The sequence below is a fragment of the Carassius auratus genome, unplaced genomic scaffold, assembly GCF_003368295.1.
Source record: "Carassius auratus strain Wakin unplaced genomic scaffold, ASM336829v1 scaf_tig00003761, whole genome shotgun sequence".
Taxonomy (NCBI): domain Eukaryota; kingdom Metazoa; phylum Chordata; class Actinopteri; order Cypriniformes; family Cyprinidae; genus Carassius; species Carassius auratus.
The window spans coordinates 1,109,308-1,181,396 of record NW_020523543.1 but is presented as its reverse complement, the minus strand read 5'-3'; the positions used below and the strand labels follow the sequence as shown (position 1 = coordinate 1,181,396).

At 39.9% G+C, this 72,089-nt stretch overlaps 5 protein-coding genes and 1 long non-coding RNA gene across 10 annotated transcripts in view; 4 read left to right on the top strand and 2 right to left on the bottom strand.

Moving 5' to 3' along the window:
• Positions 1 to 26,227: 26,227 nt before the first annotated feature.
• LOC113070358 (olfactory receptor class A-like protein 1) lies at positions 26,228 to 27,199 on the bottom strand. The gene has a single exon (XM_026243638.1). The coding sequence runs from the start codon at positions 27,197 to 27,199 to the stop codon at positions 26,228 to 26,230; it is 972 nt and encodes a 323-aa protein (XP_026099423.1).
• A 2,221-nt stretch (positions 27,200 to 29,420) lies between these two features.
• LOC113070345 (uncharacterized) lies at positions 29,421 to 30,622 on the top strand. Its single transcript, XR_003279908.1, has 2 exons — positions 29,421 to 29,496; positions 30,564 to 30,622. It is a non-coding gene; the product is annotated as an uncharacterized LOC113070345 (long non-coding RNA).
• Positions 30,623 to 45,597: 14,975 nt separating this feature from the next.
• LOC113070357 (macrophage mannose receptor 1-like) lies at positions 45,598 to 47,203 on the bottom strand. Its single transcript, XM_026243637.1, has 4 exons — positions 46,967 to 47,203; positions 46,487 to 46,850; positions 46,037 to 46,375; positions 45,598 to 45,941 (listed from the first exon to the last, which is right to left on the bottom strand). Exons 1-4 carry the CDS (start codon positions 47,201 to 47,203, stop codon positions 45,598 to 45,600), a joined length of 1,284 nt encoding a protein of 427 aa, XP_026099422.1.
• A 9,699-nt stretch (positions 47,204 to 56,902) lies between these two features.
• On the top strand, positions 56,903 to 59,588 carry LOC113070328 (H-2 class II histocompatibility antigen, A-U alpha chain-like). Its single transcript, XM_026243592.1, has 4 exons — positions 56,903 to 57,037; positions 58,281 to 58,526; positions 58,751 to 59,035; positions 59,180 to 59,588. The coding sequence occupies exons 1-4, from the start codon at positions 56,980 to 56,982 to the stop codon at positions 59,380 to 59,382; spliced, it is 792 nt and encodes a 263-aa protein (XP_026099377.1). The 5' UTR covers positions 56,903 to 56,979; the 3' UTR covers positions 59,383 to 59,588.
• A 2,166-nt stretch (positions 59,589 to 61,754) lies between these two features.
• On the top strand, positions 61,755 to 63,915 carry LOC113070329 (rano class II histocompatibility antigen, A beta chain-like). 2 transcript variants are annotated; one of them, XM_026243594.1, is made up of 6 exons: positions 61,755 to 61,866; positions 62,043 to 62,318; positions 62,393 to 62,674; positions 62,789 to 62,915; positions 63,008 to 63,035; positions 63,121 to 63,915. In XM_026243594.1, the coding sequence occupies exons 1-5, from the start codon at positions 61,803 to 61,805 to the stop codon at positions 63,009 to 63,011; spliced, it is 753 nt and encodes a 250-aa protein (XP_026099379.1). In that variant the 5' UTR covers positions 61,755 to 61,802; the 3' UTR covers positions 63,012 to 63,035; positions 63,121 to 63,915. The 2 variants fall into 2 exon arrangements, with proteins under 2 accessions (XP_026099379.1, XP_026099380.1); XM_026243595.1 differs by lacking the exon at positions 63,008 to 63,035 and having other exon boundaries at positions 62,789 to 62,967; positions 63,088 to 63,915.
• A 6,695-nt stretch (positions 63,916 to 70,610) lies between these two features.
• The window catches only part of LOC113070311 (zinc finger protein 658B-like), a 7,091-nt gene continuing 5,612 nt past the window's right edge, over positions 70,611 to 72,089 (top strand). Inside the window, exons 1-2 of one of the 4 annotated variants that reach the window (XM_026243558.1) lie at positions 70,611 to 70,803; positions 72,062 to 72,089. The exon at positions 72,062 to 72,089 is cut by the window's right edge and continues 226 nt beyond it. The gene's annotated coding sequence lies outside the window, so the exon portion shown is untranslated. Of the gene's footprint in view, positions 70,938 to 71,837 lie in introns of those variants that run through there. The other 3 variants (XM_026243555.1, XM_026243556.1, XM_026243557.1) reach the window with 3 other exon arrangements.

The window sequence follows — 72,089 nt, the reverse complement described above, 5'->3', positions numbered from 1 at the left end:
TGTCTGATTCATCTTATACCATCCTACAAGCAGAAACTTAAATCTGCTAAACCTGTAGTAAGGACTGTGAAGAGATGGACCAGCGAAACGGAGCAGGATTTACAATCTTGTTTTGATCTCACTGATTGGAGTGTTTTTGAAGCTGCTACCACCGATCTGGACGAACTCACAGAGACTGTAACATCCTATATTAGTTTCTGTGAGGATGTTTGCATTCCTACCAGGACTTATTTAACATTCAACAACGATAAGCCATGGTTTACAGTAAAACTCAGACATCTTCGTCAGGCCAAAGAGGATGCCTACAGAAATGGGGACAGGGTCTTGTACAATCAGGCCAGGAACACACTGAACAAAGAGATCAGAGCGGGTAAAAAGACCTACGCTAAAAAGTTGGAAGACCAGTTTTCTTCCAATGACTCAACTTCAGTTTGGAGAGGACTGAGGGCCATCACAAACTACAAGACACCATCCCCTTGCACTGAGGCTAATCAACGGCTTGCTAACGACCTGAATGAGTTTTATTGCAGATTTGAAACCCCCAACACCCATTCTGACCATCTCCCTGCACAACCATTAACACCTCCTGCAATCCCCCGTTCCACACCTACTGCTCTTCAAATCTGTGAAGATGATGTGCGCCAGGTCTTCAAGAAGAACAAAAGAAGAAAAGCACCAGGCCCAGATGGTGTTACACCAGCCTGTCTGAAAATATGTGCTGACCAGCTGGCCCCTATCTTTTCACAGATCTTCAACAGATCCCTGGAGTTGTGTGAAGTACCTTCCTGCTTCAAACGCTCCACCATCATCCCCATCCCAAAGAAACCCAAGATAACAGGACTTAACGACTACAGACCTGTGGCTCTAACGTCTGTCGTCATGAAGTCGTTTGAAAAACTGGTTCTGGCTTATCTGAAGGACATCACTGGACCCCCTGCAGTTTGCTTACCGAGCAAACAGGTCCGTGGATGATGCAATCAACATAGGATTGCACTTCATCCTGCAACATCTGGACAAAACAGGGACTTATGTGAGGATCCTGTTTGTGGACATTAGTTCGGCTTTCAACACCATCATCCCAACAACCCTCCAGACCAAACTGACCCAGCTCTCTGTTCCTAGCTCTATCTGTCGGTGGATCACCAGCTTTCTGACAGATAGGCAACAGTTAGTGAGACTGGGGAAATTCACATCAAACAGCTGCTCCACCAACACTGGCGCCCCTCAGGGATGTGTTCTCTCCCCTCTGCTCTTCTCCCTTTACACCAACGACTGCACCTCTAAAGACCCCTCTGTCAAGCTCCTAAAGTTTGCAGACGACACTACAGTCATCGGCCTCATCCAGGACGGTGATGAGTCTGCTTACAGACAAGAGGTTGAGCAGCTGGCTGCCTGGTGCAGTCTTAACAACCTGGAGCTGAACACGCTCAAAACATTGGAGATGACCGTGGACTTTAGGAGAAACCCACCTGCACTTTCCCCACTCACCATCATGAACAGCAATGTGACTGCAGTGGAGTCATTCAGATTCCAGGGAACCACCATCTCTCAGGACCTGAAGTGAGACAATCACATTGACTCCATTGTAAAAAAGGCCCAACAAAGGTTGTATTTCCTTCGCCAGCTGAGGAAGTTTAACTTGCCACAGGAGCTGCTGAAACAGTTCTACTCAGCCGTCATTGAGTCTGTCCTCTGTACTTCAATAACTGTCTGGTTTGGTTCAGCAACAAAATCAGACATCAGAAGACTACAGAGAACTGTTCGGACTGCTGAAAGGATTATTGATGCTCCCCTGCCCACCCTTCAAGAACTGTATACATCCAGAGTGAGGAAAAGGGCTCATAAAATCACTCTGGATCCCTCACATCCAAGTCACCCCATTTTTGAACTTTTGCCATCTGGCCGGCGTCTCAGAGCCGCAAATACCAGAACAGCAAGGCACAAAAACAGTTTCTTCCCCCAGGCAATCTACCTCATGAACAGTTAAATGTTCCCCACTTATGCTTATGCAAACAAAAGTGCAACATCCTTATATTTATTTGTTACCCCTCCATCCTAGAACATCCCTGCATCTTTTTCAATCCTATCCCATTATCATTTATAGCACAATTGTTTATACACTTATTTATTTGACTACATTTTTTTTTTTTTTGTCTGTGTGTGTGTGTTGTTGTCTCTGTGTACTGGAAGCTTATGTCACTAAAACAAATTCCTTGTATGCGCAAACATACTTGGCAATAAAGCTCTTTCTGATTCTGATTCTGTAGTGACTTATATACGAGTAAAAGTACTTTAAAATCAATCCTAAATGTAACTGGAAGCCAGTGTAAGGACCCGTGGACTGGTGTGATATGCTCAGATTTTCTGGTTCTAGTCAGAATCCTGGCAGCAGCGTTCTGGATGAGCTGCAGCTGTCTAATGCCCTTTTTGGGAAGGCCGGTGAGGAACCCATTACAATAGTTCACCCTGCTGGTGATAAAGGCATGAACTAGTTTCTCCAAGTCTTGGCTGGAAACAAAACATCTAATTCTTGCAATGTTTTTTAAATGATAGTATGCTGATTTAGTTACTGCTTTGACATGACTACTGAAACTAAGGTCTGTCTCCAGAATCACACCAAGATTCCTGACTTGATTTTTAGTTGTTTGACCCCGAGAGTCAAGTGCCATACTGCCATAACTCTTGAAAAACTTTTTCATTCCGCAACACCCAACAAGCTCTATTTTTATATAAAATTATTAATGGATAGTGATTTGTTAAAACTTTTAGCCAAGAAACACTTACTTCCATAACCAAGTTGAAGAGAAGAACAATAGAGATCGCCAAGACATGTGACCAACTGGGCGGCAACGTCATCGGAACGCAAAGAATTATGGGTATGTTTGGCCAGTTGACATGGTCTGGCATTGCAGGCGAGTGTTCTGGCATGAAAATAATGAATAATTAGCGTGAAAACTGAATATAATCCTACAAAATGCAGCGGGCTGAAGAAAACATTGTCGGACCATAACGCCTAAAACTAAATCCTAATGCAAAGATGAGATGATGAGAAAATAAAGAGAATCAAAGGACTCGATCCTTACGAGCAGAGCGACTGGTGATGGTAACACACAGCCCAAAAGAAGGGCATGTGAAAAGCTGTGTTGTGATGTTTGCTTGCGATAATCAGAACTGTCCGATACAACATACACTACCGTTAATTTAGACTGCGTGGGACTCAGCAGCGCACCAGCCAGAGAAGAGTCATGTGTCTGTGACTTATCACCCACAACCTACCTCATACATCTCCAGTTTCTCATCATTTCTATCGACTCTTTATAAATGTAAATGTATTCATCTAAATGTATTTACAAGTTAATGTATTCATCTAAATGTATTTACATGTTAAATATGTAAAGAAACTGAAATTAAGTTGGTTGTAACTACTGTAAGTTATGTAATTGTGTTTGCAACCAAAGAACACTGATTTTGCACAATTCTTCCTTAATACAGATAAAGGAGGCAGAATTTGATTCAATCTTTGTGTATTTTATTTACAGACATGGCTAAATAAAACATTACATGTGAGAAGAGACATTACAAAATCTTTTGGAAAACAAAAAAACATGTACATATTAGATGTGAGCATGGTGTATAATTCTAACATGACGCCTTCACAACAATACTTGGACACATAATTGGTCAAAGCACAGCAAACAACCACAATTTTATCCAGCAAAGTCTTCAGCTCAGTCTCATGAATGGTGTGGACAGTGTCCGGCGATGGAGGTGGATTCACAGGATCTTCCGTCTCAGGTGCAGGTGTAGTGTCTGACAGGAACAATATAAAGAAATCATAATCACAAACTCTATTCCTGAGGAATCCAGATTAGATATACACAGGGGGCAACATACACTACCGTTCAAAAGTTTGGGGCAGTAAGATTATTTTAATGTTTTTAAAAGAAGCATATTCTGCTCACCAAGGCTGCATTTATTTGGTAAAAAAAACAAAAAAAACAGTACTATTGTGAAATATTATGACCACTGACAACGACGTTTCTATGTTAATATATTTTAAACTAATTTATTCCTGTAATCAAAGCAGGATCACACTCCAACATTTCATAGGCAGGTTTGCCTGCAAACACACAGTCACCAAATAAATTGCAATGTAACGTTACCATAGATGTAACGTTACAGCATTTAAAATTGATTAACATTACGCTTTAATACATTGGTAACTTAAGCTCATTTTTCACAGAGCGTAATTGCAACTTACCTTTGTGAAAATGCTTTGAACCCACCATCATGTGTGGTGGACTGTTATGGAAGGTAATCTTGGCCTCCTTACCGCTGCTATCCATGCCATTCGTCGCCTTTTTGTCACCTTTGAAACATGGCTTGTACTATTATTTTTCCTCGCTGGAAAATGATAAAAGTATATTCCATTCTTAAGCTTTATGCCACTTCTATCGTGTAAACGACTATTGCAGTTTATAACACAGCAGGTAGACAGCATCTTGAACACTGTGTTCTTCCCTCATGCAAAGAAGTCTAGCGCCTAATGTTTGTGCCGCGGATTCCCAAAATGCTTTGCGTTCACCACTGGGAATACGTCATGATGACGACACATTAGCGGTCTCTATAATGTGGGTGTATCTCCGCTTCAGTTAACGAGAAATGTCAGTGTGCACAGGGTCTAAATCCCAAAATGATGTTGAGGGCCATAGAACAAGCACACCTGGGCCCCTAATATTGATACTTTAAAGAAGGTGCACACAGCAAGAGACCTGCCTCTTACTACCAAGGCTATTGTACAAGCAATCGGTAAGGCCATGATTGAGGGCCATTTTGGCTGGATTTGAAGGAGATCAAAGATGCAGACAACGTTGCCTTCCTTGACTCCCCTTTCTCCCTTATGGGTTATTCTGCCCTGCTGTGGACAGATTTGCAAGGCACTTCTCTGCAGCACAAAAGAAATGGCAGGTCATGCGCCAATTCCTTCCTCAGGGTTTTTGCAGGATTTTTAAGCTCAAATGTAACACTTTTAAAGACATTTTTTTTTCAACATACAAAATTAATACCATATGAGCGGGGTAGGGCAATGTCTACAGTATGATATAAAGTACCATACAATTACAGTAAAAAGCATAATTTACAGATCAGAAGTTTTATAAAATGATAAACTTTATATTTCATCCTTTAAAGTCAAAAGTATTAAATAATATATGAATTTAAACAATTATATCATATTATATCATGTTAAACAATAAATTATTATACTGAATAAAATTACATAAATAAGGGGTGTGTGATGTTGATAAAAAAAAAAAAAAGATGTGTCAAAAAATCTGGAATTTTATCATTAACTATAATTAGATTATATTTTGCTGAGTGTGTTATTGTGCTAATATCTTAAGGACTACCGTGGACAGCTGACTCCTGATTTTTTTAAATATTCTTTATATTATTCGTGGTCAGTTCACAGCAGTTATAAAATTAACCATTTTCATCAAGTTTTATGGACATTTTTACCTTTAAGTTTTAGGGTCAAAAATTATCAGAGACTTCTGTTTTCCTGTCCAAAACTATCTTGAGTAACAAAGGGGCCATTTGGCATTCCTGAAGGCATTGAAGTGCTGATATTTGAATGTCTCACATTTGGGTTTCAGTCACATGCTCAAGGAAGGGATAAAATAATACTGTAACTGTTGTTCTGTCTCTTTCTTTTTGCTGACTCTTTACTTTGCTCCAGCTCTCTTCTTGGTGTTCTGCCCTCGCTCCCTCTTTTTTCCCCCTCCCCATCTCTCAGGTAAAATTTTACATACATGTTGGGTACAATTAACTGTGTTTTACCATCCTTCATCTATTTTGTAAGCAATTCAAGTGTAACCATAATAAAATATTATTAAACCATTTCAATTATTAATTGTGTACCAACTAGACTATATGCAATACAATATAGTCACTTAATATCACATATTTAGCTACTGTAACTGCGCTTATTTCTGTCATTGGAATAAGTGGCAGTGGGTGGTAATAGACTAGAAATGTACAGTTTTATAACATCGTGCTTATATTGTTTCTTTAGTCCTTCGGGATTCCTACAGCAGTCATTGTTTTCTTAAAGAGTGTACCATCTTTTAAGTTGAAAGTGTGTTTTCTCTACATTGGTTCAGGCTGTAGGATTAGGATCAGGCTGTAGGATCCTAGTGCTTCCGTGGACACGTAAATATTTGCAATGTTGTTGGAGTCTCATCAGCTTACTCAGCAAGCTCAGCAGATTCCATTCATGTAAGTTTTATCCTGTAATACTGTAGAATTTGCATAAACATGAATGTTGTATTTTAGATTAAAATTAAAATTTAATTTATGCATTTAGCAGACGCTTTTATCCAAAGCGACTTACAGTGCATTCAGGCTATCAATTTTTGCCTAACGTGTTCCCGGGGAATCGAAACCCCAACCTTACGCTAGCTTGCTTGCTAACACAGTGCTCTTACAGTTGAGCTACAGGAACACTATTTTGTGTCCACTTGCAGTTTATTAAATAGCAATTCTATTTATTTGATTAACAATATTGCACACATTTTAAGTAAATGAAAACACTTGTATTGCACTCAGCCCAATGAGAGGAATCCATTCATTTAAGTTTTTCCCATTACACTGTAGAATTTGCATAAAAACTGACGTTGGATTTTGGTTAATTTCACAATGTAGGTTGTATGTCCACCCACAATTTATCTGACGGCCCCTTTCTAGTGCTTCAGCATACAAGTAAATAAAGTGTATTTTTCATAAATAGGTGCAATGTTTTTGATTAAAACAACTGTACTATACTTAGCATGTACAGATGAATCCATTCATGTAAGTTTTATCTCATATTTCTGTAGAATTTGCATAAAAACGATTGGATGGATTTTGGTTAATTTCACCACATATGGTGCACGTCCCCCTGCAATTTATTTGACGAGATATGTCCACTTGCAGTTTATTAAATAGCCATCGGTTACCGGTTTGGTGGATGTGCACTGTCTTTGTGACCCTTTGACCCTTAAAGAGGGTAGTAGGGCCACCAGACTTTTCTGCCCAGTCAAGGGGGTCCCCACAAGACAAATATCCCAAATTCCCTGGCGAGCTGTGTCCACGAAACCGCAAGGCAAAACACATTCAAACAATTGCAGGTGAGATTTTTTCAGAAATTCCAGGAGCCCGAAACTCGGCTTGGTGGCTCCTGGGGGCCCCCAGAGTGTGCAGTCAAAAAACGCGGGGCCCTAGTGTGATGTACTTTTCAAACCAAGGTCCTATGGCTACGTACTGTGGGACCATGGGGGAGGGGTCCCTGAGATGCCAGAATCTCAAATCTCGGGGCCCTGTGACCTGACGTCTCCAACGGTGCATGTCCCAATCTACAAAGTAAACGCGAACCGTTTTGGTAGACACGCGCTCCCATTTTTTACCTTTTCACCCTTAAGGAAGGTTGTAGGGCCACCAGACTTTTCTGCCCGATCGAGGAAGTTCCCCTGAGACAAATATACCAAATTTGGCTTGTTTGGACCCTGGCGAGTAGTGTAAGCGAGACCGCTATGCCGAACCCATTCAAATAAATGGCAGGTGGGTTTTTTTTTTTTTTTAATTGGTTGCATCTCATGAGGTCTAGCTGGAGTACCCACGAGCTCCTCTAGAGGTCACTCTATCCAAACCCCTTACCATTGTTTCATGGACCCCTTTTCCCGTAACATTCCATGCCTAGGAACTGATAACACTCACATCTCCATTCAGGAAAAAAGTTTAGTTCTTTAAAAGATACACACAAACAAACTACATCCCGAAGACTTGTTTCACTGCTAGTGGACATTTCTGAGCATTTCTTTGCCATTTCTGAGCATTTCCCTGCCATTGCTTTTGCCATACCTTGTTTTGACCTTTGACTGATTACTTATTTTGTGATATTTCGCTGTCTCCGTTGCCTTTTTTTGGATTACTCTGTCTTGCTTTGGTAACTATTGTTTGCTGGTTTTCACTAACTGTATTTGTGAATGCCTACTTGTTAACACCCAGCAAGCAAAACATTTTAATATGGAATATACATTTTAATAAACTGTAAATTCCATAGATTTTCATTTTACAAGAACATTTAAGTCAAATGTTTGTACAACATAAGCTCTCCTTTTTTAACTCCCTGCAATATTTTCTAGAGCAGTTTAATTTACATTATTATTTTTTCTTTACTTTAAATATCCATATTACAGCAGTAATGAGTATGTTTTGTAAAACCACATGCAGTTTGTAAAGTGAAACTCACACAGGACGCTCCCTTTCTTTGAAACATATTTCAGTAACAATGTGAGTTATGCGGCTCACTGACATTCTGTTGTTTTCCTTTAAAACCTGATAAACAATGTTTGTGTTCTGATGAGATCATGTAGTATCAATCCCAAGCAAGCTTAAGCTGTTCCAACACTAAATGCACACATGAAAGGAGTAAGAAATCTCATCTTTTATTTATTTATTTCTAAGATTTGACAGTAGAGAAGCTTTCTCTAGCTTTCTCTCGCAGCCCATTGACTGCCAAGCCAAAGCTTGAAGCACTGTCGCAAGTTCAGTGATGCAGGTAATGGCGATTCTCTCCGGCAAATCCATGATCAGCAGAGTTTACACATCATGTTTTGGTAATGGTACGGTTCCTTTGAAACCTCAACCGAGGTGAAATAAAAAAAAACGACCAGGTACTAGGAACTGTACCCAGTGGAAAACCCCCAAAAGTGAACCGAGCATACTCGCACCCTAAAGAGAGCAGCACGAAAAATGGAGCGCAGCTGGAGGAAAACAAAACTAGAGGTATTTCGTATTGCTTGGCGGGAAAGTAACCTATCCTACAGAAAACATTAAAAACTGCTAGATCCGATTACTTTTCTTCTCTTTTAGAAGAACACAAACATAACCCCAGGAATTTATTTAATACAGTGGTTAAATTAACAAAAAATAAAGCCTCAACAAGTGTTGACATTTCCCAACATTACAGCAGTAATGACTTTATGAACTACTTTACTTCTAAAATCGATACTATTAGAGATAAAATTGCAATCATTCAGCCGTCAGCTACAGTAACACATCAGACAATGCACTATAGACCCCCTGAGGAACAGTTCCACTCATTCTCTACTATAGGAGAGGAAGAATTGTATAAACTTGTTAAATCATCTAAACCAACAACATGTATGTTAGACCCTATACCATCTAAGCTCCTAAAAGAGGTGCTTCCAGAAGTCACAGATCCTCTTCTGACTATTATTAATTCCTCATTGTCATTAGGATATGTCCCCAAAACCTTCAAACTGGCTGTTATTAAGCCTCTCATCAAAAAAACACAACTTGACCCCTAATAACTCGTTAATTATAGACCAATCCCAAATCTCCCTTTTCTGTCCAAGATACTAGAAAAGGTGGTATCCTCACAATTATATTCCTTCTTAGAGAAAAATGGTATATGTGAGGATTTCCAGTCAGGATTTAGACCGTATCATAGTACTGAGACTGCTCATCTTAGAGTTACAAATGATCTGCTCTTATCATCTGATCGTGGGTGTATCTCTCTATTAGTTTTATTGGATCTTAGTGCTCCGTTTGACACAGTTGACCACAACATTCTTTTGCATAGACTTGAACACATTGTTGGCATTAATGGAAGTGCATTAGCATGGTTTAAATCGTACTTATATGACCGCCATCAGTTCGTAGCAGTGAATGAAGATGTATCATATCGATCACAAGTGCAGTATGGAGTACCTCAAGGCTCAGTACTAGGGCTTCATGCTTTATATGTTACCCTTGGGAGATATCATCAGGAAACATGGTGTTAGCTTTCACTGTTATGCTGATGATACTCAGCTCTATATTCCTTCGTGGCCAGGTGAAACACACCAATTTGAAAAAAACTAATGGAAAGCATAGTCAATATAAAAAAAAACTGGATGACGAGTAATTTCTTACTGCTAAATTCTGAAAAAACAGAGGTGTTAATTATCAATCAATCAATCAATAACCTTTATTTATATAGCGCTTTAAACAAAATACATTGTGTCAAAGCACTGAACAACATTCATTTGGAAAACAGTGTCTCAATTATAGGACCTGAAAACTCAGCATGTAACAACCTTGAGCACTGTCTAAGACTTGATGGTTGCTCTGTCAATTATTCATCATCTGTTAGGAACCTAGGTGTGCTATTTGGTCGCAATCTTTCCTTTGAAAGCCACGTTTCTAGCATTTGTAAAACTGAATTTTTTCATCTCAAAAATATATCTAAATAACATCCTATGCTCTCAATGTCAAATGCAGAAATGTTAATCCATGCATTTATGACCTCAAGGTTAGATTATTGTAATGCTTTATTGGGTGGTTATTCTGCATGCTTAGTAAACAAACTACAGCTAGTCCAAAATGCAGCAGCAAGAGTTCTAGAACCAGGAAGTATGACCATATTAGCCCAGTCCTATCCACACTGCACTGGCTCCCTATCAAACATCGTATAGATTTTAAAATATTGCTTATTACTTATAAAGCCCTGAATAGTTTAGTACCTCAGTATTTGAATGAACTCAGGCAATTTGATAATACCTAGAATATCAAAATCAACTGCGGGCGGCAGATCCTTTTCCTATTTGGCGCCTAAACTCTGGAACAACCTAACATTGTTCGGAAGACAGACACACTATTGCAGTTTAAATCTAGATTAAAGACCCATCTCTTTAACCTGGCTTACACATAACATACTAATATGCTTTTAATATCCAAATCCGTTAAAGGATTTTTAGGCTGCATTAATTAGGTAAACCGGAACCACAAACACTTCCCATAACACCCAATGTACTTGCTACATCATTAGAAGAATGGTATCTACGCTAATATTAGTCTGTTTCTCTCTTATTCCGAGGTCACCGTAGCCACCAGATCCAGTCTGTAGCCAGATCAGAGGGTCACTGCAGTCACCCGGATCCATTACGCATCCAGACCAGATGGTGGAACAGCACCTACAAAGGACCTCTACATCCCTGAAAAACAGCGGAGACCAGGACAACTAGAGCCCCAGATACAGATCCCCTGTAAAGACCTTGTCTCAGATGAGCACCAGGACAAGACCACAGGAAACAGATGATTTTTCTGCACAATCTGACTTTGCTGCAGCCTGGAATTGAACTACTGGTTTCGTCTGGTCAGAGGAGAACTGACCCCAACTGAGCCTGGTTTCTCCCAAGGTTTTTTTCTCCATTCTGTCACCGATGGAGTTTCGGTTCCTTGCCGCTGTCGCCTCTGGCTTGCTTAGTTGGGGTCACTTCATCTACAGTGATATCGTTGACTTGATTGCAAATAAATGCACAGACACTATTTAAACTGAACAGAGATGACATCACTGAAATCAATGATGAACTGCCTTTAACTGTCATTTTGCATTATTGACACTGTTTTCCTAATGATTGTTGTTCATTTACTTTGACACAATGTATTTTGTTTAAAGCGCTATATAAATAAAGGTGACTTGACTTGACGTCTGTCAGAATCAGTCCGCTCTGCTCATACTCTGCTCGGCAGCACGTTTCTGTGTCAGACGCTCTCCTCGCTCCAGTCAGAATCACTTCGCTCTGCTCATGCTCTGCTCGGCAGCACGTCTCTGAGTCAGAATCGCTCCTCGCTCCAGTCAGAATCACTCCACTCCGCTCATACTCTGCTCTGCAGCACGTCTCTGAGTCAGACTCACTCCTTGCTCCAGTCAGAATCACTCCACTCCGCTCATACTCTGCTCGGCAGCACGTCTCTGTATCAGACTCGCTCCAGTCAGAATCACTTCGCTCCGCTCATACACTGCTCGGCAGCACGTCTCTGTGTCAGACTCAAGATTCAAGATTCAAGATTTGTATTCGTCACATACAAAATTATATATAGCATATATAACCAGCAGTGATATGTGACTCCTTGCTCCAGTCAGAATCACTCCGCTCCGCTCATACTCTGCTCGGCAGCACGTCTCTGTGTCAGACTCACTCCTTGCTCCATTCAGAATCACTCCTCTCCACTCATACTCTGCTCTGCAGCATGTCTCTGTGTCAGACTCACTCCTTGCTCCAGTCAGAATCACTCCGCTCCACTCATACTCTGCTCGACAGCACGTCTCTGTGTCAGACTCACTCCTTGCTTCAGTCAGAATCACTCCACTCCGCTCATACTCTGCTCGGCAGCACTTCTCTGTGTCAGACTCGCTCCAGTCAGAATCACTCCGCTCCTCTCATACTTTGCTCGACAGCACGTCTCTGTGTCAGACTCACTCCTTGCTCCAGTCAGAATCACTCCAGTCCGCTCATACTCTGCTCGGCAGCACGTCTCTGTGTCAGACTCACTCCTTGCTGCAGTCAGAATCACTCCACTCCACTCATACTCTGCTCGGCAGCACGTCTCTGTGTCAGACTCGCTCCAGTCAGAATCACTCCGCTCCGCTCATACTCTGCTCCGCAGCACGTCTCTGTGTCAGACTCACTCCTTGCTCCAGTCAGAATCACTCCACTCCGCTCATACTCTGCTCGGCAGCACATCTCTGTGTCAGACTCACTCCTTGCTTCAGTCAGAATCACTCCACTCCGCTCATACTCTGCTCGGCAGCATGTCTCTGTGTCAGACTCACTCCTTGCTACAGTCAGAATTACTCTACTCTGCTCATACTCTGCTCGGCAGCACGTCTCTGTGTCAGACTCGCTCCTTGCTCCAGTCAGAATCACTTCGCTCCGCTCATACTCTGCTCGGCAGCACGTCTCTGTGTCAGACTCACTCCTTGCCCCAGTCAGAATCACTCCACTCCGCTCATACTCTGCTCTGCAGCACGTCTCTGTGTCAGACTCGCTCCAGTCAGAATCACTCCGCTCCACTCATACTCTGCTCGGCAGTACGTCTGTGTCAGACTCACTCCTTGCCCCATTCAGAATCACTCCACTCCGCTCATACTCTGCTCGGCAGCACATCTCTGTGTCAGACTCGCTCCAGTCAGAATCACTTTGCTCCGCTCATATTCTGCTCGGCAGCACGTCTCTGTGTCAGACTCACTCCTTGCTCCAGTCAGAATCACTCCACTCCGCTCATACTCTGCTCGGCAGCACGTCTCTGTGTCAGACTCACTCCTTGCTCCAGTCAGAATCACTCCACTCCGCTCATACTCTGCTCGGCAGCACTTCTCTGTGTCAGACTCACTCCTTGCTCCAGTCAGAATCACTCCGCGCCGCTCATAATCTGCTCGGCAGCACGTCTCTGTGTCAGACTCGCTCCAGTCAGAATCACTCCGCTGCACTCATACTCTGCTCTGCAGCACGTCTCTGTGTCAGACTCGCTCCAGTCAGAATCACTCCGCTCCACTCATACTCTGCTCGACAGTACGTCTCTGTGTCAGACTCACTCCTTGCTCCAGTCAGAATCACTCCACTCCACTCATACTCTGCTCGGCAGCACGTCTCTGGGTCAGACTCGCTCCAGTCAGAATCACTTTGCTCCGCACATACTCTGCTCGTCAGCACTTCTCTGTGTCAGACTCACTCCTTGCTTCAGTCAGAATCACTCCACTCTGCTCATACTCTGCTCGGCAGCACGTCTCTCTGTCAGACTCGCTCCAGTCAGAATCACTCCACTCCGCTCATACTCTGCTCGGCAGCACGTCTCTGTGTCAGACTCACTCCTTGCTCCAGTCAGAATTACTCCAGTCCGCTCATACTCTGCTCGGCAGCACGTCTCTGTGTCAGACTCACTCCTTGCTGCAGTCAGAATCACTCCACTCCGCTCATACTCTGCTCGGCAGCACGTCTCTGTGTCAGACTCGCTCCAGTCAGAATCACTCCACTCCGCTCATACTCTGCTCGGCAGCACGTCTCTGTGTCAGACTCACTCCTTGCTCCAGTCAGAATCACTCCGCTCCGCTCATACTCTGCTCGGCAGCACGTCTCTGTGTCAGACTCACTCCTTGCTCCAGTCAGAATCACTCCACTCCGCTCATACTCTGCTCGGCAGCACGTCTCTGTGTCAGACTCACTCCTTGCTCCAGTCAGAATCACTCCACTCCGCTCATACTCTGCTCGGCAGCACGTCTCTGTGTCAGACTCACTCCTTGCTCCAGTCAGAATCACTCCACTCCGCTCATACTCAGCTCGGCAGCACGTCTCTGTGTCAGACTCGCTCCAGTCAGAATCACTTTGCTCCGCACATACTCTGCTCGTCAGCATGTCTCTGTGTCAGACTCGCTCCAGTCAGAATCACTCCGCTGCACTCATACTCTGCTCGGCAGCACGCCTGTGTCAAACTCACTCCTTGCTCCAGTCAGAATCACTCCACTCCGCTCATACTCTGCTTGGCAGCATGTCTCTGTGTCAGACTCACTCCAGTCAGAATCACTTCGCTCCGCTCATATTCTGCTTGGCAGCACGTCTCTGTGTCAGACTCACTCCTTGCTCCAGTCAGAATCACTCCACTCCGCTCATACTCTGCTCGGCAGCACGTCTCTGTGTCAGACTCACTCCTTGCTCCAGTCAGAATCACTCCACTCCGCTCATACTCTGCTCGGCAGCACGTCTCTGTGTCAGACTCGTCCTTGCTCCAGTCAGAATCACTTCGCTCCGCTCATGCTCTGCTCCGCAGTACGTCTCGGTGTCAGACTCACTTCTTGCTCCAGTCAGAATAACTCCACTCCGCTCATACTCTGCTCTGCAGCACGTCTCTGTGTCAGACTCACTCCTTGCTCCAGTCAGAATCACTCCACTCCGCTCATACTCTGCTCGGCAGCACGTCTCTGTGTCAGACTCGCTCCAGTCAGAATCACTCCACTCCGCTCATACTCTGCTCGGCAGCACGTCTCTGTGTCAGACTCACTCCTTGCTCCAGTCAGAATTACTCCAGTCCGCTCATACTCTGCTCGGCAGCACGTCTCTGTGTCAGACTCACTCCTTGCTGCAGTCAGAATCACTCCACTCCGCTCATACTCTGCTCGGCAGCACGTCTCTGTGTCAGACTCGCTCCAGTCAGAATCACTCCACTCCGCTCATACTCTGCTCGGCAGCACGTCTCTGTGTCAGACTCACTCCTTGCTCCAGTCAGAATCACTCCGCTCCGCTCATACTCTGCTCGGCAGCACGTCTCTGTGTCAGACTCACTCCTTGCTCCAGTCAGAATCACTCCACTCCGCTCATACTCTGCTCGGCAGCACGTCTCTGTGTCAGACTCACTCCTTGCTCCAGTCAGAATCACTCCACTCCGCTCATACTCTGCTCGGCAGCACGTCTCTGTGTCAGACTCACTCCTTGCTCCAGTCAGAATCACTCCACTCCGCTCATACTCAGCTCGGCAGCACGTCTCTGTGTCAGACTCGCTCCAGTCAGAATCACTTTGCTCCGCACATACTCTGCTCGTCAGCATGTCTCTGTGTCAGACTCGCTCCAGTCAGAATCACTCCGCTGCACTCATACTCTGCTCGGCAGCACGCCTGTGTCAAACTCACTCCTTGCTCCAGTCAGAATCACTCCACTCCGCTCATACTCTGCTTGGCAGCATGTCTCTGTGTCAGACTCACTCCAGTCAGAATCACTTCGCTCCGCTCATATTCTGCTTGGCAGCACGTCTCTGTGTCAGACTCACTCCTTGCTCCAGTCAGAATCACTCCACTCCGCTCATACTCTGCTCGGCAGCACGTCTCTGTGTCAGACTCACTCCTTGCTCCAGTCAGAATCACTCCACTCCGCTCATACTCTGCTCGGCAGCACGTCTCTGTGTCAGACTCGTCCTTGCTCCAGTCAGAATCACTTCGCTCCGCTCATGCTCTGCTCCGCAGTACGTCTCGGTGTCAGACTCACTTCTTGCTCCAGTCAGAATCACTCCACTCCGCTCATACTCTGCTCTGCAGCACGTCTCTGTGTCAGACTCACTCCTTGCTCCAGTCAGAATCACTCCGCACCGCTCATACTCTGCTCGGCAGCACGTCTCTGTGTCAGACTCACTCCTTGCTCCAGTCATAATCACTCCGCGCCGCTCATACTCTGCTCGGCAGCACGTCTCTGTGTCAGACTCGCTCCAGTCAGAATCACTCCGCTGCACTCATACTCTGCTCTGCAGCACGTCTCTGTGTCAGACTCGCTCCAGTCGGAATCACTCCGCTCCACTCATACTCTGCTCGGCAGTACGTCTCTGTGTCAGACTCACTCCTTGCTCCAGTCAGAATCACTCCACTCCGCTCATACTCTGCTCGGCAGCACGTCTCTGTGTCAGACTCGCTCCAGTCAGAATCACTTTGCTCCGCACATACTCTGCTTGTCAGCACTTCTCTGTGTCAGACTCACTCCTTGCTTCAGTCAGAATCACTCCACTCTGCTCATACTCTGCTCGGCAGCACGTCTCTCTGTCAGACTCGCTCCAGTCAGAATCACTCCGCTCCGCTCATACTCTGCTCGGCAGCACGTCTCTGTGTCAGACTCTCTCCAGTCAGAATCACTCCGCTCCGCTCATACTCTGCTCGGCAGCACGTCTCTGTGTCAGACTCACTACTTGCTCCAGTCAGAATCACTCCACTCCGCTCATACTCTGCTCGGCAGCACGTCTCTGTGTCAGACTCACTCCAGTCAGAATCACTTCGCTCCGCTCATATTCTGCTCGGCAGCACGTCTCTGTGTCAGACTAACTCCTTGCTCCAGTCAGAATCACTCCGCTCATACTCTGCTCGGCAGCACGTCTCTGTGTCAGACTCACTCCTTGCTCCAGTCGGAATCACTCCACTCCGCTCATACTCTGCTCTGCAGCACGTCTCTGTGTCAGACTTGCTCCAGTCAGAATCACTCCGCTCCGCTCATACTCTGCTCGGCAGCATGTCTCTGTGTCAGACTCACTCCTTGATCCAGTCAGAATCACTCCACTCCGCTCATACTCTGCTCTGCAGCACGTCTCTGTGTCAGACTTGCTCCAGTCAGAATCACTCCGCTCTGCTCATACTCTGCTCGGCAGTACGTCTGTGTCAGACTCACTCCTTGCCCCATTCAGAATCACTCCACTCCGCTCATACTCTGCTCGGCAGCACGTCTCTGTGTCAGACTCACTCCTTGCTCCAGTCAGAATCACTCCGCTCCGCTCATACTCTGCTCGGCAGCACGTCTCTGTGTCAGACTCACTCCTTGCTCCAGTCAGAATCACTCCACTCCGCTCATACTCTGCTCGGCAGCACGTCTCTGTGTCAGACTCGCTCCAGTCAGAATCACTCCACTCCGCTCATACTCTGCTCGGCAGCACGTCTCTGTGTCAGACTCACTCCTTGCTCCAGTCAGAATCACTCCACTCCGCTCATACTCTGCTCGGCAGCACGTCTCTGTGTCAGACTCACTCCTTGCTCCAGTCAGAATCACTCCACTCCGCTCATACTCTGCTCGACAGCACGTCTCTGTGTCAAACTCACTCCTTGCTCCAGTCAGAATCACTCCACTCCGCTCATACTCTGCTCGGCAGCACGTCTCTGTGTCAGACTCGCTCCAGTCAGAATCACTTCGCTCCGCTCATACTCTGCTCGGCAAATGCACGGAGGAGGGTTGAGCCCAAACGGAACTACGAGAGCCCTGAGTGGAGCATCAGTGGATGTTAAAAAGAAAACTGATTTTCATTCAAACAAAATTATGTTAAGTAGATATTCGAGTTAATCGTTAAAATTGATTTATCGCCCAGCCCTTCTTGATTTCCTAATTTTTTTTAAATATACTCTTTATTTGGCATTTTTCTTATTTACAACACAACATACAAGGACAAAAAACAAGGGGCACTATAAATTATATAGCAGTGAAATAAAATATTAAAATAAAGTATTAAAATTGTTCTGCTTCTTTATATGCAAACCATTTTGACCAGCGCTTAATATATATATATATGTCCTTTTATACGTAGAAAGTATGTCATCTTCTCCATTGAGTGTATTTCCTCTACTATTTCTTTCCATTGTTCAGTACGAGGTGGGTCAATCTTTTTACCAAGACTGAGTGATAGCTTTTTTATATTCAATCATTAGAATTCTAAAAAGATAAGTGTCTTCTTTTTGGACCACCTCACCCGGTAGTAAACCTAACAAGAAAATCAAAGGGTCTTTAGGGATGACATAACCCATTATCCTTCCAGTAATTGGATACAGTCCCAGAATTGTTCTAACTTTGGGCACATCCAAAATATATGGGAGTGATTGGCTTTCCGAAGTCCACACTGTCGCCAGCATTGCTGTTGTTCACCCCTTTGTTTATTAATAATATGAGGTGTAATGAAAAATCTAACCAAACTCTTCCACCCAAATTCCATCCATCTTTTAGAGCTAATAGATGTTCTTGTGTCACACACATCGAAAGCCAATCACCCTCTGACACTTCCATAAACAGTTCCTTTTCCCATTTCGACTTATTATACAAGATATTATTTCCATTTTGTTTCTGCAGTGCTTTATATAATTTAGAGACAGTTTTACTTGGCAAGAGCTCATAAGCATCACTAAAAACGTTAACAATGTCAATGCCCTCAGGAGAGATACCTTTTCTTACCTTTCACTGTTGTAGAAATGTCTCACTTGAAAATATTTTAAAAGATCTGTTGTCTACTTTGTATTGACTCTTGAGTTGTTCGATTTTTTGAATGAATTTTTTTTTTTAACTAACATAGGGTCATGGGGCCTCGATCTTTTCAATTCAAGAATGAAGAGTCTATTTCACTTAGTCGAAAACTCGGGTTGAGGGAGGGGCTTTCATATAAAAAAATAAATAATAAAAAAAGCATTTAAATGGAGGTGTGTAAAATGTCAGTTCAAGATTTGCGTGGCGCGTGTGATGCTGGATGTGCAGCATTTATTCTTATTTGTTTTATCTAAATTAAGTTTATTTTGGATAATTAGCATGTACAAAATAATTTACACCCTCTCACCCTTTCGATCACTTGATAATTTAAAATTGGGGTGTCTCACATACATGAGAAATATATCTAGAGAAAGCTTGAAATGTCTTTTAAATGAAAATGAAAGCATTATGTACTCTGTGAAAATTGCATTTCTCTTTAAAGGTGTGTTCATGTGGAGAGAGTCAGCACTGTGAATTTCATCTTGCAGCTGACAAGAAAACATTGGTTTATTAATAAATAATTAAAATGTCTCCTTTTTCACAATTATTAGGCTACTTCTGCATGTGCTTTGTGGACAACTTAATGCCTGTACTTGAGTGTGGAATTTATTAAGACTTAATTATGTAAATTTAATATAATCTCTGATTACTTTAATAATGACAAATGAACGATTAGAACTAGAAAAATCTTACGTGGGGGCAGACCATTTTTTAGAGTATATAAACAACATGACGAGTCCTATCTAAACCTGCTCAGCAAGTCTGAAACCGTCATAAGACACTGTCCATATGAAAGAACAAGAGATTCACACCATCTCGACCCCCAAAAAACCCAGCCCCCTCCAGGTAGACTGAATTCTGTGAATGTGCTGTGGCGCTGGGCCGGTGGCCATCTTGGGATATGATGCTGGGCTGGCGGCCATCTTGCACCGTGGCGATGGGCTGGCAACCACTTTGTGCTGAGGCGCTGGGCTGGCGACCATACTGTGCAGTGGTGCTGGGCTGGCGGTCCTACTGTCTGTAGACCCCGGTCTAGAGTCGGCCATCCCACAGAGAGAGACAGATGTGGCTGAGTCATCCCATCAAATTCGATGCTATAGTTAACTGGTGAACCCCTAAAATTCCAGTATCTCCAGCCCCTTCATCTCCCACCCAGGTAAAGAGTCATCCAGGCAGTCGTGGAAAAGGTCCTTCAGGGCCTCATCGTTATACCCCATCCCCACTGCCACTGTCCAGAACATTTGCGCCAAGCCCCCACCTCACTCCCCTTTTGACGGAGAGTGGTTAGGTTGGAAAGTCTCCCCATCTGCTCCTCTATGGTGGCTGGGGAACGTATATGAAATCCCACAACACTGGATCTTAGCATGATGGAGTCCTTCTGTCACGTACGGGAACACAGGAGACAAGAGATCCAAGTGCAGTGTAGGTTTAATAGGGTTATCCAAAATCAGAGTGAAAACAAGCCGGGGTTGTAATCAAACATCAGTCCAAACAGAAACAAACAAATAAACAAACAAGATCAATAACAGGAACTAGAATCTAGGCACACGAGGAAACTTGGTGACGGAAAGTAAGGAATCCATCCAGACAAATGGAAACAGCGCAGATATATAGGCAGGGTAATGACTGTCAAGTGAAGACACCTGAGTGCAATTAACAGGAGTGCAATTAGTGTCATGAAGGGACAAGGCTTGTGGGAATAGTAGTGCCTGCAGTGAGGTGCCAATGGGGAAGTGAGACCACTAGTGGACACCCAGGGAAACAGAGACCAGACAGCGTGACAGGCGGTGTAAAGTGCATTTGCAGCTTTTGACCACTGAGTGGCGCTTTAACCACAAGTTATCAAACAAGCGAATCAAAGCACATTTTCGCAAATAGACGTCAGTTTTGCCTTGCCGATGTGTTACATTTCACTGCTTCAGTCACGGAAAATGAAAGAAAAAAACTATAGTTTAAATATTTAATATATTTAATATCCACAGATGAAAGTTTGGTATTGATGACGTTATGTGCATTTCTTAGAACGAATTTAAGCAGGATAAATTGTCACGATCCTGTATTCTTCTCTTACTCTCTTCCTCCCTCTTCTGGTCACACTTATTATTACTTCCTTCCGCGCACACACATCCTCGCTCATTATTCCATTCATCCTCAGCTGCTTCCCATCATCTCATCTCCACACTCTCTCCACACCTGTTTCCTACCTTCTCTGATTAAACACTCTATTTCTAGGCTTTCCTTTCCTCTGTTCTTTAGCCATATTTGGACGGGACTAGTTTTCTAAACTACGTTTGAGTTTCGATTCTTAACACCGGATGTCTGAGATTTTAATGTACCAATTCGGACGGGACTACATCTCCGTGTTTATTACAGAGGTGGGAGGGTCTGATTTGTGCATCTGGGCGTCACAGAGATCACGCGCTCTGAATGCGTGCATTTAATTCATTCAGAATGATTGCCATTAGTATTATTACATAATAAATACTAAATGGCTAGTATAGCAAAACCGTCTTAATGTGTGGTTCCTTTAGTTTAACTTGTTTTCCTTTTTTGTGTAGTAGGCTAAACCTACCGTATGTTTAATTTTCATAAAGGTACATATGTAATTAAAACATTATGTAATATTACGAGTGCATAAATGAACGTGAGTAATCTTACCAGATGCTAATATTACAATAGCCGGTATTAACAGTTTACGTGATCTTGCTCTTGATTTTATTATATGTATTTTTTTTTTTTATTATTTCTTTGCCGGTAAGCAAATATATCAAACATGCGCACGGTAAGAGCATCTACGGTAATTCACGTTGGCCAAAACACACAAGGAAACGCGTTGTGAAATAAAATATCACCGGCAATCACAGACATTCGCATTTGGACTGGATTAGTTTTCTCAGAGGATCACTGAGTTTGCTGAAAAACGGTAGGTAATTTGCTCTGGAATTATCACAGAGGTTGTCACCTTTCAATCAATCACCTTTATTTATATAGTGCTTTAAACAAAATACATTGCGTCAAAGCACTGAACAACATTCATTTGGAAAACAGTGTGTCAATAATGCAAAATGATAGTTAAAGGCAGTTCATCACTGAATTCAGTGATGTCATCTCTGTTCAGTTTAAATAGTGTCTGTGCATTTGTTTGCAATCAAGTCAATGATATCGCTGTAGATGAAGTGACCCCAACTAAGCAAGCCAGAGGCGACAGCGGCAAGGAACCGAAACTCCATCGGTGACAGAATGGAGAAAAAAACCTTGGGAGAAACCAGGCTCAGTTGGGGGTCAGTTCTCCTCTGACCAGACGAAACCAGTAGTTCAATTCCAGGCTGCAGCAAAGTCAGATTGTGCAGAAGAATCATCTGTTTCCTGTGGTCTTGTCCTGGTGCTCCTCTGAGACAAGGTCTTTACAGGGGATCTGTATCTGGGCTCTAGTTGTCCTGGTCTCCGCTGTCTTTCAGGGCAGTAGAGGTCCTTTCTAGGTGCTGATCCACCATCTGGTCTGGATACGTACTGGATCCGGGTGACTGCAGTGACCCTCTGATCTGGACACAGACTGGATCTCGTGGCCACGGTGACCTCGGAACAAGAGAGAAACAGACAAATATTAGCGTAGATGCCATTCTTCTAATGATGTAGAAAGTACGGTGTTATGTGAAGTGTTTCCGGTTCCGGTTTACCTAATTAATGCAGCCTAAAAATCCTTTAACGGATTTGGATATTAAAAGCATATTATTATGTTATGTGTATGCCAGGTTAAAGAGATGGGTCTTTAATCTAGATTTAAACTGCAAGAGTGTGTCTGCCTCCCGAACAATGTTAGGTAGGTTATTCCAGGTTTAGGCGCCAAATAGGAAAAGGATCTGCCACCCACACAAAGGGCAACGCTTTTTAGCTTTGTTAACTAGATGTTAGGGCTGTGCAAAAAAACGAATGCGATTTTCATGCGCATCTCATCAGTAAAAACGCTCATGTTATTATAAGTACATCTCCAGCACGTGCGTTCTAGCCCAATCGTGTTACCAGGAGGTCAGCCTGCTCTAAGCTGGTGTCGAATCACAACACAGGAACCACTGACACAATCAGAACTCGTTACGTATTTCTGAAGGCGGGACTTTATGGAACAAGGAAGTCATCAGCCCGTTTTTGTGACAGTGAAAACAGCGGTATACAGATGGGTGAATTGTGTGAAAAAATATCTGTGTTTTTTTACACGCGAAACATGAACACGTTATATTGCACACTGTAAACACAATCAAAGCTTCAAAAAAGCGCGAAAAATGGGACCTTTAATATAATATTCTTGATATTAAGCTGTTTCAGTGAGTCTCTAAAACTGGCTCTTCTTCATCCCGGTAAGATGATGTGGTCGCTCGAACATAATATAAAATAAAATAATCTAACTTTACTTTCTACTGTTTGAATTAAATCGACTTTATTCTCATAATATTTCGACTTTATTCTCGTAATATTTCGACCTTATTCTCAATGTATTTCAAGTTATTCTCGAAGTACATTAAAGGCCATGTTGCAGGTTAACCACTTTCGATTAATGGGTACATCAATCACTCAAGATATGTATATCATTTTTAAAATGTCTCAAAAATGGTCTTAAAGACCTAGATTTTAAGTTTTTGGTATTAACTTTTTCTTTACGCAACTCGGTGATGACGTCACGTTGGGGAGAAGTGGATCAAAGGTAGCCTCAGTCTAGTATGATGCCGTGTTCCAGGCAACCCGTAACCCGTGTTTTTCCAACCTTAAACCCATGAAAGTGCACTGGAACGGCAGTCAAACCCATGACTTCCCACCCGTGAACTCGTGTCTCATACTAGATCGATGTACTCCGAGGTCACACAGCACGCGAAACAACGATGACAGCCCCTACGAATAATACTGCCTACGGATGCAGTGTTTATGCAAGTGGTACACATTGAAAAAATGATTTTAGGTCAATGTAACGTTGCATTAAAATAAATAATCTAGTTATAATTCCTTGCGCTCAGAAAGTTTGGCATAACTTGCCTGGAACGGTACAAAGTCGTTAGTAGTGGTATGAAATAGTGATTCCGAGCTCAAAAACCTGCCTGGAACGTGCGCAGCATCAGAACTAACATTATAGCGACTGACTGGGATGAGGAAGAGGTGGCAAGAGCCAACATGTGCGATGGCCCACAGCCATGTAATTTCAAACCAGCCAGACGTGAGAGGGCAAATGAGGAATTGCCAAGAACTGATGTCCGTCAAAGCCTATGCATGGTCCGGGGAGAATTAGTGGAGAGTTGGTGAAGTGTATGTATATATGTATAATTTTTTATTTTACTGTCATTGAGTAGTACCGAGTGGAAAAACAATCAACGTTTGCTTTATTTCTAGTGGCAGTGATCATGACGTTAGTTCAGATAAGTACCGATAACCTTGATCTAGAAATTGTCATCTAGAAATAAAAGGCGTCATGCTAGCTATATGGACGTTTCTAAGCGTTTATCTCTTCCTCCGGTGAAAATGTTGTTGCAAACGTAGCCGTGTGTGTGTCGCTGTGTTTGACAGGAGCTTGTGTGGGTGCTGTCCCATGGAAACTGCGCTGGAAAGCTTGTGCTGTAGGGAAGCGAGCCCGTTTGGGTAGCTGTTGGTCGATATCTCTCTAACTATCTCTCTGTCTATTTATCTATATATGTAGTCTATCTATCTATATATATATCTATGTATTTATCTATTTATCTATATTCTGCACTATCTGAATACTCTCGTCTACTACTCGTCTCTCTAGTCACTCTCAATGCTCTCAAGGCAGGCTTTGGTCAATTCTCTCCCCAACGTGACGTGATGCAATGCATTGTGGGGGAAAGGAGACCGCTGTAAGATAGTACCTACTTTTTCGTATTATATTCCGTTTTGTGATACCCAACAACATAAAATACAATGGATAACAGTTTAAATGTTTATTACCAACAAGCAAATTGCACAAATTCGTTAAAAAATGTACTTTGCAACACGACCTTTAAGTACATTAAGGAATAAAACATTTACCGGTTTTTGTAGTATTGTTTTGAATTGATCTCATCAGTGTTTAAAACTGTGTTGAAGTGTGTATGTTCTTGACTGTTTGTGTGTCATATCTGAGAGCAAATTTTGTTTTTCAGCAAGATTGAGTTGTTTTGAGTGGAGAGCTTAATTTTGAACTGAATATAGGAATCTTGGTGAATTGAGTTTTTCATAACAATACACACACAATGAAGGACAGATTTATTCTGGTTCATCAGTGCTTGTGTGAACAGGTTTGAGCTATCAGCTCTTTTATTGACTAGAACTCAGCTTAGACTCATTACTAAATGAATGAACAGTAAACTTACAGTTTCATAATAAAAAATGAATTTGAGATTCAAAAGTGTATAATTAAACTTAAACTCTGTGTGAATGTGAACTGCAGATTTCACATTCAGATGCGGTGTATAATTTGGGCATTTTGTCATGACTTTTTGTCAAAGAGATTCACCCTGAATGCTTGACACATTTCCACATGATGGGCTCTGGTGGGCGGGGCTATAGCTGTGAGGGCGGGGCTTGTTCTGAGCACCTGATGCAGGTGAAGGCATTCAGATATACTTCAACCTTCTGAATTCTATGGATCTAAATCTAGGCTAAATCGTGTGCATGATTTACTAATTCATTACCTCAATTTGCTAAATGTGTGTGTGTGAGATGGAGTGTGTGAGTGTGAGTGTGTGTGTGCATGTAGATCTCACATGCACACTTCAGAAGAATTCAGCTATTAGATTTAATTAATTCAGTCATCATTAATTTCAGCTTTTTGTGTTTTCCCACAGTTCACTGGAGTTCGTCTCAGTGTGTCTGGACTGTGGATCCATCTGTGATTTACGTCCTACATTCCACCGGAGTCTGTTGGAACAGATCAGATTTCAGTGGAATGAAGAACATGACACATGGAGAACAACATTATGGAAAAACACAGCGCCCTTCCTGAAAGAGTCAGTCTGTGGACGAGAACACGTTCTTGTCCTGTATGTCATTCAAAATCAGTTAATGTTCAAAAAACTGTTTGTGTAAACGTAAAGCCTGGATTACAAATAAAATCATCTGGAAATGAGTATGACAAAGATATTAATTTCCATACAGTTAGAAATTAAGTTAGTTTATTATGTCTGTCGCAGACACATACACCTGACAGATACAAGTACATTCACCCTTACGAAAAATAACCATGGTTTTATTATAGTAAAACTGTAGTAACCCATGGTTTTTTGGCGTATTGACTGCCATTTGTAAAACCACAGATTTACTACAAATACCATGGTTAAACTATGGTAAATATAGCAAAACCATTTTTGCTATATTTAATTTGTGGTTACCATGGTTTAACTACAGTAACCATGGTTTTTTGGTTTTATTTGTAGTAAAACCATGGTTAATTTTCTTAAGGGCATAGAAACCTAAGTGTTTGTTCCTAGCAGATGTGAACTGAAGCAGGGGCTCCTTATTAGTGTAAATTAAAAAGTCTATATCCCTCCATCTAGAAATGAATCTCTCTGTCCATAATGACAAAGGATTACAAAAAAAAATTAAACAAGGGTTCATAAAAATCATTTAGTCTGCAACTGTCCATCACTGGGCTGAGCTGCGTCCAAGAACGTCTTTGGCTCTTTCCCACAATTCAACTGTTTATTGACTTTCCTGTTAGAGATGATGATCACAATGGGACTGAGGACAGCATACAGAGACGACAAGAAGATCCTCACATCTGTGATCAGCGAGGAGTCAAGCATCTTAGGCACGGTCAGCGTATAAACCCACAATCCATTGTCCACTCCATAAATAATCACGTAGATTGTGACTAGCGTGACGACGGTGAGGGCAGCGCGGCGCTCGGCAGATGGACCCTGCCTCGCCGCACCGCCCTGCAAACCCTTCACCCGCCGTCTGCGGCGGAGCAGGAACACCAGCAGGACCAGGCTGGCCGTTGTCATCAGAGATATCGGCACCACGTCTCGTCCTAATTGCGCCCCGCCATTGGCATCCATCGCCAGCTTGGACGGGAAGCTCAGGATACAGAACTTGACGTTGATCCCATTCTGCAGGAGTCTGGAGTCGTTCTGGGCCCTTACAGCGTAAAGCAACGTGGCGGCAGTCGTGGAGGTGTTGATTAGCCATAGAGCCAGGAAGAGGACAGCCAGGTACTGGGCGAACAGAGCACGGGCGACGGCCAAACGCGAGCCCGGCGGAGCCACGCTCAGGCACTGATACACGCTCAGCAGGAACGTCAGCCAGATGGACAGAGATCTGGACGTGCGATAGATGAAGATGACCACCTTGCAGCCGGTGTCATCAAACACATTGAGGATCTCAAACGTGGCTAGAACCTCCAGCAGGCAGCGAACGCCCACCACCATCAGGTTAGAAGACGCCAGGTGCAGCACGATGCTTTCTGTGGGCGAGAGACGGCCCTCGCGATACACCACCGAGAGGAAGGCACAGATGACCACGATGTTGCCTGGAACACCAGTCACGGCCAGAGACAGGTAGAGCAGGCCACGCGTCAAAGTGTCCGAGTTCATCTCAACCGCTTCTGATCTCTTGCAGCTTCTCTTGAAAGATTCCCTTCCCTTCTGAATAAGCTTTCGTTTTATAGTCTGACTCGGGCCACTGGGATCTTCCTGTGCGGGACGGTCCAGCGACTTCAGAGCTGAGCTCAATTATCTGAATGATGTGCAGTTGACTGATTCTGTCACAGATGCAACACTCTCTCGTGAAAATATTCCAGTGAGTGTCAGTTTGTGCCTGAAGGACAGCGAGTGCTTTAGCTGAGACTCTCTCAGAAACACTTGACTGGATCCTGTAAAACTCAATATTGTCTCACTGTCTCTCGTTTCCATCTCTGATCAAGTCTCTATTTCTCTGAACAAATTTAGGACTTAAGGACTGTATTGTGAGTCATTCAGATTAAAATCAATAAATGCAAACTAAATCTTAATGTTTGAGCTTATTGGTTGACTTAATATGAAACCAGGGATGGGTTTGAGCTTCTGTCATTCAATTAGTCGTGATTTATGAAATTGAGAAATAAGAGCGTGCATCAAATGATGGCACATGTTGACTAGAGGAAAGTAGTTCAAGTATCAACACGGTTCTGTTGACGTGTGCGTCTGGCCCGAGGGAATCCTGGGTGACTGATATCACATACATGAAGAACTCATTAACACCACATGAGAAAACAGACCAGCCCAGACCTGCTGTAAAGCGTCCGCTCGTCCCAGACCTCCTCATTACAGACCGTGTTTGCAAAGATTTATCTATCTAATGCTCCTAATGTTTTCTAATTCTCTCATGAGGGACACCATTAGTGGAAAATTAACAGCTGCTCTCACAAACGAAAAACCTTAAGATTTTTTTTGCTTCAGAAACAGTGTTAGTTGATTAAAAATAGACCATATTTTTCCACATATCTAAAATAGATAGACCACATTAACCAATCATCAGAAATATAAACATGAACACAATGAGAAACGCAAACATGGACAGAAACAGAAGAAAAACGGAGAAGAATATTCAACTGTGAAAAATGTAAGCAAAATCTAAATCATCCACTGAGGGGAATGTCTTCTGTTTTCTCAGCTTGCCATTGAAACACTAGCTCTTTTAGTCATGGAGTAATTAAGATGCCCCTCAGGTGGACACTTTGGTCTCCTTTGTGTCTTCTTTTGGGTTTTCGGGTCCCTATCGGCTACCACGGGGGCATTAGAGGCTTTATATTCAGACATGGACTTCAGAAAGCCCTTCAAACAGAGCATTCACACTCAATCTCTAAATGGATCTATGCGTCACCATCAAAGGGGTCTCGTTCCTGCTGCAGGCGGGTCTGGGGATCCTGGCCAACACGCTGGTCCTGCTGGCCTATGTCCACATCATGCTGACCGACGCTCAGTCCGTTCCTCATCATCTCGTCTAATAAGAAGGTCAAAGCCAGGATGGTGTGTGCGACCTCGTCAGACCAGGAGCGGCAAGCAGAGGATAGCAAGGACTCAAAAGCTGCCAAAAACTGAGCTGAACAAAGATTTGTAGTTTTGCAGTAAAGTCACAAATATGTGTCCCTGGAGCACAAAAGCAGTAAGTATCACAGGTATATTTGTAGCAATGGACAACAATATATTGTATGGGTCAAAATTATACATTTCTCTTTTCTGCCAAAAATCATTAGGATATTAAGTAAAGATCATGTTCCATGAAGATATTTTGTAAATTTCCTGCAATAAATATATCAAAACTTATTTTTTGATTGGTAATATGCATTGCTAAGAACTTAATTTGAACAACTTTAAAGATGATTTTCTCAATATTTAGACTTTTTTGCTCCCTCAGATTCCAGATTGTCAAATAGCTGTATCTCAGACAAATATCGTCCTCAGACACTTAAGACTGTTTTTATGGTCTAGAGCAGTGGTTCCTAACCACGTTCCTGGAGACCCTTAACACTGCATGTTTTCCATGTCACCTTAATCAAACACACCTGATTCAGATCACCAGCTCTTTAGTAGAGACTCCAAGACCTGAAATGAGTGTGTCAGACAAAGGAGAGATGCAAAATGTGCTGTGTTGGGGAGCCATTGGTCTAGAGTAACATATTATAAAGATATTATAAAAATTAGATATTGTATTTAATATAACAAAGTATCTGATATTATTAAGCCTGACGGTCTGTATTAGAGTGGCACCTAATAAATGAACTACTGCACAGAGAACTGCGAGGACTCTTATTTTGACGATTTTTGATTGTTCAGTCGCCATCTTGGCTGGTTGTGTCTGGCTTCAAGCGCGCTGAACAGATCCGGAAACCTCTGTCCGAGATAAACTGACAGTGAGTTCGCATTTAATCTGGTTCTTTATTGGTTATAAAAAAGCTCAGGCAATAGTGAGGAGGGTTATCAGGACAGCAAAAAGAAATTATTGGAGAGAGTATTGCAATAATATTGGGGGAAACATTCAAATCAACGAGATTTGGAATATGATTAAAAAGATGGGAGGAAAACAAAGAAATAATAGTATTCCAGCTATAATTAATAATGAGGAAGTAATTGTGTCTGATAGCAGGAAGGCAGAGATACTAGCACAAACATTTGTGGAAGTGCATAGTAATAAAAATATCAAATGACATGATGAAGATAAGGGAACAGAGTGTGAGGAAGAATCCTCATATATTGGAAGTTAAGGAGTCAACTGGAGATTCATTGGACTATGATTTAACTTTGTATGAGTTAAAGAGAGCAATTGCTGGGACAAAACAAACGTCTCCAGGTAGGGATGAGATATGCTATGAAATGACTTGGGTAAAGTTGGTTTTATATTCGCACATTCGCCACTTTTCCCACATTTCCGCGTTCAATTACTTTCAAATTATATGTGCAAGAAAGTTTTTCTTGGCATATTCTGATCAGCGACATCATTGTGAACCAAACAGAATGGTTTCAAAATGGCCAAATATTGTTTTTATGGCATATTTAGAAGCAAATGTCCGCTGAATGTCCAACGTAGTGCTGGATATTCGTTAGGGACCGTCTAAAAAGTTCGAAGTTTTTTTTTTCTTTGTGTGCGAACAGACAAGTATTCTTGAGCCAACCACAAATGTGCCAACAAATATCACTTACATGATGTCTTCTAATGCTATAGATTTTCCTTGAGCAACAATAGAAATTATACAGATGGTGTTTGAAGATATGTTTAAGAATTAAAAAATAATAAACGTACATAAAGTATAATTTATTGTATAATTTAACAATTCAGACAAGTGGAAAATCAAGTGTAATCTCTTGAACATAGTTAATGGGATAGTTAAAACAACATTTTTATATATTTATTTACCTCAAAATGAACATGAACTGTGTTGATGTGTTGGTTTTAACAATGACATATGATTTCTTTTAATAGGTTTTAAAAGCATGGGTCAACTTCTCCGAAGCAAGTTGGAACATCTTGTCTGGCTCATACAGAACATACTACAGCCGTGTCTTGCATTTTATTCACCTTTGTTGTTTTTTTCTGATTTTAAGTATAATAAAGACGTTACAGTGTAACAGTGTTCTCCAGGTGTTGATTGGAAAAAATGGCTGAACTCTTTGATGTTTTTCTGTTTTATGAAATCTTTGTTTAACATTAAACTCTCACAATCCATGTGCATTGATTAATGTCTGCAATCCTGCAAAAATTTTACTTTGCCGGTACTGAATCCCTCAGATTATTGACAAGTACTCAGAAATCATGACAGCAAACACAATGTTGATTTTGGGTGAACATTTTAAAAACTATGGCAAAACTTTCTTCAAGATGGATTATAAAGAATTTGTGCTTCACATATTTAATTTGACCATCACTGTTTTTATGGGATTCCTCAATGACAAGTCACCCACTTCAACAGCTTTTGAAAGAAGGGAACATGCTAAAGTAGCGATATATTTATGTGACCCAAGTTAACATAAATCCAGTCTTGTATTGTAGATGTATGTAGTGTAGATATTGAAAAAGATCCATACCTATGCACTTGTCCATTGACACAAATTCCAGTTCAATAACTTAAAGGTTAGGCTGACATTGATGCAAAACAGGCTGCTAAATATATATGTGACCTTGTAGAACATATCAGAAGTCTTGAAATACAAGTATTGGCCATAAAACATGCATATGCAGCATCACTGTGTTTCTTTATAGACACACCATAACATCACTTCCAGTTCAATACGTCTGCAAAAAAGGCTCACACTGTTAACAATGAAGTTGCTATTAATCTGACCTTCTTCATCACATCAGAAGTCATAAAAGAACAAGGATTTGCTCTAAATTATACATTTACCGCATCTCTCTATTGCTTCATAGACACACCATGACTTCACTTGCAATTCAATAGCTTCTTAAAAGAGGCTCACACAGTTACAAACCAAGTTGCTAAATAATTATCTGACCTGGTAGAGCATCCCAGAAGTCTTGAAATACAAGTATTGGCCATAAAACCTACATTTGCAGCAACCTTGTGTGTCTTTGTAGACACACTATTAATTCACTTCCAGGGTAATAGCTTTCCAAAGAAGGCTAACTCTGTTACCAATCAAGTTGCTAAATATTTATCTGACCTTCTTCATCATATCAAAAGTCTTAAAACAACAAGTATTTGCTCTTAATGATACATTTACAACATCTTTCTATTTCTGTATAGAGACACTGACCCTCACTTCCAGTGCAATAACTTTTTAAGAGGCTTACAGTGTTACAAAACAAGCTGCTACATAATTATGTGACCCTCTACATCATATCAAAAGTCTTAAAAGTACAAGTATTTGCTCTAAAAGATACATTACAACATCCATGTAATATATATATATATATATATATATATATATATATATATATATATATATATATATATATATATACATATACATATACATATACATATATATAAACCATACAGAATATTGTACTAAGCATTAAACCTGAAACAAATTAGACATTTTTTTAAATTTAAAGGAAAACTAGGTTTTATTTTATGCCACTGTCCATGGTCCTGATGCTACCTCTACCTTAACATTTCCATAATTTTGCAGTATTTGCCCAAGTTAACCCCAAATCACTTTGTTATTAAGCACACTCCAAAGGGCACACTATACCATGGGGATTGGCTTATGTAATACATTTAGTTGACTTTGAAAAGCAGCTATGCATATATATATATATACATATTGGATGGGGGGGAGAGAGACACCAATGATCTTCTCAGCTGCTCTCACTATGCGTTGCAGAGTCTTTCAGCAGGACGCGTTGCAGGCTCCATATCACACAGTGATGCAGCTCGACAGGATGCTCTCGATGGTGTCTCTGTAGAAGGTGTACATGATGGGGGCCGGGGCTCTGGCTCTTCTCAGTTTGCAGAGGAAGTAGAGACGCTAGTGTGATTTCTTGGCCAGTGCTTCTGTGTTTTCAGTCCAGGAGAGGTCCTCTGTGATGTGCACACCCGGGAACTTGGTGCTGCTCTCACTCTCTCCACAGTTGCACCGTTGATGGTCAGAGGAACGTGCTGAGTGTGCGCTTTCCTGAAGTCAACAACAATCTCCTTTGTCTTCTCCTCATTCAGAGAGAGATTGTTGTCTAATGGGACCCACCACAGTCATGTCATCTGCAAATTTAATAAAGAGGTTGTAGTTGTGTGATGGTATGCAGTCGTGGGTCAGCAGCTTGAAGAGGAGGGGGCTCAGCACACATCCTTGGGGGGCCCCAGTATTTAGTGTGATGGTGCTGGATGTGTTACTGCCGACCCGTACTGCCTGAGGCCTTCCAGTCAGGAAGTCCAACAGACAGTTGCACCGCAAAGTGTTAAGCCTAAGCTGGACCAGTTTGTAAATGAGCTGTTTAGGGATGATTGTGTTGAATGCTGAACTGAAGTTTATGAACAGCATTCTGACGTATGAGTCCTTTTTGTCTATATGTGTGAGTGCTGAGTGGACTCAGTGACGATGGCATTATCGGTAGACAGGTTGAACCGATATGCAAACTGGAAAGGGTCCAGGGAGGGGGGGGGGCAGACTTGATGTGGTGCATGACTAGCCATTCAAAGCACTTCATGAGGATGGGAGTAAGTGCAACAGGACGGTATTCATTGAAGCAGGATGGAGATGGCTTCTTCATGACTGGAATTAAGGATGGTAATTTTGAAGCTTGTGGGAACAACAGCCTGACTCAGTGAGATGTTGAAAATGTCTGTGAAGACATTAATGAGTTCTGCTGCACAGTCTCTCAGTACACGTCCAGGGATGTTGTCTGGACCCGGAGCTTTGCGTGCGTTGATCCTGCTGAAGGATCTCCTCACGTTGTCTGAGGTCAGCGTCATCACCTGGTCACCGGGAGGAGGTGGAGTCTTCTGTGCAGTGGTGCTGTTTTGTTGCTCAAAGCGAGCGAAGAAGGTGTTCAGCTCGTTCAGCAGAGAGGTGTTGTTGTCACAGGTCTGTGGTGGGGGCTTGTAGACCATCTGATGCCGCAGGACAGGTTGGCCCTGGCTGTCCTCAGGCCCACCTCATCTCCTGCTCTGAAGGCAGTGTTCCATGTCTTCAGGAGTCTGTAGACTTCACCTGTCATCCACGGTTTCTGGTTGGCCCAGACAGTGATGTTTTTTTTTTTTAATTCAGTGATGTCATCATCTCAGTTCAGTTTAAATAGTATCTGTGCAATCATTTGCAATCAAGTCAATGATATTGTTTTAATTGAAATGTCCCCAACTAAGCAAGCCAGAGGCGACAGCGGCAAGGAACCGAAACTCCATCGGTGACAGAATGGAGAAGAAAACCTTGGGAGAAACCAGGCTCAGTTGGGGGGTCAGTTCTCCTCTGACCAGACAAAAACCAGTAGTTCAATTCCAGACTGCAGCAAAGTCAGATTGTGCAGAAGAATCATCTGTTTCCTGTGGTCTTGTCCTGGTGCTCCTCTGAGACAAGGTCTTTACAGGGGATCTGTATCTGGGGCTCTAGTTGTCCTGGTCTCCGCTGTCTTTCAGGGCAGTAGAGGTCCTTTCTAGGTGCTGATCCACCATCTGGTCTGGATACGTACTGGATCCGGGTGACTGCAGTGACCCTCTGATCTGGACACAGACTGGATCTGGTGGCCACGGTGACCTCGGAATAAGAGATAAACTGACAAATATTAGTGTAGATGCCATTCTTCTACCGATGTAGCAAATACATCGGGTGTTATGGGAAGTGTTCCCGGTTCCGGTTTAGCTGAATCATAAGTAATAATTATAATTGATAAGAATGAAATATTAAAATAAAAGGAACAGGAAAACAGACTCGGGGTTACATCATCTGAATACACCACACAATTTTTGTCTGATTGGTACATGTAAAATGTTTTTATATCTTATGTCCTACTAAGTCAACAATTCCACCCCCCCCCACCCGTAAAGGTCAGCGCAGGGTTGATATGACATGACAATGAGGTGATACAGATAAGCTCAGTTAAAAATACAGATGCAACTGTGGTTTCTTATCCTACATCCTGTTGAAACATTACTTAATGATAAGAAAATGTACCTTTTATGTGTCAACTGAAGAATATAAATAATATAAATGAGTAATCCTTGAGTACACCAAAAGACTAATATCAAACATAAACCAAACACTACAAAAGTAATTCCATAACATATCGAATACGCAAGACACCTTTATTGCTGTTTAAACACACTTTCAGCATAAGCTCCTATAAGAGCTTAACAAAAAACGCTTGTTTTCAATTTACATATGAAGTCAACAGGCAGAAATGGCATAGTGAATACCCTGGTGCTTTGCTCCTCTGTTTGGCCTTTTTCTGATTTCCCACATACAGAGCAAAACACCTGTTTTGACACTGCAATTATTAGAAGGTAGATAGGATTATAATTAATCTCTGTGTGTCTAACATGGAAATAAACTGTTTGTTCAAAGTGCTTTATACCTGATGCCAGCAAAATGTCTATGGCCAACCTTTTCCAGTAGTGGCACATAATCTCCATGCAAGACAGCACACACATTCAGTACATATACAGGCCACTCTATTGGGTACAACTGTTCAATTGCATGGTAACACAAATTGCTAATCAGCCAATCACATGGCAGCAACTCAAAAGATTTAGGAATCTAGATGAGGTGAAGACGACATGCTGAAGTTCAAACCGAGCATCAGAATGAGGAAGAAAGGGGATTTAAGTGATTTTGAACGTGGAATGGTTGTTGGTGATAGATGGGCTGGTCTGAGTATTTAAAAAAAAAAGTTGGATCTACTAGGATTTTCACATCACAAAGCTCAAATTATCTCATACTGGATTATTGAACATGAAAATAAGTTCACGTAACTGTAATGGCCTCCACAGTCACCAGATCACCACATCATTATGTAGCAGCTTGTTTTGTAACAGTGTGAGCATCTTTTAAAAAGATATTTTACTGGAAGTGAAGTTATGGTGTGTCTATGAAGCAACAAAGGAATGCTGCAAATGTATGTTTTACGGCTAATACTTGTATTTCCTGACTTCTGATATGTTTCTCAGGGTCACATAATTATGTAGCAGCTTGTTCTGTAACCGTGTGAGCCTCTTTTAAAATTATATTGTACTAGAAGTGAAGTTATGGTGTGTCTATGAAGCAGGGATGCTGCAAATGTATGTTTTATGGCCAATACTTGTATTTCAAGACTTCTGATATGTTGAAGAGGGTCACGTAATTAGATAGCAGCTTGTGTTGTACCCGTGTGAGCCTTCTTTGTAAAGGTATTGAACTGGAAGTGAAGTTATGGTGTGTCTTTGAAGAAACACAGGGATTCTGCAAATGTATGTTTTATGGCCAATCCTTGTATTTCCTGACTTCTGATATGTTCTACAAGGTCACATAATTATTTAGCAGCTTGATTTGTAACAGTGTGAGCCTCTTTGAAAGAGATATTGTACTGAAAGTGAAGTTATAGTGTGTCTATGAAGAAAAAAAAGGAAGCTGAAAATTTATGTTTTATGGCCAATACTTGTATTTCCTGACTTCTGATATGTTGAAAAGGGTCACATAATTATGTAGCAGCTTGTTTTGTAATGGTTTGAGTCTCTTTTAACAAGGTATTGAACTGGAAGTGAAGTTATGGTGTCTCTATGAAGCAACACAGGGATGCTACAAATGTAGGTTTTATGGCCAATACTTGTATTTCAAGACTTCTGATAAGTTGAAGATTGTCACATAATTATTTAGCAGCTTGTGGTGTAACCGTGTGAAACTCTTTGGAAAGGTATTGAACTGGAATTGAAGTTACGGTGTGCCTATGAAGAAACAGGTATGCTGCAAATGTATGTTTTATGACCAATACTTGTATTTCAAGAATTTGTAACCGTCTAAGCCTCTTGTAGAAAGTTATTGAACTGGAAGGTGTCTCTCTAAAGGCACAACATGCAGGTGCATCTCAATAATTAGAATGTCATGGAAATGTCCATTTATTCCAGTAATTCAACTCAAATTGTGAAACTTGTGTATTAATTACATTTATAAATAAAATAAAAGTAGTTTAAGTTTAATTGTGATGATTTGGGCTCACATTTTACAAATACCCACCAATTCACTAGCTTTACAAATTAGAATTCTTAATAGGACCAATAATAATAATAATAAATTAGTACAACAAGTATGTTCATTTACTGTACATGTACTCAATATTTGGGAGCGGTTCCTTTTGCTTTAATTTCTGCCTCAGTTCGGTGTGGCATGGAGGTGAATAGTTTGTGGCACTGCTGAGGTGATATGGAAGCCCAGGTTTCTTTGGCAGTGGCCTTCACCTCATCTGCATTGTTTGGTCTTGTTTCATCTCAACAAATTAGAATATGGTGACATGCTAATTAGTTAATCAACTCAAAATACCTGGAAAGGTTTCCTGAGCCTTCAAAATGGTCTCTCAGTTTGGTTCACTAGGATACACAATCATTTTTGGCCCCTGCCTGCACTGCCAAAAGCACCAAAAGTTGGTTAAATGACAATGGTGTTGGTGTGCTTGACTGGCCAGCAAACTTACCAGACCTGAACCATATAGAGAATCTATGGGCTATTGTCAAGAGGAAGATGAGAAACAAGATACCAAAAATTGCAAATGAGCTGAAGGCCACTGTCAAAGAAACCTGGGCTTCCATACCACCCCAGCAGTGCCAAAAACTGATCACCTCCATGCCCCGCCAATTGAGGCAGTAATTAAATCAAAAGGAGCCCCGACCAAGTATTTAAGTACATGTACTGTAAATGAACATACTTTCCAGAAAGCAAACAATTCACTAAAAATGTGTACTTATGAAGTATTCTAATTTGTTAAGATAGTGAATTGGTGGGTTTTTGTTAAATGTGAGCCAAAATCATCACAATTAAAAGAACCAAAGACTACTTCAGTCTGTCTGCATTGAATTTATTTAATACACGAGTTTCACAATTTGAGTTGAATTACTGAAACAAATGAACTTTTCCACGAAATTCTAATGTATTGTGATGCCCCTGTATAATACAGAGATGCTGTAAATGTATTGTTTAGAGAAAATACTTTAACTTTCAAGACTTCTGATATGTTATAGAGGGTCAGATAATTATTTAGCTACTTGTTTTGTAACAGTGTGAGCCTCTTTAAAAAAGTTATTGAACTGAAGGGGGTGTCTCTATGAAGAAAAACATACAGTATAATACAGGGACGCTGCAAATGTATCTTTTAGAGCAAATAATTGTACTTTCAGTACTCCTGATATGTTATAGAGGGTCAGATAATTATTTAGCTACTTGTTTTGTTTTGAGACTCCTTTAAAAAGTTATTGAACTGAAGGGGGTGTCTCTATGAAGAAAAACATACAATATAATACAGGGAAGCTGCAAATGTATCTTTTAGAGCAAATAATTGTACTTTCAGTACTCCTGATATGACGAAGAGGGTCAGATAATTATTTAGCAGCTTGTTTTGTTTTGAGACTCCTTTAAAAAGTTATTGAACTGAAGGTGTGTAAATAGAGAAACTGAATACAGTGATGGTACTGTAGTTTTTGAACATCTATATTAAATACTTGTACATTAAAGACTTAATGTATGTAATTGAGAGTCAAATAAATATTTTGCAACTTAGCACTAGGTTACTTCTTTCAAAAGCTGTTGAAGTGGATTGTGGAAAAGTCATTGTGGAAACCCATAAAAACAGTGATGGTACAAATTTAATATATATGTGAAGCACAAATTCTTATAAACCATCTTGAGGAAAGTTTTGCCATAGTTTTAGAAATGCTCATCCAAAATCAACATCGTGTTTGCTGTCATGATTTCTGAGTACTTGTCAATAATCTGATGGATTCAGTACCATGCAAAGTGACATTTCTGCAGGAATGTAAACATCAATCAATGCACATGAATTGTGAGTTTAATGTTAAACAAAGATGTCATAAAACAGAAAAACATAAAAGAGTTCAGCCATTTTCATTTTCAACACCTGGAGGTCACTGTTACACTGTTAAGTCTTTATCATACTTAAAATCAGAAAAACAGAGGTGAATAAAACAGCAAGAGATGGGCTTTAGTATGTTCTGTAGTGTCCAGACTAGATGTTCCAACTTGCTTCAGAGAAGTTGACCCATGCTTTCAAAACCTATTGAAATAAATCATATCATTGTTAAAACCAACAAATCAACACAGTTCTTATTCATTTGCAGGCAAATAAATAAAAACAGTTGTTTTTTTTATTTATTTTTAATAGAAACACGTAATTTGTAGATAGTCCCTCAGATAGGCGATGACGTCACGACACTCCCTAGAGGTAAGCGTGTTCATCAGCGTCTTTAAAACGTCGAGTTCGACATAAAAATGTGTTCTGATATGTACTCATCATGGTCGGTAATGATACTTGACCGAAAGTGTCTTTTTCAAGTGCATATTAACAAAGTTATTGAACGCAGAAGTCCGAATGTCTGAATATAAAACCAACTTTACCCAAGTACAAGACTGGCACATCATTTCATCCCAAATCTCTTAAAACGTAAATTTAGCATAATAATGATTATATTTGACATAATGAACCTGGTCGGGTTACATATAACAAATCAAAAGCAAAACCAAACAAAACAAAATAATTATTAAATAAAACAGATTGATTATTCTTGATTTTCAAGCCTTTTTGAACCCTGATGCACTCCACCTTTCAAAAGCTTGAAAAAATTATCTTCTGTTCACCAAGGCTCTGTTGATTTAATCGAAATTATTAACAGAAAAAAACTGCTTATTTGCTGCTCAATTACACACAATCTTCCACATTCTGTATTTTTTTTATTCATGTCTCTGTATGATAAATAATTAAAATGTCTCATAGAGGCTCCGCCTCCACGTCACCAGTGAAACCACCCAGGTTTTGTCCCTTTCCGCATTTCTCATTCCGCATTGAAAGCTAACTAGATACTCACGACTCAATGTCCTTTGTGAAATGGCCTTGACAGAATCATGAATCAGTTTATCATGAACACGAATTCAGTTATTGACAAGTAATGATGGACCAACAGAAACTGAGTCAAATTAATCAAATACCTCTGAATCCATAATTGTTTCTAATCGCTCGATTCACCGCTTGCTGATGACACACATGGATAAAACAGTGTAAATACTTGGGGTGCGACTATAAATCGATTTGTGGATCGATTCTGGGATTTTCCAAATGCATCACGATTCTCTCTGGAATCGATTCTGAGCTTAGTTTTTAGCAGCAGATGGTGCTCTAGGCTAGTTTTTAATCTGCACACTCAGATCCTCATGAAGAAGACTGCTTTTACTGTACGTTCAACTGAGTAATGTAAGTGGTTAATGTACTTGCACCTCAAATCTTATCGGATGACCCATGTTTTCACTTTGTCAAACTGAAAAGATTCATCGGACTGGTTTGCATTTATTTTTATTTCTGTTAATTCTTCTCATCTCAATCATGACAGAGTGTCCAAACACATAGAAAGACTCCTGCTGAGATCCACAGACTATTATAAAGATGGCGGTCATTAAAGAGGAGAGTGAAGACGTGAAGATAGAAGAACCGTTCAGAGTCAAACATGAAGATACTGAGGAACAAACAGGTTGGTTTTCATTCGTATTTGATCCTTATTAAAAAGTCAATCACTACAGAAGTGTATGATGTTTATGAAGCATTTCCAGAGGTTTTAAATACTTAGAGAAACTTTGCTAGATTACTGTACTTATTAATTTGGGATATTTCAATACCTGAAAAAACAAAACAAAAACTCCAAATGCCCCAAATAAATAATTAAATGTCAATTTTTGTTTCAGACATGCATTGAATACATAACACAAAAAGTGGCGTCCCAGATGTCAGCATTGTGTATTTTAATGCTGTCACTCCTCAATGGATGAAATACCACTGTGTTGAGTGTGGTGAGGTCTTAGCAAATGAGTCCATTGAAGCCACAGATTAAACATGTTATTGAACCATACTACAGTAAAAGTAATAGAGTAAATTCAGGAGAAAAAAAACACTATAGTATTATTATATATTATAGTATTATGCATATAATAAAATTAGGTGATTTTACAACTTTTCCAAAGTCAAATTCAAGCTCTTTCAAGGTGCATTTTCAGGTTTTTCCAGCACTTTACAACTGTGTTAATTTATGTTTACATATTCAATTCAATTCAATTTTATTTGTATAGCGCTTTTTACAATACAAATCATTACAAAGCAACTTTACAGAAAATTACGTTTCTACAATATTTAATAGTAGCTTATAAGTGGTGACTGTCAGTTTATGTGCATATGACAGGATTTTTCAGAAAAATATAACAAGATGTAATCAGCCAGACGATGAACATTATTAACAGTAATTATTCTATGATGCAGTCACACTTGTAGCAATAATTGTTAGTTCTGTTGTTGATTCAGGGTTAGCATCATCCGGGGTCCTCTGAGGGTCAGCATCATCTCTTTTCAGGTGTTCTGGATCCAGACTGGAGCTTGTGTAAATCCTAGTTACCACGGGATGAAGATCCAGCAGAAACAGAGAAACACATAGAGACATCATTAGCATAGCTGCTGATCTAACAAAGTAAAATTAATTAGTTTAACCCAAGCTGAAGAATAAGAATGCACATTTGATCAGATGCAACTACACTCACAATTTAAGAGATACATTATTCGAAAGCTTGGTGAAAGATATGCGTTTTTAATCTAGATTTAAATTAAAATTAAATTAAAATTTATGCATTTAGCAGACGCTTTTATCCAAAGCGACTTACAGTGCATTCAGGCTATCAATTTTTACCTAACATGTGTTCCCGGGGAATCGAACCCCCAACCTTGCGCTAGGTTGCTTGCTAACGCAACGCTCTACCAGTTGAGCTACAGGAACACAACAGATTCAAACAGAGAGAGTGTGTCTGAACCCCGAACATTATCAGGAACGCTATTCCAGAGTTTGGGAGCCAAATGTAAAAAAGCTCTACCTCCTTTAGTCCTTTTGCTATCCTATGAAATACCAAAAGTCCAGTGTTTTGTGACCTTAGGGTGCGTGATGGGTTGTAGCGTGGTAGAAGGCTAGTTAGGTATGCAGGAGCTAAACCATTTAGGGCCTTATAGGTAAGTAATGATAATTTTTTTTCTGATACATAACTTAATAGGTAGCCAGTGCAGAGACTGTAAAAGTTTTGACTGTAGAGGAAGTAAAAGTACATCCGTCTAGTTGCAGATTGTAATGTACAAGATCCTGTGTGTTTTTTTTTTTTTTTTGGTCCAATAATTAATATCTCTGTCTAATCCGAATTTAATAGAAGAAAAGGATTGGTCATCCAATCTTTTACATTTTTAACACACTCTGTTAGCTTAGATAATTGGGAAGTTTCATCTGGTCTCGTTGAGATATATAGCTAAGTATCATCAGCATAACAGTGGAAGCTAATTCCGTATTTTCTAATAATATTACCAAGGGGCAACATGTATATTGAAAATAGAAGGGGACCTAGGACGGATCCTTGTGGCACTCCATATTTTACTGTTGATAAATGAGATGACTCCCCATTTAAGTAAACAAAATGGTAGCGATCGGACAGGTAGGATCTAAACCATCTTAGAGCCTGCCCTTGAATACCTGTATAGTTTTGTAATCGATCTATGAGTATGTCATGATCTATGGTGTCGAACGCAGCACTAAGATCAAGTAAGACTAGAAATGAGATGCAGCCTTGGTCTGACGCAAGAAGCAGGTCATTTGTAATTTTAACAAGTGCAGTTTCTGTGCTATGGTGGGACCTGAAACCTGACTGACATACATACTTGAGTTCTTCACCTTAAATCATATGTTATTGTGCTATTAAATCCCCCCTTTCTGGATTGCATTTAAGCCTCACATACTTAATTCAGGTGTGTTTAATTAGGGTTGAATCTAAATTATGCAGGAACTGAGTTTGACACTCCTGGTTTAGCTGGTCAAAGACATCTGACATGTATGCCAGTTTCACAAACGATTCAGCTTCCAAATAATGCTTTGCCAGGGGAGAGTGTTTCTCCTCCAGAAATGTGTGCATCTGCTTGATTCTGATGCATTTTGCTAACAGGCGATGGCTGCGTACAGTATAGTAGGTCTGGCAAAGCAATGCATTGTAAAAAGAGCAAATTAACATTACATAAAGAGAGTAAGACCTTGTCCAATAAGAGCCGTTCATGGCAGCATTAAATTATTGTGATAGGAATGTTTGGAAATAGAGTTAGAAAGTTACGGTAATAATTATTCAACATGCAACATTCGAAAATACAGTTTGTTGGATGTCACTGTTGCAATGAGCCTTTTGTGAAGCGCATTTACTGGCTGTGCTGCTGTCACACAGAGAACACAGAGAAAGTCTTGCAACCCTGTATAGAATGATCCACGACCCACTGATTAAGAAACATTGTTCAAAGCGATTGAGGCTTTCTATTGTTGGATGTAATAATGAAGATAGCAATCGTTATTTACTCCCAACGTCTGAGCCGTTGAAGACAAAGTGGAATACATTTGTTTTTGAAGATAATGCACCCTGATCTACCCAAATGCATTTGTTTGCACGAATCATTTGTGATCCAGCTTTACCTACAGAAGAAATGAGTTAGCAAGTTTTGTGGCTAAATGCAGTTAAAATAAACAGTCTCAACTGCTTGCCACCCCATGGAAGAAGGGCGGAGCTCATTAGCATTTAAAGAGACATGCACTAAAATGGCTTGCTTTTTTAACCAAAGTATGTTATAGACCAGTGATCCTCAAATCTGGCTTGCGAGATCCACTTTCCTGCGAAGTTTAGCTCTAACCCTAATCAAACACGCATGAGTTTGCTAATCAGTGTCTTCAGGATCATTAGAAAATCACAGGGAGGTGTGTTTAATTGGAGTCGGAGCTAAACTCTGCAGGAAAATGGATCTCGCAAGCCAGATTTGAGGATCACTGTCATAGACTTTTCATTAATTTAATTCAATTTGGGATAAAAACATACAGAAAACTAGCAACAATTCCCTATCACTGAAATGGATGATTTCAACACTTTTCATTCATTTTCAGATTTCATGTTAATTGCAACAGTATTAAAGGGGTCATATGATGCCGCAAAAAAAAAACCTTATTTAGTGTATTTGGTGTAATACATTGCGTTTATGTGGTTTAAGGTTAAAAAACATTACAAAAACACATTGTTGAGTTGAGTTTGGGTTGTTATTTTTTGGTAAATAAAGGGGATTTGCTATTAAAATTAAAACATGGAAGAAATATTGTGTGATTTATCTCTTTAAAAAGTTTCATTAATTTTTTTCAACAGTAGTAGCAGTTTCACATACATTCTACTAAATAATGGTAATATATCTAGCACAGTGCCTTTATGTAAAAATTAACTTTTATTTTGACGAGACGCTGTTAATACCTTTAAATTGACATTAGTTTTACTCAAATGAAATGGTAAAATGCTTATGAAATGACTAAGAACAGTTCTGGTGATGTTGTTTATGTATTTATGTCCATATTGAGATGGCAGATGCTGACATCAGATGCTGACATGCTTTTGAGAAACGCACCCTTGTTCCATCTTAGGGTCGTACATCAATAAAGACCAGCAGATCATCTTATAATCACACCAGCTAACACGAGTTGAGCTGTTTTTGTTTTATACGAAGTAATTAGGCTTATTCAATGTAAAATTCTTTAAAGATGATTCTGTAAGAAAGCAAATTATTATAAAACCAATGCAACTGCATTTCCAAGCAGTTTCAAGCTTTTAATCCCAAATCCAAGCATTTTTAAACCTTGGAAACACTTCATTAATATTCATGCATTTTCAAGGAATCCAAGCACCCGTATGAACACATGCATATACTTCATGTACTATCTAGCATACATGTTTGTTAATGTTTTGAAGTCTGTTAATCTGGAAGTGACTTTCATTTGTCTTTTTTCACCTTAGACCTGAAAGGGGAGTGCAAAGTACCCCCCCCCCCCCCCCCCGCCTATTTCCATGAGAGAGTATCTTATTTTGAAAGGCAAATTTCAGTTTTATAGAGCAAATTTAAATTTTAACAAAGTTTATTAAAGTTTCTACATTTAATCAAACTTCCAATCATATCTAGGCATCACCTGAAAATGGGAATAATATGCGTAATATTTCTGCTAATCAAATTAATTACGAGAATGATGGCATCATACTTTTTTAAATGCTTTTACTGAATATATTTCCTTTCGAAGTTATAATATTACATGGCTAATTTAGAAAAGGAAACGTCATAGGAAAATAATTTAACAATCACTTCCAATAAATATATTATTGTACTATCATCATTCAAGATAAACTATGCTACTACTTCTACAACTACTTCACAGTTCATTAAAACAATCTACTCTTGCTAATAATCTACTTTTATATTCTTTGAATCTGTTTTTAAAGATTACTTTAAAGATGTAAATATTTCTTTTTTTTTTATTACAGCTTATTGCATGCAGTGTTTGAACTGGCTCTAGGTTTTCTCTCCTGATGAAACACCTCTCCACCTTGTCCTTTTCTCCAGCTTAATTTTCTGTCACTTTCCAGCCCCATGCTCTTCAGCTTTGTACTTATCTGGAAGAACAGCGAGGAAGAATCAAATTAAACCCAATGACAGCAACAACCAACAATGTGAAATAAGGGTAATATTGTTTAAAACGGTTGCCAGTGCAGTTAATTATTCAGAATTGACAATGAAAGTGATACAGACCTCATTCAGAATGGCCGCCTGTAGTGAAGGATCATTCAATGTGCATTTCCCAGTACAGGAAAATTTCAGTCTGACAATCTGGTTTTTGATTAACTTGTCATCTAGAGAAACACAGAGTTAATGTCATCCTCAACACAGCGGGGAGCTAAACAAATGAAAGCATGTCAGTTGTTGGTAATGTCTGTTGCAAGAGTGTCCTAAAGAGTGTTCACTTGTTTGAATGAAACTCGCCTCCATAGCAGATAAAAGGCTGCTGTGCATCACAGCTGTATTGAGCCCATTTTCCAGAATCGGCTAATGACATGCCGGTACAGTTACTAGATCCTGAACTCAGGGATGGTTGACCTGCTGCCCAGTGCCTGAAGAAGTGGCTCCATTGGTTAGACCATTCCCAAGAGTCCAGGAACAGACCGATCCAGAGCGATGATTCATGACCAATCAGATTCTGCTGCTCTGGCCTGATACTCGCCAAATCAGTGTGGTGTTGTCTGCAATAACTCTGAGCATCTCTCCATGAGACGGCAGTATGTGTAATCATCAAACCAGCGCTGTCTGTTCAGAAACACAAGCTAAAGATCAACTATGTTAATGCAGTGTTTGTATCTTCCGTGTCTTAGGAGATCAAATGGTGACAGTGGGATACTCACCATTAAAACACACAAATGGGAGGACGGTGCTGCAGCTCTCATCATACCAGCTTCCATTAAAACTCCTCACACACTCTCCATCACCATTGGGTTCTCCTGGATGCCACATATTTTCCTGGGAGATGTCCCCCATAGACCAGACCCAGCGTTTCACGTCCACAGCATGGAGACCTATCCAGACTGAACCACTGCGTCCAGGAGTCACTGTATTTACCAGTCTGTTCACATCATTCATAGTTGTAACAGCGGCCAGATCAGTGAACCTCGCTCTGCAGTAACTCTGAGCATCCAGCCATGTCATGCTTTGATTCATGAACTGGTACTCGGGTACAACAGGCCCTTCAGGAGGGAAATTACAGAATTGTATAGCTCACAAACACATTAATTATGATTAAAGCCTTAAATACAAAATAATTTTGGGTTAAAACAAACTGCATTAGACATGCTCACTTCCATGGCAGATAAAAGGAGTCCGTTGTCTACAGCTGTACTGAGCCCATCTGCCAGAGTTGGTTCTTGACATGCCAACACAGTCCCCAGATGCTGATGGTGGACCTGCTGCCCAGTGTCTGAAGAAGCGACTCCATGTATCAGACCATTCCCAAGAGTCCAGGAACAGACCGATCCAGAAGTTATTAGAAGGTTTTATAATCTTAGTAATCTGGTCATTTTCCTCAGAGTTGTGGACGGTGGGCAGGTCTGTGTAATACTGTCTGCAGTAGCTCTGAGCATCGCTCTGGTTTTTAGCAGTCTGTATTATGTATGTAGCATTTCCTATTGATAGAGGCGAAGACAAAAATCTGAGTTTGAAGCACTTGTTTCATTGCTAAACTGTGTATCCTAATTTTACAAGAACTCACCCTTGTAGCATGTAAAATACCGTAAAGTGCTACATAGTGCATCATACCAATATCCGTTATATGTCGATACACAATAAGCACCCTCATTTGGCTGTCCTGGAGCCCAGTTGAAGTACTCAGAAGTTTTGTTTTCTCCATTAGACCAAGCCCAGCGGGTCTGTGTTGCCCTCTTCAGTCCAATCCAAACGGATCCATTGTATCCAGCATCCACTACATTTACCAGCCTGTTCACATCATCCATACTGTCTACAGTAGCCAGATCAATGAATCTCTCTCTGCAGTAACGCTGAGCCTCTGGCCACGTCATTGCTGTATTTATATAGTAGTACTGACGAAAAATACCAGAACCTCTGCATAGGAGCCCTGTTAAAAACAACACTTATACCATCTGTATGTGAACACATCCTCATAAATCCAGATCACAAATGATCACACCAACCTGACAGCAGAAGCAGCACGAACACACTCCCGTCCATGACTGCACACACAGATCCTCACTGTTGGATTATAGTTATATATCATTCTGTGTCACACTTCTGCAGGAAATTAATGCACACTCACTAGGGACATTGAGCAACAACAGCTGATGGAACGACAACAGCGATTTGACATGAACTATTAATGACTGCCGTAGCCAAAGAGCACAAAAATCACAAAGAGCAGCAACCACCGAGAGGACGGTGAAACATCCAATCATTTATCATTAGCATAATAAAAAATGTTGTAACGTAATAAGAAAGCGTGCATTTGACATTGAATGACAACTTATTGTCAGAAGAAGAGTTTTTAGTCTTATATGATCTAAAGACCTAGATTTATCATCCAAATATACTCACCTTTTAATCGATCTAGTACGATCTAATCTGCTGCAACACAGGATCAAAGGAAGATACTTTTATTCAAAGTGACTTACATTATTCAAACCACAGTATGCAGTACATCTGACCAGTGGATGCGTTCCCTGATATAGTCAAATATAGAAATACAGTCACTTGGCCATTACATACGATGCTAAACTATTTTAATAGCTGGAAAAGTAGTATAAGCTGTTTTGGGAGAACAGGGGGAAAAAGGCGAGCTTGGGTTGGGTTCAGGCCAGTAATTCTGATAAACTGTTGGACATGGGCCAGGCTCGAAGTCCTTCTACTTCAAAACATTAGGCTTGATGCACTCTTTTCTTTCATATTAGCCTTAAACTGAAAGTGACCCACTATAGCAGCCATATTATTCAGAGTTCGGCGCACCTGAATGCCTAAAATGATACTTTTATTAACATTTAAACTTAAGAATGAGCATCAGAATGGAATGGGGCGTTTGGGATTGCACCGTAATATGGCTTTTGGCTTCACACACTTTGAACACACACACACGCACACACGCACGCACAAACAAACAAATACATGCTGATTTTTGTGCTGGCAAGATGTGAATAATTTTCATATTCAAAAAGCTCATTTGCATGTCTACGCGTCTCATCTGGACAAACATTTTTTTGGGGAAAAAAGATTATCTTGAAGATGTCTTGAGACTGGAGTGTAACGCAAAAAACTAACAAAATAATTTGAACAATCACTTCGTTCCCCATGCCAGGCAATTCTTCAGCAAATTTAAGAGCATGCCATTATTATTATTATCATTAATATTTACCTTGTTGTTTGAGGTAGAAGTGTTGCAGCAGTTTGTGTCAAATGTCTTTAATGCACAGAGAGAAAACATAAATGTACTCTGGAAACCAATTTTTCCTCCCCATCACCACTCCTATTCAGTTTAATTCACAATAGTAAGCATTGTAAATAATAACTGAACAGCATATTAGAATGATTTCTGAAGGTTGATGACGGCTGAATTTAGCTTTGCATCAGGAATAAATCACATTTGAAAACATTAAAATAGAGTACAGTTATTTATGCTGTAATAATATTTCAGAACCGTATCATTGATTGAATAAATGCAGCCTTGGTAAGCATAAAGGACTTCTTTCAGAAACATTCAAAGTCTTATTCCAGTTATAATTTCTTACCTTTCTGTTTGTAAATCCTCATACGTTCAACTGTTACTGTCACGTCAGGAGAGTCCTATACATCTTAAAGAGTGATGATGCAACACTACTGTTATTTCTGGGTAACCCTGCCCATAAGCAAAACAAAACAAAGGATCTTGAGTCACTTGTACATGTTGGTTCAGTTTTTGTCTACAACAGAAAAACTGCAATATGGACCATACCTTTAGCCATGTAGTCTAGCAAATCCCATGCCCCTCATATGCGTGTTTATTAGAGGTGTTGATAATTACTTTAACATTTCCTGAAACATATGCATTTCATTGATTGGTTCAGATTAACCTGGAAATGGAAATTGAACTGTAGAAACCTCTGACACCAAGTTTGACTCACCTGAAAACACCAAATTATACTTCCATTAATATGTACAATGCACCTGTTTTAACTAAATAACTACTGTATGAAATGCTTTTGCCTAAATGCACATGAAAAAAAAAGATCAAATGCTGATTTTTCATTTTCCTTTTCAAATAGATCATTTTCATTACGTTGCTAGTCAATATTTTTCGATTTTTTTTAAGGTAGGTTATTGCAAACAAAATTTTTTGCCTACATTTAATATTGGTTATTGAGTGGGGGATAATTAATTTGAGTATTGGAGCCATACAGACTAGTTGGTTGCTCCGTGTGAGTCCTGTCTACCTCTAGTTTGAACTAGTGTGTTTTTTGTTTGTTTTTTTGTTGAATATTTGTATATTGTTGATTGATTTTTATATACATATATATATATATATATATATATATATATATATATATATTTGGTGTTTTTATTTGATCCCTATGTTTCCTGCCTACATTTTTTTTTATTAGAGATGCGAATCTGTGTGACCCTCATAATAAGTTTTGGGGTTATTTCTATTTTCCTGGATGAAACTCCCCCAGGTGGCATAATTGGATTTTCTACAAGTAGATGAACTTGGGGTTGTGTGTTTAATAAAATATAAAAGTTGCTCCATTTGTCAAACCATTCCCAAGAGTCCCAAACGAGACTGATCCAGACCCTTCATCCTGATGTAACCCTACTGCTGAGCTGGCTTTGTTCCTCTGAGTTCTGGATGGTGGCAGGTCTGTGTAATGATTTCTGCAGTAGTTATTTCAAGCTTTGACGTATCCAGTGCTTTCTTTTACTTTAAAAAAATAAATAATAATAATTAAATCAGCTAAACATATATTTACACAAACTCTTAACTCGCCACTGTAGCATGAAATGCCTGTTGGATGTGAGCATATATAACTTGTCCAAACTCCATTAACAAATGCAGCACAATAATGTGGTTCACACAAAGGTTCTCCAACATCCCAAGCATTGTTCTGTGAGTGGATCATCTCCATTAGACCAAAACCATCATTCTGTGTCCCTTTCTTCAGTCCAATCCACACTGTTCCATTGTATACAGTATCCAATAATAATTAATAGCTATTCCTAATGGATTCATATTTCTACAATTATTTTGATTATTGTTTCAGATTACACATAATTTAAATGCAATGAATTTAAGAAAATTGCAAGTTGCTCAATAAAAAGCTGCTCGGGTAGTTTTAAGTTGCCCTTTCAGGACTAGTGTTAGACAATTGAATACTAGGTTAGTTTGGCTAAGTGTAAAAAGTAGGATTAATTATTGTATTGTTAACTTTGTTAGAAAAATTATTATTACAAAAATACCAGAAATACTATACAGCAGACCATCTTTTTTTAGTGCTGTGCATCAATATTCCACTCGTCAGTCAACAGAGAGTTGCTTTTTGTTACGTCCGTGTCGAACTAACCTTATGCAAAAGACAGTGCTGTATAGAGCAATGGTGAATTCTCTTCCGCAGTTTTTGATTTTGGGAATGAATGCAATGACTTTTCGTGAAAGATTAAGACTTTATTTATTTACATTAGAATAATTGTTATTATTTATATTTGTTGCTTTTTTATATGAATGGTTGAAGAGAGGGAAAACATTGTGAAAATTATGAACCCTATAGTAGTATAGCTGTAACTGTGCACTGTGATAATGAACAATGTAGAGCTGTTGTTTTGTTGTTTTATTTTTAGTATGTTGTTATATTGTTATGTATGAATGTGTGCACTCCATTTTTGTCTGTATAATGTAGGAAGAATAGCTACTGCTTTTGCAGCAGCTAATGGGGATCTTAATAAACTAAACTAAACAGAAAGGGAATAATTTTTGTGAAATTGTAACTTAAGCTCAAAGAAACTAGCAACTTTTCCATGGTCTTTGCATTTGTTTTGCATAACTAAATGAAAAGTGCTACTCCCACACTATGTGCATAAGATTTCCCTCCAATTCTTCTGTGTGTTTACAAATATTTACATATTCCACATCACTGTATGAGTTATCAAAAGTTTTACAAGATATTTAAAGCTCGAGCAATAAATGATAAGGTTCCTGAAGAAGTGTCTACTCTTGTAAGAAGGTTGATCTAGATTTATTAACGTAGTATCTGATCTATGACAAGTGTAATCCCACTACAACTAACTCCAAAGAATATGGATTTTATATTGGCTTTATAGGTCACTTTAAAGAAGTAAATTGATTATTACTGTCATTCTTTGAATTGTCTGCATGTTTGTTCTCCTGATGAAACACCTCTCTCTTTCTCCAGCTTATTTTCCTCTCACTTTCCAGTCCCATGCTCTTCAGCTTTTCACTTATCTCAAAGACCCGCAAGAAAAAATCCATGAGACATCATGCCATATATACTAACAGACTACATATTATCCTTAAATCTGCATAACATCAACAGCAAGCATGTTGATGAGACCGAGTGGTGTTATTTAGCTGTATTACAGGACGTAATACGGTCTGACAGTGTGATTTCTGATCAACACGTTTACAGAAATACAAAGTTAAAGTCACCATAGAAAATAGGCAACATTAATAACCTTTTATTTTAAATGTGTTTCTGTTAACTGGGGAAAACTCACCTCTATAGCAGATAAAAGGCTGCTGTATTGAATTGCTTCTTGACAACAGTCAACAGATCCCAAACTCGTGGACCTGCTGCCCAGTGTCTGAATCTCAGGAACAGAATCTCAGAGATGTACCATCTTAAAAATAAAGGTGCTTCACGATGCATAGAATAACCTGTTTTGTCTAAATGGTTCCAAGTAGAACCTTTAACATCTTCAGATTATAAAAAGGTAAGAAAGAGATGGTTCTTTAAAAATCCTTTGACTGAATGGTTCTTTGTGGAACAAAAAAATGGTTCTTCTATGCTATTGTTTTGAAGAACCTTTTGAGCACCTTTATTTTTAAGAGTGTAAAAGAAAACCAAACTGGATGCAAGAAGAGATGTTACTGTAATGAAAACAAGGATATAATCAATGGAAAATCTGGAGAAGAGATAACATCCAAAACCAAAGGCAATAACTTTTTAAAAGATCGTTATCATAAAATGTTTGTAAGATTATTATTTATCAAGCTTCCCAAAGTACCATTTAAGTCTCAAGATCTGAGAATTCATGAAATTGACTCCTACTTTCAAACTTAAGTGTTAAAAAACTTTTTAAACTTTCTTCATGTGACCAAAGAAAATTTGCAACATCGCCATCATGTGCATCACATGCCATCAGGAAGTGAAGCAGGTGTGCTAAGCAGACATGCAAAAATAGCCAAAGAATCATTAAAGATGAATCAACCAAATTCAAACATTTCACTCGGTAGATAAGAAGGATAACAATTTATTTTAGAAGCATGCAATAAGAAATGGCAGACATTTTGGGACTCATGCCATACAGGTCAGCACTATTACAAGACTCAATGAACCATAAAAAAAATCTAAATAATTCACAACTTAATAAAAGAGAACAAATCTAAATCATACTTTACACATTATAGGGAAGCATTACACAGGTTTATGTGACAATAGTTTAATAAAGGAGACAGCAGAGCACTTCATGAAGATATGTAAGGCATATGAAAGAGAGAGAAGGATTCTTAAGGAAGAATTACAAACATTAGGGTACCAGGAATTCACAATTACCAGCTTATTAAACTACGGTATTAATTCAGGAAAACAAATAAATGCAGTCAAAGCCAGCCAATCAGAATCCAGTATTCAGAAAGACCATGGGATAAAATAGGATTTAGGAATGCCTAGTTCATTCTCTTCACACCCCATCACAGTAGGTGGCGCACATTTTAAGTTGGTTCGCAACCCACCATAAAATCAAAAGAAAACGAAGAGCAGATGTGTCGAACATGAATTCTTTCCATGAGTAATCCACCTCACCTCACGTTTGTCCTCAGATTCAGAATCAGAAGAGCTTTACTACCAAGTGTGTTTACACAGAGATAAGGAATTTGACTTGATGACAGGAGCTTCCAGTGTAGAAGAAAGTACAACATACAAAAGAATAACACAATGGGGATGGAATATAACACTAATATATAAGAAAAGGAATCAAAAAATAATAAATAATGTTCTATACATAAAGAAATAGAAGTATAGGGGAAAAAAGTTTAGGTAACTGTACAGGTATGTTATTAGTGTTCAGATATGTTATTTACAAAGTGTGCAGTTTAATATAAATATGTCAGATAACTATGTTAGCTGTGATGGATGTTGTAAGACTAATTGTTCAGGTTGAATAAAGTTCTTCTGCCTGACTTTTTTGGTGGTCAGTGCTCTTTAGCGCCAACCAGTAGGCACAGTTGGAAGAGAGAGTGGGTTGGATGTGGTTTGTGGATTGGTGTGCTTTCCTGGAGGAGGCCTTGGGGCCCGGAACATACCCTGAACCCAAAGAACTCCCCTATCCCTAATGTGGGATAAAAATAGATTAGAAGTGAGGAGGGGATGCAGAAAAACTGTCATAGGACAGAGGTAGGAAGACTGCATATATATACACCTGTTGTGCTAGTTAAGATGGTTAGCTAAACGTGCCAAATTTGTTCATTATCTGATCATGCTCCTCCCAAACCTTGTTAATAAAACATAATTTCATGAGTTCACCCTTACATCTAATCTGATTTCAAATATTAAGCATATTTTGGCATGCTGTCCTGGAGGAGGGCTCCTGGCCTGGAACATAGCCCAAAGCCAAAGAACTTTCCCTATCTACTTTCCCTATCTTTAATGTGGGATAAAAATACATTCAAAGTGAGGAGTTGGGGTGGAGGAGTGATGCCGAAAAACTGTCACAGGAAAGAGGTAGGGAGATTGTGTATATATAGTTAAGATGGTTAGCTAAACGAGATGTGTCTGTGCCAAATTGGTTGATTATCTGATCGTGCTCCTCCCAAACTTTGTAAATGAAACATAATTTAAAGAGTTCACCCTTACATCTAATGAGATAGCAAATAGTAAGCATATTTTGGTGTGCTGTCCTGGGGGAATGCTCTGTGCCTGGAACATAGTCCAAGCCCAAAGAACTCCCCAAAAGAAGCTTAAAGGCATGGGACAGCAGCAAGAGAGCAAAATTTTAGTTGCCCCCCAAAATATGTGCGCTAAGAGAGAAGGCGCACCGGAAGGGAGAGCCCTGTTTGATGCTGAATAAGCAAAGAGACGCGACTGATGGAGGGACTGTGTCCGAAGGTAGCTGAGGATCTGCTGCACCAGAAGGGAGAGTCCCCCTTGCAACTGAAAATGAGGCTTGGTTTGATGCATCAGATGTAGGACTCCGACAGCAACCGAAGGGAGCCGACGGGTCTGGTGTACCGTGAGGGAGATCCCTCCTCCACTGACAAGTATACATTATACTTAAAAAGACAGAATGAAAATTGGCCCTGTGACTGAAGGGAGCCGACGGGTCTGCTGCACCAGGAGGGGAGCCCCGTCCAATGCTGAGTAAGCAAGGAAACGCGACTAATGGAGGGACTCTCACTGCATCCGTAGGGAGCAGTGGCTCTGCTGCACTGCTGATGGGTGGATGCAATTGATGTTTCGTAGGTGGAAGTAGGCAGACCGGGAAATGGTATTGATGTGGGATTGAAATGATAGTGTGCCGTCAAGGAAGACACACAGACATTTAACCTGGGGGGATGGTGAAACGGAGGAGTTATCCAAAGGGGAGAAAAATTATCAGTTTTGGATGGAGTGGATTTGGTACCAATGAGGAGAACCTCAGTTTTGTAACTGATTAATTTGAGGAAGTTTTGGGTGAACCAGGTTTTTATTTCAGAGTGGGCGGGAGAGTGGACGAGGGTTTAGTGGAGAGGTAGAGCTGGGTGTCATCAGCTTAACAGTGAAAGTGAATGTTAAATTTGTGGAAGATAATGCAGAGTGGAAGGAGGTAAATGATGAAAAGTAGGGGCCCGAGGACAGAGCCCTGGGGCACACCTGTAGTGATGGAGGAGGGAATGGATTTAAAAGATTTTAGCTGAACAAACTGAGTGCGGCCAGAGAGATAAGATGTGAACCAGCCTAATGGAGTGTGGGTGATGCCGATGGAAGAAAGCCTGTTGAGGAGGGTGGTGTGACAGATGGTATCAAAGGCTGCACTCAGGTCGAGGAGAATGAAGAGGGTGAGGAGTCCAGAATCAGCTGCCATAAGAAGGTCGTTGGGGATTTTGATAAGTGCTGTTGTTTCAGTGCTATGGAGTGGGCGGAAACTGGACTGGAACTGTTCATACAGGTTATTATGTGATAGGTGAGAAATGGAGTTGAGAGGCAACTGTTGTTTCAAGGATTTTGGAGATGAAGGGTACATTGTATTCAGGACATAAGTTATTGAAGTCGGAGGTGTCGGCACTAGGTTTTTTCAAAATTGGGGTAATGGCAGCAGTTTTGAAGGATGTAGGGACAGTTCCAGTGGTGAGAGAGGAGTGAATGATAGCAGATAGCGGATCAAGTTGACAAGTATATGGCTTGGTTTTCCGGATGAGTTCTGTAATTTCTAAAATAGCGGGGAGCTGGAAGGAGGAGAATGAGTGAATGAATGGTTGAAAGTCAGCTAAGATGTTTAGGTGAGGGATTGTTCCAAGGTGCTGGTGGATGTTTTTAATTTTTTCAGTAAAGAAGGACAAAATGCAGTTGCAAAAGGAGATCCTATACAACTGAGCGGGAAGTAAGTCCTGGGGTCGGGTGATATTGTTACGTAGGGAAAACAGTGACTTTGAGTTTCCTTTATTGGCAGTGATTAAACTAGAGTAGTAGTGGGTTTTGGTGCTAGCAATGGAGTCCCTATAACGTAAGATATGGTAATTGTACATTTCTTTGTGAATAGTGTGACCAGTTTTTTGTAAAGACGTTCAAGTTATTAAACTTCGTTAATGTTGACCTCAGCATTTATTAATTTTAATACGTTTTTAGTGGTAATGCTTATTTAAAATGTATTTGTTTGGATTAATTAATGTACTGTGACCTGACATGAACAAGATTTTTTTTTATTAACTAACACCATCAAAGAATGATTTAAAATATATTATGTGTTGTTAGTTCCTGTTAAGTACAGTAATGCAGTAACTAATGTTATCAAATGAAACCGTATTTCCTTCTTGCTGAGAAGGCAGTATTTGCATGCTGTTTACAGCATGTGAGGTGTACAACTATATGATATCAAACTTCCGGAGCAGCTGTAATGTGCTAAATGTGATCACTGGATTTACATTGGTGTATTCTGCTGCATTCTGAAATCCTTTGTTTCATTCATAATAATGCATTGAACAATATATAGTATATTAATCACATTGCTGTAGGCATGAACAAAAGTGTTTTACACCTGTAAACAGAGACTGCAGATTAGTTACAATTTAAGTTAAAATATTGCAGTTATTTTGTGAACTTGCAACTTAAATATACAAGACAAGTACACTATTATAACTAAAGATTGAACATGCAGGTACTTTAAATGTAAGTGCAATCAAAGAACGTAAGTACATAATTGTTAAGGACAGCTAATCTAAAGTGTAACCAGCGAGACAGTCCCTCAGTGTTTTTGTTTCCCCCTCCACCCCTGGATACAGCAGTGTCGCAGTAAGGGTTAAATTCTGAGCAGAGGAGGTGTTTAACAAACTGAAACTAAGTTTTGCCTGCTCTCATTCACTTGGGCTAAAGTTCCTCTGTCATCGACAAACATGGAGCTGTATCTGGCCATTCTTACCTTCACTGCTTTTCTCTCAGCTCATGCTCAGTGTAAGTTCATACTTTGCATATAAAAATATTTACACTGTTTTTTTTTATATGAAAATCCTGTACACAGATGTATGATTTCATGTTTGCACTAACTCTTTAAGCAATATACACTACCTGTTAAAAGTTTGGCATCAGTACAGATTTTTTTTTTTAAAGAAGTCTCTTATGCTCATCAAGGCTGCATGTATTTTGATAAAAACATATACATTTTAGTGGTCAATTCAGTTTATTTCTGTGATCAAATCTGAGTTTTCAGCATCAGTACTGCAGTGTTCAGTGTCACATGATCTTCAGAAACCATTCTAATCCACCTTGTTCTTTAAAGCAGAAGTAAGTGTTTATTAGCTGCTGTAGGGAAATAACCAGGACAATAACCACATGCAGTCAACTCTAAAACTGTTTGTATTACAAACCAGTGTGCTTTAATCATTAAGACAATAGACTTAAATAATATTCTAAGACACACCAATTCAAACATTGAAATAAGAGTTTTTGTAATGTTACATGTTCTTACATTAATAATGACAAATAATTATGCACAATTACATGCAAGTAACACTAATCCTAATGGTAACACTTTATCTGAATGTAGATGTCACAGGCAGCTACTGTTACATGTTACAAGGACGAGTCTGTTACACAGCTACTTATGTAACCAGAATATTGTTACATATGTGTTGCAGACTTTATACAACATAATTATTAATGGAAGTACACAGAAATAAGCTACTTAAAATACAGTGTATCAAGATTGTAGTTAAGTGTATAAGTAGCTGTGTAACAGACTCATGTGTAACACACAGTAGCTGCCTGTTACAATTACAATCTGTAAGTAGTTCCATAACATACATTTACATGGTTACATGGTAAGTACATATTATTTCATGCAACCATATAGTTAGTGCATGTAGTTTATTAATATTACTCAGTACTTAAATGTTTAATTACACTGAAACAAGGACACCTTAAAATAAAGTGTAACCCTGCTGTACATTTATTTAGATCATCATGTGACTAGTTAGCTAACGGATGACTAGTTAGCTATAAGTGGTCATTTAGTAAATTGGGTGTTAACAACGGCTGTAAAGAACATCTGCTCATTTAGAAATGCCTGGTGCTTTGAATAATTGATAAAAAAGGTTTCGTGTTAACTCCCTAAACACATTAGTTATATCTGATGTGCAGTTTATTTGTCTGGGACTCTGTATCTCTAATTTGTCTTTTGATGTTTCTTCCATTTCAGTAGAGCATAACGATTTCTCAATTACTGGATGTTCTGGAACAGATAAAGAGTCTATGATCGGATCTGACGGGGAGGAGGTGTGGCACGCTGACTTCAATCAGAAGACAGGAGTCCTTACGTTACCTGATTTCGCAGATCCTATGAGCTTTCCAGGATTTTATGAAGCAAGTGTTGCAGACCAAGAAGTATGCAAACAAAACCTGGCTGTACTCATTAAAGCTTACAAGAGCCCACCAGAGGAGATGGGTACGACATGAATTTGCACTGTGGAAAATTATATTACTGTTAAACTCATGCAAAACTGTTTAAAGTACAGTTTTATAGTCATATATTTAACAGATAACTTTATGAGCTACATTTTATGAATTCAACTGTATTAAATATGACATTAGTGTTCTTATTCAAGTATTTTAATTGAAAGTGGTCAGATGTACTGCTGCAGAGTTCAACACAGTTATGTGTGTTCACAGATCCTCCGGAGACGTCCATCTATCCGAGGAACGATGTGCAGCTGGGTGTTGAAAACACACTCATCTGTCACGTGATGGGCTTCTTTCCTCCACCTGTCAATGTCTCGTGGGCTAAGAACAACGTGATTGTGACAGAAGACGTGAGTCTGAGTCAGTACCGGCCGAATAGAGACGGATCCTTCCACGTCTTCTCCTCTCTGAAGATCACTCCTGAAGAGAAAGACATCTACAGCTGCACAGTGAACCACCAAGCGATCCAGGGCCAACCGCAGACCAGAATATGGAGTAAGAGCCGTTTACAGAGAGATGATTTAAAATCAGCAGCACTGACTCTGTGACAGATGAAACAGCGAGCGCTGAGAGGATTGCTCAGCAGCTGTCCTCACATTCATACACTGAATTCATCTAACATGTTCCTCTAATCCCCAGGCGTCCCGGCGGCGGCTGCTGTCCTGCCCGGCGTGGGTCCGGCGCTCTTCTGTGGAGTGGGACTGACTCTGGGGCTTCTGGGAGTCGCTACTGGACTCTTCTTCATCATTAAAGCAACTGTGACTGACACGCCAGACATGGCCAAAAGCATCAAACATTTACTGCAGTGGACCCAGTCAAAGACCGTTTCTGCAGGATTCTGAAGACATGACATTAGCAGTTCATCAGTAATGCTACCTTCATGCTAAAAGTAGATGATTTTGTCATGAACTGAAATTGTGTCTCAGAGTTTTGAACATGTTTCAGATCTTTTACTATGATAAAGCTATATTAATGTAATTGAAATGTCTATGGCAGTGTATTGCTGTGTGTACCGTTGGAAATAAAGCTCGCAGGGACTGAGAAGGCACAGATGTGTAGAAGTGTATTTTAGAGTGATATAAAGCAGTCACTTTCTACTATTGTTTTTATCAGATCTTATCCACTGACTAACAGCTCATTGATTCACGTGCAGCTGAATGCTCAGAAACTGGCTGTTTAATCTGGTTAAATTGATTTACATATCAATGGCTTTTTTGTTTTGTCTTTACATTGTTATTTTAAGCACTTCATGACCATTGTAAGCATTCAAACGCACATTAACCCTTTCAGGCTTAAGTTTAATGTCTGCATCAAATAAAACCTAGAGTTTCCATACATCACCGTCCTGAAATAAAGTGGGCCGCAGCTTCCAGTTCACACAGAAAATATTTTACAAAGGGTATGGGTTTTTCTCTAAATTGGCATCTCTCTTGTAAACACTGGATTTGCAGGTATTGTGTGGAAGATGCAGCTCTATCTCTGCCATGTTAATATATGATCTGTGTGACTCTCTAGTGTTGAGATGTATCGTATTCACTTAACAGCAGTGATGAGAGAATGCACTTGGCAAACAGCTTGGGGAGGAGAAATCAGTCTACATAGAAAATATTGGATAATAATTACATAGAAAAGAACTAGATTTTACCGATGCAAATGTCAAAAACAATGCATTGTGATATAACACACACATATAAAAAACACACACTTTTATAAATCAATGCATTGAATCGTTAACTTTATGCTGATGCTCCGATGTGATTCGGAGGACATGGCCATCCCTAATAGGTATGTTTGGGCTGTTTTCAATATTTAGGAAAATAATTCATGTAATGTATATTAAACTTGATCTGCGGTGACGTCATAACCATGTTGCATTGTGGTCTATAGAGAGGCCTGAAGAGTGCATATTTTTGCAGGTGGTACACGGGCCTCTATAAAAGGGGACTGTATGATACCATTTAGACGTACCACCTTTGGACAAAATGTAATATCAATAATAGGTGGTAAATTTTGGAGTAGCTTGCCCCTTGTGATACGCGAGTGTCCTTCATTCACCTCCTTTAAAACTCAATTAAAACAGTGGCTCTTAGACAATCAGACGTACTCACTTTTACACATACACCATGTGTTTGCATGGTGTATGTGTGTGTGCTCTGTGTAGTTGTTTTGTGTATATGGATGCACACACATGCATTTAATTATTTAGGAAATATTTACATGTATATGTACATTTATACATGGTTTAAGTCCATTGGAATACATGGATAAGTAAAGATCTTGAGTGTGTATGTGCTTGTGTGTGTATTTATGTGTGCGGGATGATTGTGCACGGTGCACGCATGTGTATTGTGCGGGCGCGGACTATTGTTTTAGATGCGGTTGGTCGCAATCTAAGGTATCGCTGTTAAGGTAGTTTAGTGGTGAATGTATAATGTCATTGTTATTATGAATTTTTGTCTTGTTTGTTTGTATTGTTGATGTATATTTTTATTCATGTGTATTGTTGTCATAGTGAATGAATGTTATATGATTGTTGGTTATTTATTTTTTTGTTAGTTTTTATGTCACCGGCCTAGGGACTGCAGATGAAAAATAGTATCTTTTTACTAATCCTGGCATATTTACATGGTGTATTTTCATACAACAATGTACATGAATATGCATGGTCCCTATTACATAAACTGATAAATAAAAATATAAAACAGACTCGCTCTTTCAGTCAAGATCAAGGGGTCGAGGCTCTGTCCAAACAACCGTCCCTGGTTACGTTTAATGAAGTGAAACCCCTCAGAAAGGCGGCAGGATTCACCTGAGAGTACGTGCTTAGGGAAGTTCAGGAGTGTGTGGCTAACAGGGAAGTGAAACGCAGCCCGAGTAGTTACAGAAACACAGTTATGGGAACCAGCTACCAATGCAGTTCCCACCAGACAAATAAATGTTCCTCTAGGACACTTCCTTGGTCACAGTTTAATGGTTTAATAATGAACAATAATAAATAAATAAAATCAAATAGAAAAGTGTGTCTCCTCTAAACCTGGACAGGTTGTGGGAAGCTTGCAGGTTTTTTTCAGGAATGCAAGTAAAAGGACATCGAGTTTACAGAGTTAACCATTAATGAGATTGTTTGAAGTGTGATTTTAAAATGAAAGCAGGATATTGCTCAGCAACACGTGACACATGAGTGAACAGCGTCTGATTGGACAGTGGTTTTAGACTCATCTGTTGATCATGAAGAGAGTATGGTCTGCTCTCAGTGGTGAAGATGTCTCTGCCAAAGCTCTGGAGTCTCCATCACATCCTCCTGCTGTCTGTCTTCACCGGCGCCGGTGAGAGCAACACACCACACTAACACACACCCAAGAATAATGTGGATACATTGGTGTTTGTGGTATTTACAGTAACAGTTTCTTAAACGCTGTTACTTATGATGGTTCTGTTAGTGGACCTTTTCTATTAATAACAACAACTGACTGATGTGTTGATGTGTCTGATTGTTTCTCAGCGAATGGATATTATAACTCTCATTGGCCACAGTGCATCTACAGCTCCAGTGATTTCAGTGACATGGTGTTCTTGGATAGCTATTACTTCAATAAATATCTGTACGTACAGTTCAACAGCACTGTGGGGAGGTTTGTGGGGTTTACTGAGGTTGGAGTGAAATTTGCAGAGAACTGGAACAAAAATCAAGCGTATTTACAGCAATTAAAGGCTGAAGTTGATACATTCTGTAAACCTAATGCTGCACTGTACAAAACATCTATCCACGATAAAGCAGGTATGTGGCACATTTCTAGACGGTGTACTGGTAATGTGTATAGTCCGATGTAACTGTGGCTCTTCCTGGTTCAGTGGCTCCAGTGGTGAAGCTGAGTTTAGTGCAGCAGGGCGACAGCACACATCCATCGCTGCTGATGTGCAGTGCGTACGACTTCTACCCTGAGAAAATCAAGGTGTCCTGGCTGCGGGACGGTGCAGTGGTGACCTCTGACGTGACCTCCACTCAGAAGATGCCTAACGGAGACTGGTACCACCAGATTCACACTGAGCTGGAGTACACTCCCAAAGCTGGAGAGAAGATCTCCTGTATGGTGGAGCACGCCGGCTTCCAGAAACCCATGATCTATGACTGGAGTAAGAGACACCAGACTCTCACATACTAACAACACTACTCCTAATCTACTCCTGCACACAGTGTATATCTGCCAGTGCATGCTGTGATGATACAGTGCCATGTGTTCCTCACAGACCCTCCTCTGCCTGGGTTCGAGTGGAGTACGCCGCTGTTATTCACTGCCGGAGCTGCTGGACTGATGCTGGGAACCATCACAGCAGCTGCTGGATTCATTTACTACAAGTCAACATCAACCGCTCTGTGAGAAGACATTGACATACCAAACAATTACAGTTACACTATACACGTCACGGCATGTTATTTTTAACTCATTACTCTTTATATTTTGATAGATGACATCCTCGTGCTACATTGATGATGGTGAGTTTACACTCTATTCTGATAACTTTATTTCTGTGTGATCTATCATTGTAATGAATTGCTGAGTTATTCTCCCCTCATCCAGACTGAAAGACTCCTCATCATGGAGAAACACACACACACTCTTCACGACACGAAGAAGACAGAAGCACAGCATCATGTCAGATGTGTTACAGCTAATATTTCAGCATCTTTAGGCAGTATTGACAGTAATGATGCTAGAGGTTTGTTGTACACAACTCAGTAGATGCTGTTTTCTGTTGTTGTCATCCTGATTTAGAGATAATCAAGATATCATGAGTGCTGTATCACAGTATTGTATCAAATTTGTTTAAAAAGCTACAGTTGTTTTTGGAAAGTGTATGTGACAGCATACTTGGCTACACATCATGTCACTCTTTCTTTTTAACTTGTGGCCAAGTCTGAAGCAAAAGCAGATGACCGTGAAATATTACTATTCTGTGTGCTGAGAATAAAACTGTGACATTCTCTAATTATATCCAGTTGTATGTTACGTTTTAGGCTACATATTCTCTGTTCAATATGCGTTAAACTGTTGGATTATGGTTCTATTTTTCTTGGACTTTTTAAGAAGATCTTTAAACTCAAATCAAGGAATTAAGCCCTATCTATTTTTTTTGGAGAATGCCAAAACATGTGTTTTAACCATTTTGCATGAAGAATGAGGAAAACTTGTCTGAACAGCCAATCACTTTCAGTTAGTTTGCAAATGACCTGTATAATCTGGTTCAGGTGAGTTTCATTAGATTTGCAGCTAAACTATGCAGGGCTGTGACTCTGTCTTGGGGCTTTTCCAAACTGGTTTAACTTGAATATGACTTTGACACGCTGATCCTAATACAGTTGTTCACAAATTCCTGTAACACTGTCTGTATGTATCGTGTGTTTTAGTGTGTTTGGGTCTTTCAGTTTGTATTAGGGTTCAAATATCTAAGATCCAGATCCATTAACGGGGTCATCCCCCAAAAAACCAACGATCCAAACACCTTTGGCCTTGATCCATCATGAGGCATTTTCTCCTGATAACCCTGAAAAGAACTTAAATTACACTTTCAGTTTTGATAGTACAGATAAGAGCAATACATCAATCAAATCTATAAAGGGTCTGCTTTGTTTGTATACAGACATAATAACAACAAAACTTTGTGCATTTATAAAATAAAAGATGACAAAAAAGGTGTGCTGTCTGCAGCCATGGTCTGCAGTTTTGATATTAAATACAACTGATTTGATCATGAGCCCAACATTTAGCAAGGCAGGAATATATATATAGTGCTTTTAATAATACAGATCAAAGCAAAGCAACTTTACAGTATTAAATAGGAAAATAGTGTGTCAGTCAATAATGCAGAAGGACATTAGTAAACTCAGTTTTTAGTCAGTTTAAAGGCAGTTTATCATTGAATTCAGTGATGTCATCCTTCAGCTCGGTTCAGTTTAAATAGTATCTGTGGAATCAAGTCAATGATATCGCTGTAGATGAAGTGACCCCAACTAAGCAAGCCAGAGGCGACAGCGGCAAGGAACCGAAACTCCATCGGTGACAGAATGGAGAAGAAAACCTTGGGAGAAACCAGGCTCAGTTGGGGGTCAGTTCTCCTCTGACCAGACGAAACCAGTAGTTCAATTCCAGGTTGCAGCAAAGTCAGATTTTGCAGAAAAATCATCTGTTCCTGTGGTCTTGTCCTGGTGCTCCTCTGAGACAAGGTCTTTACAGGGGATCTGTATCTGGGCTCTAGTTGTCCTGGTCTCTGCTGTCTTTCAGGGCAGTAGAGGTCCTTTCTAGGTGCTGATCCACCATCTGGTCTGGATACGTACTGGATCCGGGTGACTGCAGTGACCCTCTGATCTGGATACAGACTGGATCTGGTGGCTACGGTGACCTCGGAACAAGAGAGAAACAGACTAATATTAGCGTAGATGCCATTCTTCTAATGATGTAGCAAGTACATAGGGTGTTATGTGAAGTGTTTCCGGTTATGCCAGGTTAAAGAGATGGGTCTTTAATCTAGATTTAAACTGCAAGAGTGTGTCTGCCTCCCGGACAATGTTAGGTAGGTTATTCCAGAGTTTAGGAGCCAAATAGGAAAAGGATCTGCCGCCCGCAGTTGATCTTGATATTTTTGAGTTTTGAGAACGTAGCGGACGTAGAGGAGTATAATGTAAAAGGAGCTCATTCAAATACTGAGGTGCTAAACCATTCAGGGCTTTATAAGTAATAAGCAATATTTTAAAATCTATACAATGTTTGATAGGGAGCCAGTACAGTGTGGACAGGACCGGGCTAATATGGTTATACTTCCTGGTTCTAGAACTCTTGCTGCTGCATTTTGGACTAGCTGTAGTTTGTTTACTAAGCATGCAGAACAACCACCCAATAAAGCATTACAATAATCTAACCTTGAAGTCATAAATGCATGGATTAACATTTCTGCATTTGACATTGAGAGCATAGGCCGTAATTTAGATATATTTTTGAGATGGAATAATGCAGTTTTACAAATGCTAGAAACGTGGCTTTCTAAGGAAAGATTGCGATCAAGTAGCACACCTAGGTTCCTAACTGATGACGAAGAATTGACAGAGCAACCATCAAGTCTTAGACAGTGTTCTAGGTTATTACAAGCAGAGTTTTTAGGCCCTATTATTAACACCTCTGTTTTTTCTGAATTTAGCAGTAAGAAATTACTCGTCATCCAATTTTTTATATCGACTATGCATTCCATTAGTTTTTCAAATTGGTGTGTTTCACCGGGCTGCGAGGAAATATAGAGCTGAGTATCATCAGCATAACAGTGAAAGCTAACACCATGTTTCCTGATGATATCTCCCAAGGGTAACATATAAAGCCTGAAGAGTAGCGGCCCTAGAACTGAGCCTTGAGGTACTCCATACTGCACTTGTGATCGATATGATACATCTTCATTCACTGCTACGAACTGATGGCGGTCATATAAGCATGATTTAAACCATGCTAATGCACTTCCACTGTTGCCAACAAAGTGTTCAAGTCTATGCAAAAGAATGTTGTGGTCAATTGTGTCAAACGCAGCACTAAGATCCAATAAAACTAATAGAGAGATACACCCACGATCAGATGATAAGAGCAGATCATTTGTAACTCTAAGGAGAGCAGTCTCAGTACTATGATATGGTCTAAATCCTGACTGGAAATCCTCACATATACCATTTTTCTCTAAGAAGGAATATAATTGTGAGGATACCACCTTTTCTAATATCTTAGACAGAAAAGGGAGATTCGAGATTGGTCTATAATTAACAAGTTCTCTGGGGTCAAGTTGTGTTTTTTTATGAGAGGCTTAATAACAGCCAGTTTGAAGATTTTGGGGACATATCCTAATGACAATGAGGAATTAATAATAGTAAGAAGAGGACCTATGACTTCTGGAAGCACCTCTTTTAGGAGCTTAGATGGTATAGGGTCTAACATACATGTTGTTGGTTTACATGATTTAACAAGTTTATACAATTCTTCCTCTCCTATAGTCTGATGTGATATGATAGATGTGATAGCTGACGGCTGAATGGTTGCAATTTTATCTCTAATAGTATCGGTTTTAGAAGTAAAGTAGTTCATAAAGTCATTACTGTTGTGGTGTTGGGAAATGTCAACACTTGTTGAGGCTTTATTTTTCGTTAATTTAGCCACTGTATTGAATAAATACCTGGGGTTATGTTTGTTTTCTTCTAAAAGAGAAGAAAAGTAATCAGATCTAGCAGTTTTTAATGCTTTTCTATAGGATATGCTACTTTCCCGCCAAGCAATACGAAATACCTCTAGTTTTGTTTTCCTCCAGCTGCGCTCCATTTTTCGGGCTGCTCTCTTTAGGGTGCGAGTGTGCTCATTATACCATGGTGTCAAACTGTTTTCCTTAACCTTCCTTAAGCGTAAAGGAGCAACTGTATTTAAAGTGCTAGAAAAGAGAGAGTCCATAGTTTCTGTTACATCATCAAGTTGTTCTGAGGTTTTGGATATGCTAAGGAATTTGGATACATCAGGAAGATAACTTAAAAAGCAGTCTTTTGTGGTAGAAGTGATGGTTCTTCGATACTTGTAACAAGAAGTAGAATTTACAATTTTGGCTATATGAAGTTTACACAGAACTAAATAATGATCTGAGATATCATCACTTACTATCACCTCACTATCAGCATCAATTCCATGTGACAGTATTAAATCTAGAGTATGATTTTGACAATGAGTAGGTCCTGAAACGTGTTGTCTAACACCAATAGAGTTCAGAATGTCTATAAATGCTGATCCCAATGCATCTTTTTCATTATCAACATGGATATTAAAATCACCAAACTATTAAAACTTTATCTGCAGCCAGAACTAACTCGGATGTAAAATCACCAAACTCGTTAATAAAGTCTGTCCTGTATACAGTAGCCAGTACAAACATAATCATTAACATTGGTTTCTCTGGATAATGTTATATGAAGCACCATTACTTCAAACGAGTTATACTTGAAGCCTGCCCTCTGAGAAATCCTGAAAAATGTTGTTATAAATTGAAGCAACTCCTCCCCGTTTGCCTTTTAGACGCGGCTCATGTTTATAACAGTAATCTTGGGGGGTGGACTCATTTAAAATAATGTAATCATCAGGTTTTAGCCAGGTTTCTGTCAAACAGAGCACATCTATATTATGATCAGTTATCATATTATTTACAAAAAGTGTTTTCGTAGAAATGGATCTGATATTCAATAAGCCAATCTTTATCATTTGTTTATCCATATTGCATTTGTTTTTTATTTGTTGAACCTCAATTAAATTGTTAACCTTAACTTGGTTTGGACATTTTTTGTATTTTCTAGTTTGGGGAACAGACACAGTCTCTATAGTGTGATATCTAGGTGAAAGAGTCTCTATGTGCTGAGAATTAACTGACCTCTGTGACGGGAGGCAGCTAGCAGACGGTTGGTTTAGCCAGTCTGTCTGTTTCCTGACCTGGGCCCCAGTTAGTCAAGTATAAACACTAAGACTATTTGCCATATTTCTAGACAGAAGAGTGGCGCCACCCCAGGAGGGATGAAGACCATCTCTTTTAAACAGGTCAGGTCTGCCCCAAAAGCTCGTCCAATTGTCTATGAAACCTATGTTATTCTGTGGGCACCACTTAGACATCCAGCCATTGAGTGATGACAATCTGCTATGCATCTCGTCACCACGGTAAGCAGGGAGGGGACCAGAGCATATTACAGTGTCTGACATCGTGCTTGCAAGTTCACACACCTCTTTAAAGTTATTTTTAGTGATCTCCGACTGGCGAAATCGAACATCATTAGCGCCGGCATGAATAACAATCTTACTGTATTTACGTTTAGCATTAGCCAGCACTTTTAAATTTGCCAAGATGTCAGGCGCTCTGGCTCCCGGTAAACATTTGACTATGGTGGCTGGTGTCTCTATATTCATGTTCCGTACAATAGAATCAACAATAACTAGAGCACGACTACGCTGCCTCACCGTCACCCAGTTGCCCTGCTGCAGGGGCTCTGTTTCCGGAACCGAACAATGTACAGGAGTCCCTAAGCAAGACGCATCCAAAGCCGTATCTAGAGCCCTAACATTCTTACTGTCCTCAATTAAAGTTTGGATGCGTGTCTCTAATTCTGAAATCTTCTCTGTCAGCCTAACTATTTCCCTGCATTTATCACATGTGAATCCCTCATCAGCGACAGAGATAGATAAACTGTACATGTGGCAAGAGGTGCAAATAACGATAGTAGGCGAAGCCATTACTCACAGTGCTTGATGAAATATTCTTACTGCGGTTGTTTGATGAACTTGTGAAAAACTGCAGCGTGAGAGAGGAGAGGAGAGGAGAAAAGAAAAAGCTAACGAGTGCTAACGCTTTGCAGGTGTACTGCAGTCACGGAAGAGTGAACGATCAAAGTTAATCTGATAAGATTGATCGATAATATCAGAAATATGGTGTGAATTAAGTTATATTTTACAACTTAAAAAACAAACAAACAGACAGAATCAGTAAATCATACTTGAACATGGTAAATCAAGGTATACTATGCTAGAAACATGCTAGCAACATGCTAATCGTGCTAGAGACATGCTAGCGACATGCTAGCAAACATGCTAAACATGCTAGAAACATGCTAGTTGCATGCTAGTCATGCTAGAAACATGGTAATCATGCTAGAAACATGTTAGCGACATGGTAGCAACATGCTAATCATGCTAGCAACATGCTAGTCACATGCTAATCATGCTAAAAACATGTTAACAACATGCTAGCAACATGTTAATCATGTTAGCTAGTCGCATGGTAATCATGCTAGAAACATGCTAGCAACATGCTAGTCGCATGCTAGTCATGCTACAAACATCCTAGCAACATGCTAGTCGCATGCTAATCATGCTAGAAACATGTTAACAACATGCTAGCAACATGTTAATCATGCTAGAAACATCCTAGCAACATGTTAATCATGTTAGCAACATACTAGTCGAATGCTAGTCATGCTAGAAACATTCTAATCATGCTAGAAACATGCTAGTGACATGTTAGTCACATGCTAATCATGCTAGCAACATGCTAGCAACATGCCAGTTGCATGCTAATCAAGCTAGAAACATGCTAGCAACATGCTAGTCATGCTAGAAACATGCTAACAACATGCTAGCAACATGCTAATCAAACATTCTAGCGACATGCTAATCATGCTAGAGACATGCTAGCGACATGCTAATCATGCTAGAGACATGCTAGCGACATGTTAATCTTGCTAAAATCATGCTAGTCGCATGCTAATCATGCTAGAAACATGTTAACAACATGCTAATCATACTAGAAACATGTTAGCAACGTGCTAGTCAAATGCTAATCATGTTAGAAATATACTAACAACATGTTAGTCATGATAACAATATGCTAGCAACATGCTATTAGCATGCTAATCATGTTAGAAACATGCTAACAACATGCTAGTCATGCTAGAAACATGCTAGCAACATGGTAGTCATTCTAACCACATGCTAGTAACTTGCTAAGCATACTATAAACATGCTAGCAACATGCTAACAGCATGTTAATCATGCTATAAACATGCTAGATACATGGTAGCGACATGGTAGTCATACTACAAACATGGTGGCGACATGCTAACAACATGCTAGTTACTTGCTAATCATGCTAGAAACATGTTAGTCGCATGCATTCTTTCTGTCAAACTAATCTATCATTCTTTCATTTGAGCTAATATATATCATTCTTTCTAACTAATCTATCTGTCATTCTTTCTAACTAATATATCTTTCTTTCTTTCAACTAATCTATCAATCTAACTTTAAACTATAAACTTCTAACTTCTTTAAACTTCTTCAAACTTTCTGGTCAGGCTTTCTCAAGCCAACTTAAAGTTTGTCTCAACAAACTTTTTTTTCTAGTTATTATTATTATTGTATTTGTCTTATATGAAGTATACGGAAATATTAATGAAAAGTATATTAGTCACCTGTCCCTTTAAGGGTTGTGTGAGAGAGAAAGAGACAGAGAGAACTGATTGTGAGAGAGCGCTGTTCTGTTTTCTCTGCTACTTTAAGAGAGAAAGAAGCATGATCGTTTTTCAGCTTTGCACTGCGCTCGTTTTAAATAGAATTCGGTGCATTTTTGACGATCTGTATTTGACCTGGTCTCGCGGCGATGACGTCACCGCTCATTCAGTCGCGTCGAGTCTTCTGAGGAGAGGCGAGCAGCTCACGGTATTTCTCATATTTACACAAATATCAGACACTTTTCTGGGGTTTCAGCAACACACACAGGCTCGTCAGTGTATCGAGTTCATTGGGTTGAGTGTTTGATGAATTAAACACTCAGAACAGCAGACAACAACTACGTGAGGAAAACATGTTGAGCTCGGTTGTGTGTTTGTATCGATGTTTGCTCTGATAATGTTGCTGTTTCTGCGAGCTTTGTTGTGTGTTCGTGTGTTAATAATAATAATTAATGTTAATGGTGTTAATAATGTTCATATTAATTAATGTTAATAGTGTTAATAATGTTTATGTTTCTGATTGTCTCTGGAGAGTGTTGCTGCTGCGATTTTATTTATAACCTTATTTCTCTGACGTTCATCTTTGGGGATCCATTTCTTTTTACAAGCATGTTTTACAAGCATGTTAAAATGAAAAATAGATACTGCTAAATACTTAATATCGTGGGATATTTATATATCTGTACATAAATATTAATTATATAGACAGGAAACATTCAGTTGTTGTGGTACTTTATCTTTAAAGATTTTATGATAACTCGTTTTCTGCATGTATAAAACTAAAACATGTTGATAAGTGAACTACTTTATTTTCATAACTACGTTCGTACAAATTATCAAATTATATTTAGATATTATGTGATCTAGTGTAGATATTCACCTGGAGAGATTAAATTCTTCTCTATATTTCTATGCAGATATATTATTTTATATTAATACGGAGTAGGGTTGCTGCTTTGAACAGATTTAAGCCATTTGTTTATTTTTGTATATAAACTGAAAGCAAATTTCTATACATTGGTTTGGTTTCTTAAAAAAGGTAAAATTATTTATTGTATAATAATGTTATAAAATATTTTTAAATATCTCAATGTCATAAAAATGGTCTATCAAAACTATATTTCATTTAATTTAAATATAATGTGAAATTACAGTAACATTTTACAGTACAATTTATAGTATCTGGGTTCCAGACTAACAATCGAGAGCAGTGGCACCAGCACCTGATTTGGTAACACTGAACATGTCATAATAATATTACAAGTTTTGTCTCTTAGAAATGCACATTAGACAGGAGCTTGTATTGGGATGCAGAAGTACATTTATTTTCATTAACAAAAACAGTACAACACTTAGGCTGTGGTACCTTCAAAGATAGAAGTTGCAGTGCATCTGCTTCACTTACATATGCTTAAATATTTAAATTAATTTAAAAACACAGTCAGATTTATTGATCATTTTTGCAGATCTTCTGCTTCCACACACAAATTCATC

Coding starts and splice junctions, on each gene's coding strand:
- LOC113070358 (XM_026243638.1), bottom strand. CDS start 27,199: ATGAACTCGGACACTTTGACGCGTGGCCTGCTCTACCTGTCTCTGGCC.
- LOC113070357 (XM_026243637.1), bottom strand. CDS start 47,203: ATGACGTGGCCAGAGGCTCAGCGTTACTGCAGAGAGAGATTCATTGAT. Junction 46,851..46,966: donor CAAATGAGGGTGCTTATTGT/GTATCGACATAT, acceptor CAATGAAACAAG/TGCTTCAAACTCAGATTTTT. Junction 46,376..46,486: donor TCCTTTTATCTGCCATGGAA/GTGAGCATGTCT, acceptor TCCCTCCTGAAG/GGCCTGTTGTACCCGAGTAC.
- LOC113070328 (XM_026243592.1), top strand. CDS start 56,980: ATGGAGCTGTATCTGGCCATTCTTACCTTCACTGCTTTTCTCTCAGCT. Junction 57,038..58,280: donor TCTCTCAGCTCATGCTCAGT/GTAAGTTCATAC, acceptor CTTCCATTTCAG/TAGAGCATAACGATTTCTCA. Junction 58,527..58,750: donor GAGCCCACCAGAGGAGATGG/GTACGACATGAA, acceptor GTGTGTTCACAG/ATCCTCCGGAGACGTCCATC.
- LOC113070329 (XM_026243594.1), top strand. CDS start 61,803: ATGTCTCTGCCAAAGCTCTGGAGTCTCCATCACATCCTCCTGCTGTCT. Junction 61,867..62,042: donor GTCTGTCTTCACCGGCGCCG/GTGAGAGCAACA, acceptor ATTGTTTCTCAG/CGAATGGATATTATAACTCT. Junction 62,675..62,788: donor ACCCATGATCTATGACTGGA/GTAAGAGACACC, acceptor TGTTCCTCACAG/ACCCTCCTCTGCCTGGGTTC.